The sequence below is a fragment of the Micrasema longulum genome, unplaced genomic scaffold, assembly GCF_059751315.1.
Source record: "Micrasema longulum isolate JH-2025_06_02 unplaced genomic scaffold, ASM5975131v1 h1tg001244l, whole genome shotgun sequence".
Classification (NCBI taxonomy): domain Eukaryota; kingdom Metazoa; phylum Arthropoda; class Insecta; order Trichoptera; family Brachycentridae; genus Micrasema; species Micrasema longulum.
In genome coordinates, this window is record NW_028278431.1 from 37,140 (window position 1) to 109,228 (window position 72,089).

A 72,089-nucleotide genomic window follows, 5' to 3' on the forward strand; every position below is an offset into this window, starting at 1 on the left:
TGTAAGTAGATTGTATTTTATACCGAAAAACTCCCGGAAAATGGTTTCTTGAAAACTGCACAGTTTTGAATTGGCATTTTAAATATTGATTCTAAGTTTAATGACGCGTCGTTTCTACTCACCGATAAAAAGTTCTAATTTATATCGAAACAGCATTTTAAAAAAAAATGGGCTTAAAAACCGCCAGGTAGATTTAAAAGTGTGTTTTATGTGTTAATTCTTCATTAATATTTAAAGCATTAACTTTGTTGTCAAACATTTTATTAATTATTTTTAAATATTTGCACATAACCACTCGACTTTTCTATGTCTATCGGTTTCGAGATGTACCCGATTTTTCGTCAGGACACCAATTAAACCAACGTGCAAAATCCACTATACCCATATAGTTGGTTTTATATTTTTGTGCAAAAACTATGGTGAAGGTGTATAGTGGGTTTTGCATGTTGGTTTAATTGGTGTCGTGGTGAAGAGACGGGTACGTCTCGAAGCCGGTAGACAAAGAAAAGTCAGTGAGCTCACAAATACACAAATATTAAATAACATTTCGTAAATTCTTGGATTATTCGTGTCTCTACAATTTATCGTTAAAACGTTTGTGTCTATACCGAAAAAATGACAGTAAAATTAGGTTTGAAAACAGTACGGTTGATCTGAAATGCCATTTTAAATATCGATTGTAAATTTTACGTCGCTACGACTTAAGGTTAAAAAGATAAATAGTTTATATTAAATACATAAATAATACCGGAGGATGCTAAGAAAACTTTTTCATGGCAACTAGAAATGATATTTAAAATGTTGATTCTAAATTTCATGTCTCTATCGTTAGAAAATTTCCTTGAAAACAGCTAGGATGATCTAAAAACGATGCATAAATGTTGATTATTTAATACACGTCGCTACGACTATCCGCAGAAGGCTGAGAAATTTTTTGCTCAGAAACAGCACCGTTGATCTGATGTGTCCAAATTTCACGTTCGTGTGACGAACAAACAAAAAAACTTATAAGCAAACACACGGATGTGTTTTTAATTATTTATAATATAATTTTTTGTCGCCATGGTATGGGATATTTTGATTTGTTTAAGCATTGCTGCTTTAAATTGAGTTATTTCAATAAATTAGTCGGCCATCGAGTAATGTCTTAATGATTTCACAACAGTAAAAATGAATTTAAAATACATGAAGAGTGTGCATTAAGTATTTCTACAAATTACTTGGATACTGACTGCAATTATTAATGGATCGTTATCAGAAGAGGGAATCAATATGCGAGATGAGAAATTACGTACTTTATTATGGTAATAAATTCCAACTGTATGTTTTATTGGCACCTTCATTGTTTTATTAAACTGCTAATGGAGAATACGCAGAAAAACGTGACTTTTACAAGAGTCAATTGGAGATTAAGTGGTTAGTTTGGTTTGCTTCTGACGAGACGACAAACGACAAGAAACGAGAGACAAGAGGCAATGTCTTTAACAATTTAAAGATGTGATCAGTGACCGCACGCTCCTTTCGTTTGATTGATTTATCAACCAATGTGTTCATAGATGCATGGTTATATTTTTTGTCTAAGAGTTCGTTTGCACATAGGGTTAGATGAAATTTATTGTTATATAGTATTCAATCAGTTAAATTATTTATAGAGAAATTTAAAATGCTATACGTGAATATGGATGTCGAATACCTATAGGCAGAATGGTAAATGAATAATAATAAAAAAATATTTAATGTGATAAATACAAATAATGTAGGTATACAATGTGATAAATACAAAAATAAATCAATACAAACAAACAAACCACCACGCCGTTTCTTCATAGGGGTAGGCGGAGAGGATAGATCGCCATATCACTATACAGCATACAGACCTCGCTTCCTCTACATTCATACATCTTTAAGCATTTGATGGACTTGATCGTGCCATGTCTTTCTCGGTCTACCTCGTTTTCTGCATCCATCAGCATTCGCATCGAAGATCCTTTAAGCCGTTCTTTCGCTGTCCATTCGCTCTACATGTCCAAACCAACGCAGCACCCCTTTCTTGATTCTGTCAAAAATGCACGTCTCAGCCTTACACAGTTCACGGATCTCGACATTTGTGTACCTATCATACATCGTTTTACCACACATTTGCCTGAGGGATCGCATCTTGACAGAATTTAACCTATTTTCAAAATTATTTTTCCTATTCCATTCTTCACTCCCATATATTAGAGTTGGCACTAGAACTCCATTGTGAACTGCTAGTTTTTCCTCCTGCAATAAACATTTGTTTGCCAAAGTAGACTTCAGTGCACTGTTCACCCTGTTCCCGGCACTCACCCTCTTTTCAATATCTTTCTCAGTCTCTCCATCCCTAGTAAACATTACTCTCAGTTACACAAATTCTTCTACCTGATCCAGAATATCTTCGTTCACACTGATCTCACATTTATATATATTTTCATCCCCTTCAAAACAATCACTTTCGATTTATCAACATTCATAAGCAAATCGATTTTCTTGCATACATCGTAGACTTTTGTTACCAAGAATTGCAGATCTTCTTTTTTGCTTGCAAGAAGCACGGCATCATCAGCATACAGAAGACAGTTAACAGTTAAACCATTCATGTTTGCTCCCATTCTTAAATCTTTTAGTTATTTCTACAGTTATCGATGTATATGTTGAACAACCATAGCAACATTACAGATCCCTGTTTGACTCTTTTAGGAATGTTAAACCACGATGTGAATGACCCATTCACCTTCACAAATCCTGTGTTGTCCTTGTACAGTGACGCAATAGCCCTTGTCAGGTCACCATTCACTCCATACTCCAATAAAACCTTTTACAGTTTCTCCCTAAATAAAATCTATTCTTAAATAAAATTATAGCAATGAAAAAAGTTAAAAAAATAAAAAGATAAATTATAGAGTAAATAAATAATAAGTTAAGAAAATACAAACAGTAAAAAAGATTATATTGGTTACGAAATCTATTGCTTTCATTATTTACATTTTAGACATTTCAATTCATTCAATTACATCTTCCAAAAATTCATTTATACTGTAGAAATATTTATTTACCAAAAACGATTTTAACACTCTTGAAAAGTTTTTAATACAATTTATTTCTTTAATGAGGAACTTCAGCCCTACGGGAAATTGGATACAAAAAATGTTTTCTTACGCGGGGTAAAAATTAGACCATTAAATTGTACTGCAAAGTTTCTTGAAAATGCACAGAAAAAATAATAAAAAATATTTTGATAAAAACGCACTACTTTAAATGACGTCACTGGTTCATGTGAATCAACCTATGATCTGAGAGCTATGGAAGATTTCCGGTCTGCTTATCGCTTCTGAGCCAATGGGAAGAACTGAATGAGAATAAGCGGAAATGAACCTCTGACGTTACACGCGGAGTTATTTCAGAAATACAAAACTTTGAAAAATCGTAGCGCCGATAATACGATATATAAGAATTAAAAAAAAAAAATTTAGACTTAGTTTAACAGTCTATTAACAAATAAAAAAATAAAAAACAACCACTGAACTTCCTCATTGTTTTAGGGAGCTTATTATAAATTTTGACTGCCATGCATATGGGCCCTCTTTGTATAAATTATTGTTTCGTCAAAGGAATTTTCAATTTACTTTTATTTCTGGTGTTATGAAAGTGGTTTTTTTCTTGCGTACTAAAATATTCAGGATTGATTTAACAATCCAAGTTGCATTATATAAATGCCCGTCACTGTTAATAAATTTAATCTAATAAAAATTGGTCTACATGTTACCAGGTAATCGGGATTTATCATTTTCCTAACACATCTTATTTTATTTTAAAACTTAACCCAACCGATGACAAATCATAAAGTCTGTAAATGTCTAGACTCTTATATTATGAACACCATATTTGTTGAAATAATTTATATATTTGGTATACATACATCACAGCAGAGAAGGATAACATCGTGGTTATACTAGCAAAAAACGCTAACTCAAAAATATCGGCCTCCGTGGTGTAGTGGTCAAGACGCTTGACTCATAGACGGAAGGTTCCGGGTTCGATTCCCGGTGAGAACACAAAAGTTAAAAATGTGATTTTTCTCAAGCCTGGGTGTTCTGTGATGTAATTCGCCGCTGTAATTGGGCCTCCTGGTCTGTTGTGGTGCAAAAATAAAATAAAAAAAATAAAAAAATATGCGGATTTGACTTAATGATGCAGTTTTGTAAAGTTTTTAACGCTCTACAAACTGTAAAATACATTAAGTCATATTAAATTTCATATATCTGTAGTTTTAAAAATAAATTTAAGGTTAAGTCGTATACCGGGTATTTTATTCAGGCTAAAAACTTTAAATAACTTAATAATTTACTGTATATTAAATTAAGAAACGGAAAAATTGAAAACATGTTCTTAAATGAGCACTTAACATCTTACTAGATTTAAACAAGACATAAAATAGTAAAATTGGAACAAAACTTAAATGCTTGATTTCTCAAAACAGGGATTTTAGAGTTTTATTTTTTTGCCAGTATACCCACGATATATTATTTTAAAGAATGGATATGGAAGTCTAGCTAGGTGACTCATGACTCCTGACCCGTCATCATCTAGTTTTAGCTGCCACTTTACATACTGTGCAACAAAAATCATTTATTATTTCTTTCATTCAGCTTAAAATATTTCAACAGACATTTATCATCATTTAAGGAAATGTAATATAGAAGTATAAGCATTTACGGTGTTTATGGTCAATCATTGGGTCATTCAAATGACCACTTCACGTACTGGGAAACATTCATAATTCGGGTTATTTTTTTATACATTTATATTTCTTCAATTCTTATTTATTTATTTAACACTTTATATACATATACAATATATATACATACGAGGGCGGGCATATTGCCTTAAGGCAATTTCTTCCTACCTACCCAAACCGTTCAGTTTGAGAAAATTACAAATAATTGGAGATATTGAATTTTACACCTACCCAAACCGTTCAGTTTGAGAAAATTACAAATACATGGACATATTGAATCTTACAATTTTATACAAAAATTTAAAACAAAGATCAACAAAATTAAAATATATAAAAAAAAATAACACTATACTATGCAGAGAGTAGAGGGGATGGGAAGGAAAGAAGAAGGATAAAGGGACAATTTAAATATTTAGATAGTGAAATTTCAATCTTGACTTAAATATAAATAAAGAAGGGGCCTCTCTTACATTAGTGGGTAGATTATTCCACGAGTGAAAGAGGAGGCAAGAAAATTAGAGCGATGACAGGGTATTAAAGGGGTTCTCTCGTTACTCGAACGAAGAGATAGTCCGTGTTGTGAAAGAGGTTGGAAGAGCTCTCTCAGATAAACAGGCGAAGTGGGATTATTTAAGATATTATGAAGAAGTGATAGAATGTGAATGTTTCTTCTATGCCTGATACTGAGACAGTGTAGTTGCGTGTGATACTCGGTTATGAAGTCAAATTTGCGAAGATCAAAGATATAACGTATACAAATATTCTGCAATCGTTCTAACTTATTAAGTAATTCAGTGTTAGCATCTGGATAACATACATCCGCATAGTCAACTTTCTTGCAACTGTTTTAATTTAAATGTCTTAAACCTTTATTGATGCGGGCGGGATTCGTCCGACTATTTTACTTATGAGTATGTACTCATAAGTAAAATAGTTGGTTTGTTCGACAATATTTTTAGTTTGTCTAATTTCTTGTAGGCAAGGACTGGAATTAACCCCTTAGGGAGTCCATTCAAATTAACACACATAATATTTATACGGTTGCAAGAATTGAAGAATTATTGATTTCCGAACAAAGGCAGAAAGTGGCCACATAAACCAGCTAATGAAAGGTCACAATTCGTGTAAATGATAACCTAGACTTCCATATATTTTTTATTTAGTCTTAAAATAGTACAAACATAATACACGAATGTCCTAATATTAACTTAGGTCAAATAATCATTAAAATATATACTAATTATTAACATTTCTAAACAATATATTTACACTTAAAAGCAATCACGAAAAATATTGCAGAGATCAAAACATTTTAAACAAATGAACCATATTACAAAAAAAAACTCCAAGAATAATCCCAAGAAAGTAAAAACAGAAACACAAAGGTAAAGTCGATGTTTAATTACCTTATTTAAGTACTTACTCATTGTAAACAAAGAAAACCATTCCCTATTTCTCTTTTAAAAATGATTCTCCTCTCTATTCCAATAAATTTCAATCGAAAAATCTGACTCATTATGTAAAGAGCCTTTGTTAATTTTATTATTAACAACCAGCTGATACTTTTCAATTTATAATCCATTGTGATTGCAATCTTTTATTAGTTTATTGACTTTTAATAATTGTTTCACTCATCGCATCGCAATTGGTAGATTCTTTATGGTATAGTTAGCAAATTTAATTGTAACGACCGTAAAGTCCTTGATAAAAGAAATTCGATTGTTTTGTTACTCAGATTCGACCGCTGCCATAAAAATGATATTATTTGATTTATTCGCAACAGAGGTATTTCTCTGTTCTGAGATTTTAAAAGCAGGATGATATATTATACCGGAAAAATAATTAATTATTCTTGTATGAGCGCTAATAAATAAATTAAAATATCTCTAATATGACGTACATTATCCTTATTTGAAAAAAAAACGGTAAAATATTCGAATTTTGGTAGATTAATTTTAAAATTAACTTAATTTTTATCGGCCAGCCTTTTGGTCAAATGGTTAGCGCATTTAAAAAAACAAACTACAAAAATTAAAAACTTGATTCAGAATAACCGAGAAAAGATATTTTATTTTCCGTTATTATTTTCGTTAATGAAACGCAATTTTACACTCTTTAACATCCTTCATTCATTCTCTACCACTTCTTATTACTTTCATTATTTTCCCTTCCCACTACCTCCTCATTTTGTAGGTAGTTCTTTTCTTTTCATTGGTTTTTTATTTATTTATATAATACATTTAATACACAATTTTGTTGCACAATCATATTTTTTCCATGTCCCGACTTGTCAGGAAATTCCGTGTTTGGTCGAGACTCTTCTATACTAAAATCAATACATTTATAATTATTTTGACACGTCAATGTTTAAAATACATAATAAATATACTATCAAGGAATTCGAAACAAATAAATATGCATGTTAAGAAATACAACTCAGATTAGTAATTTAAGAATTTATGGTGTAGCAAAGTTAATGTCAAATTTAAATTTGTTTATTTAGTAATTTTAAAATACAATTTATAAATTATTTCGACAGTAAAAACAAAAATAAAAGTATTTCATTGATGTGGAACAATGTATAATTTAATAAAGAGATTAATAAAAAACTTTATGTTTTGATCAGCAATGTGTAAAATACATATTTATAAATTATTTAGCATCACTATTAAGTTAATTCAAATATGATATGCACACAAACATATAAGGGTTATACTAATTACATCATCGGTACTATAAATTTATTCCCGGAGCAATCTTAAATGTTATCAAGAATAATATATTAATTCTTTATTTTTGACATTTTTATTTACTGTTTTGACCGTTCATTTATTATTTATTTATTTACTTTATTTTATTTGGGAAATCAACAGTTCTACATACATATTTTTAGTAGACAAACAGATATAGTGTATAAACTCAGAACTAATATAGATTTCCACATAGTATACAAAGTTAGTAAAGAAAATATATTACATATCAAATAAATACATATATTTCATGTACTCAATAATCAAAGATTTTTTAATATTTATTTTAAGAACGTTAAAATAAATATATAAAAAAAAAATAATAACATTATTTTATATTAATTATTATCCATACGGCCTAGGCCATTTACAACAGTTACAGGAAGAAATATATGTACAAGAAACTGAACAAAATAAACAAAACAAATGATATTTTTTCATTTATTGTTATTTTTTTATTTAAGAAACATACAGTACAATTTCGTAGTTTTATAGTATATAAAGTTAAATTTTACTCTAATGGACCAGTGAAGTTTCCATGTTGGGTATATTATCGTTATATCTAATCTTAATTATATTATCTAAGGTTATCAATTAACTATTAAAAATTAAAATCCAATTGAAAAAGTTATTTTCGAAAGTTTGTATAACTACAAGTAACATATTTACATAAATGGAAATAGTATAATTATGTAATTGGTTTACAATTTATTTGGTTTATTTTTTTTAATCTTAAGTAATATGTAGTTATAACATCTAATTGAATAGCCAGTCTTATTATGTATTATATTTTTTTCTGTGAATTGCAATCTGAACATCTGTTTTTATTTCTAATTTTTAAAAATACACTGACACATTTTATAATTCCTGGACTGCCACCTACTTCATAAGGCAGATCGCCTTACTTTACATGTAACAAAAATGAACAAGATACGCCGCAATTGAACTACTAATGCAGTGGCTTATACAAAACTGAGTGCGGATTGGGAAATGATTTTTCAATTATTTTTTTTTCATTAATAGCAAATAAAAATACAATATTACAACTAAATACAATTTTTTACATTAATCAAATACATATATTTGCATTAAAGTTTTCCATTTCGTAAAAGAAATAAACAATTCTTGTGTACATAATGGGGAGTGACGTCTTACAATAGTTTATTTTATTTTAATGAATAATATTTTTAGAAAAACAAAAATAAATTACAAAAAAGAAATAAACGATGTTTTCAATCAGTGTTACATAAAGAAGAATTATAGATGAAATTTTTCACTTCTTTCTTAAATATATTGTATTTCTGACTGTACTTTTTATTATCTTTGTTCATTTTATTAAAGAAAAATATTCCTCTGTAAGTATAATGATGTTGTGCAGTAGTTGTTTTTTATTTAGAAATTAAGATATTACCACCTGTTCTAGGTCACGTACTTACGTTTTGAGACCTAGAAATACTACTTTTTATTTTATCTATATGTATTTGAAGCAAACAATTCTTTTTATATAGCAATTTTATACCTAAAACCTTAAATTTTTTAACTAATTGAACTTTATCGATGTATTTAATCATTATTGCACAGATTAATCATTTAATGTCTGTTTATGAAATGGGAAGTTATTTTTTAAGTAAATGTGAGTTTTTTTCTTTTGTTTGGATACATTGAAGAGGTACTATTTTCAGACGTAAGCAAAATTATCCTAGAGTTTATAGCAATATATAAATCAAAATGAATACCAATCATAATATTAATAACCGTCATATAAGACTTGTAGACATTATAACCATATTACAAAACTGACTTTAACAGCTGTAAGAATTAAATAATTTTTTTAATTGAATTATTTTTTTATATTATTATTATGCACCTTTTTCAAAGTAATTAAATATTTTTAAACGATTTCAGAACATTAAATGATCTAAACATACTACTCTTTTGATTAGGCAGAAATGATAGAACGCCAAACGATACATAAACATAGTTTAGAAGACTCCAAACAATCTAAAATGAGCCAGTGCAAATAATTTTAATATTGACACAGGCAAAAAGGAGGCGTTGACTTTCAGAAGGCTGTGAATTGTTTAGGGCCGGTTTTATAAACGATATTTCAGACTTCCAACTGTCAACCGTTTGTAACGATAACTGACGGTTGTGTTTTGTACACCAATTTTGTTAATTGACGGTCACCGACAACTATTTTAGTCGAAGTTTAAATTTTACTAATGCTGTTTTTTGTAGATTGTCCAAAACATGTTTTTATATCTGTCCAGCGCAAACTATACGCATTGCTTTATTCAATATATTTCAATACATATTTTACATTAATTATAATACCTTTACGAAAATACATTAATTGTTACAATACTTGACAATTCTTAATGATACTCTCCCTTCCCGGGTATGTTTACCTAGTACATATTGCACCTAATAACTTTTACATCTCTGAAAATATAATAAAAACTGGGTTAAGATTTTCGGTATTTCTTCAATATGCATTTACGTATCGATAGAAATATTTTTTTATAAAATAATAAATGCATATTAGGTACATAAAAAGCATTTTATCAGAAATTGGAGATAAATCACCCATACGATCAAAAGCTGTCCTAGGTATTTGTTGCATTGTCGCAGCGATGAAGTAAAAGAGTACCAAATATACGATTGTCAACGCTCTTTACGTCTCACTCTCGATGCTATAGATATATTCAATAGCGAGAGAGCCAATTTCGTGTGTGACGCAAGCCAGCTTGTACCACTGCCACCGCACGCCAGTTGCTCACGACGCCGCTAAAGGTGATCCGTTTGCTTGCGCTGCGAGCATTAGCAATTTTTTTTTTTAAATGTTTTTCGCGATTATATTTAATTTTAACGGACCCGACAGATGTTGTCCTGCCCGAACCGTAGCAGAAAATTTTTCATTGATAAGTAAGTACCTAGGTACTTGTTTGTGATTAAATTCCAAAACTAAAAATAATTAATATTCAAATATTGAATTCAAATAGGTACCTAGGTACTTGTTTATGGTTGAATTCAAAAACATAAAATAAATATTTTTTCAAATATGGCATTCTTTTTGCAAACATCAAACTCCGGTCTTCTCACCAACAGAGGGGTGTACTTATGTAAGAATACGATTTTTTTAATGTAATCAATTTTATATTATTTTAGTATTACCAAAAATCCAGTAAAAATAAACAAATGGATAGAAATTATAAAGAATTTTAGGAAAAAGTCTGATTGAGATCCACAAAAAACCAACATCTTTCCATTTTTTTTGTAAATGCATTCTTATCAAAGGCAACCCTGGGGGATCGACGAATAAAACATTTATGCTTCCGACTTATTTTTTACATATTAGATTGAAGATTTTAATTTCTTCAAACACGCACAATGCAAAGATCTATAATTCTCTGAAAACCGCACGTAAATCGGTTAAGCCGTTTAGGAGGAGTTCGATGATATCACACATATAGAGGAAATATATATATAATATATATATATATAGCTGATTGAAGCAATTGCCGATGAATTTCCCATTTTTCAGATTTTCAATCCCTAATTTTTGTTTGTACATTGACCACACAGCACTAGAACGCGTGGATTTTTTTAGCAGAGAAAGGGAAAGGTTAAAAAAAATCAATTTACAGAAAGAGAATGTTGCAATATTTCAAATTACAATTATTTAAAATTCAAAAATGCATAAGATTGTTGGTCGGTCAATGACGTAAGGTATGTTGGTTTTGTTTGTTTACCTAATACTACGTGTATTATCTTTCACTAATACAAGAGCGCTGTAAAAAATATTAGAATGGTAATTATGTAATACGTATTAAATAATCACATATCATAAATTAATTAAGCGGAGAACGAAAGAAATTAACATATAATAATGTGTCAAAACATCTGTCAGTCTCAAATACAGCAGCAGCACTGAAGATAATGGATCGTTTTGCATTTATTCGGAGCTCCAAAATCCATTTGACCATCATTTTACCTACTGATTACTATACACACGTTTATAAAACGTTACAATCAGCCGGTACCAAATATTACTTAAATATTGCGGATAAAAATATAAAAGGTAATATAAGAAATGAAAAAAAATCACTGTAAGAAGAGGAGATAATGTAGAAAAAGGGAAAAGGAATTTCTACGATAGAATTTATCGATTCGAAATTATGTTTTAATTTTACGTTATATTTATACGACTGTATATTTTCTTTTTCAAAATTATTCATCGCACTTTACTCTTTAATTTTAAATTAGATATACACCTACCTACAACCTCCACATTTACATTTTAAAATCTGATACGTCTTGAGAATGGTTTTGTAATTCCAGGTAAAGTGACCTTCCTCAACACAGGCTCCAGACATGGACCCAAGTAAGCTGATACAAAACCGCTACTTTCTTATAGTGGTAAATCCATTCCAATGAAAATAATTATTGCTCTCATAACATCAATAAATCAATAATTTTGATACAAAGTATCAATCAAGCTCCTTAGTTGATCGACGATATTTCGAGTATGTTCTAATACTTGTAGACAAAAACTGGATTTGTACGATCTCGGGATTTTTACCTCTTAGTAGCCATTGAATTAAAAACACTCTTCCTGGTTGATTGATTGATTTGGTGTTTATTTTGTAGAACTCCATATTTAAACTTATAATTAGAAATCAAACACTGATTTGAGTCTACTGAATACTTTATTTTATTTTTACAAATATAAACATATAAAAATAAAACTTCGTGACAATTGTTTCGCCTTATTAGGGCATTTTCAAACGAATGTGAAGATTATTTGGATTGAATGTCCTTATATAGTTATATAATTCAAGGTACTTAAGTAGAAAATAAAAATAATCTTATGAACTATAGCATGTACATTAATCATAATTGAGGGAAAAACCGATGGTTAAGGGTGAGGCTAATTGTTTAATAGGTAATGGGGAATTTAGGTATTTATATTTGAATTTCGGGGAAAATATAACAAAGTAAGTATTTATTGACATACAAGTATGTATTGTGAGATAATTAAAGAAGTCTTATAGTTGTGTAAATTTAGATAATTGTTGTCGAAAAAAATATCAATAATATTATAACAGGTTGCTGTTCATTTTAATTTTAAAAACATGATTGAAATATTATGAGAAAATTTATATAAACTTAAATGTATTATCTTACAATATTTCTATTTTTTAAGAATTTCTTATCAAAATATATCAATGCAATCGTAACATGATTCAACTATTAATTAATTACGCGTCATATAAGCGTGTACAAAAAGGAACAAAGTGAAGAATAACAGTCTATTTAAATATGTTTAATAGTGGTGAAGATATTAGGTTGGTTTGTTCATTTACTATTTTAAAATTAGGATTATTTAGATATTTATTGATTTCTAATTGTTCAATTTAATAAAACCATCTACCAACAGGAGGACGGCCTCCCAATGGGAAGTCCACTCAGCCCCTTACTTGCCGAAATTTTTATGGACCATATAGAACGTAAAATGTTAGAATCACCTTTAGCGAAAGATATTATATATTATGTTAGATATGTCGATGATTTATTACTTTGCTGGAATAGTTCGATAAGAAAATTCGATAATTTTACAAAATGGGCCAATTCAATAAATTCAAAAATATTTTTCACAGTAGAGCACGAGGAAAACGGTAAAATAAATTTTTTAGATTTGACAATAGGAAAACACAACAATAAACATACTTTTGAAATATTTAGAAAACCAACTTTTACAGACACTACAATCCACGCCGCATCTATGCACCCATGGTCTCATAAACTCTCAGCATATCATTCTATGATACACAGACTAATAAACATACCTCTAGATAAAATTGCATACGAAAAAGAATTAAATACAATTAAAATCATAGCCAAAAATAATGGATTTAGTGAAAAGACCATTGATAAAATAATAAACGGAAAAACATATAAAAATAATATTAACTTAATATATCCTTATATCAAAAATCAACTAATGAACAAGTTCGCCTGCATAGAATTTTCAGGTCCAATTTCAATAAAGATTTCCAATATTTTAAAACAATATGGAATAAATGTAGCTTTCAAAACAAATAATAATAATGGAGCTATTTTAAAAAACTCAAAAGATAAGATAAATATTTTAAAAAACAACGGTATTTACAAACTTGAATGTAATGACTGTAATGCAGTTTACGTGGGACAAACTGGGCGCTCTTTCTTAACTAGATATTCAGAACACATAAGATCCTTTAAAAATAAAAAACAAGATTCTCAATTTGCCAATCACTTAATTGAAAATAATCATAAAATTCATATCTCAAATAAACCAATCCCATTACACGTTGAAAGCAAAGGGCGTAAACTTAATATACTTGAACAATTAGAAATCAATAAATATCTAAATAATCCTAATTTTAAAATAATAAATGAACAAACCAACCTAATATCTTCACCACTATTAAACATATTTAAATAGACTGTTATTCTTCACTTTGTTCCTTTTTGTACACGCTTATATGACGCGTAATTAATTAATAGTTGAATCATGTTACGATTGCATTGATATATTTTGATAAGAAATTCTTAAAAAATAGAAATATTGTAAGATAATACATTTAAGTTTATATAAATTTTCTCATAATATTTCAATCATGTTTTTAAAATTAAAATGAACAGCAACCTGTTATAATATTATTGATATTTTTTTCGACAACAATTATCTAAATTTACACAACTATAAGACTTCTTTAATTATCTCACAATACATACTTGTATGTCAATAAATACTTACTTTGTTATATTTTCCCCGAAATTCAAATATAAATACCTAAATTCCCCATTACCTATTAAACAATTAGCCTCACCCTTAACCATCGGTTTTTCCCTCAATTATGATTAATGTACATGCTATAGTTCATAAGATTATTTTTATTTTCTACTTAAGTACCTTGAATTATATAACTATATAAGGACATTCAATCCAAATAATCTTCACATTCGTTTGAAAATGCCCTAATAAGGCGAAACAATTGTCACGAAGTTTTATTTTTATATGTTTATATTTGTAAAAATAAAATAAAGTATTCAGTAGACTCAAATCAGTGTTTGATTTCTAATTATAAGTTTAAAACTCTTCCTGGTTCTATACGTTATGGTTCCAATTCACTAAATAGGTACTAAAATGTTCATTAAAACTGGTTAATAAATAAATATTAAAATACAGTATTTGTCCGAAACCTTGTCGTTTACTTCATAAAAGACAACAAGTAAAAGATTTAAAGAAACATGTATGTTTTATTATAGACAGATATGTGGCTATTACAGTGTCTTAAGCGATCGCCCAACCAGCTTATGATGGGTCATAAGCTGTGTAAATATCTGAACATTTTTTTTTTATTGTATTTATTTATGAAATAAGGGAAAAATAAATATGTGGAGTAGTGCAAAGTGAAAAATTAATAAAGTCAACATGCGTATTTGGGAGTTATCAAAATATTTTAATTTTGCTCGAGTATTTGCAACTACAAAATCATAAATTATTGCTAGAAAACGAGAATCCAATTGAAGCAGAGTTGAGTACAAACCTCAGTCATCTGATACGTGAGTCTGCGACCCTTGAGTTAAATGCAATCGATCGACAAAATGCCTGCAGTATTTTGTCAACAAATATAAATTGGCTGCTTATCTATCGTATCTAGTACTGCGTATGTTGTACATACAATATCGTCAGCCCGTCTATTCGATTTTTATCGTTATTATTAAGTAAAATTATTTATATTTGTAAAAGACTGTATACTAAACTTACATCACGTTTTTTATGTAACAAAAATGATCAAGATACGGAGAATTATGTGTGGAAAAGGAATGAAGATGATGTTTAAATGTAAGCGTGTCCGCATGTCCGCATCTCATGCATCGGACGGGTCGTATTAACCAGATTTGAGAATCCTTTATATAGTTGGTCATTCAAGTGCGGTCCATCAGATATGGTTGACTTCTTCTTCTAGCGGTGCCTTATCAGGTCCCCCCGACGTTGGCAATCACTACAGCGAAAGCATCTCGGTCCTGCGCTACTTTTGCATCCACAGCCAGGGCAACTGCATATTGGATGTACTCGCCATAGTGATTCCTGGGAAAAGATGACCAGAATGGTTTCCCGTGGCTTTCTCTGGTTGATTTTTCTAGTTGACCTATAATAAAAATATTTCTAAAATCTTGACTTGGTTTTTTGAAACCGGTAGACGTATATATAGCTATGAGGCCAATGAATAATTTATCAAATATACGGTTATCGTTTTTTTTAAAATTTATAAATCATATAACACAAAGTATTTTACAAGTATAATACGTTAAATTACATTCTTAGGAGTTATGAAATCTCAATTCGGGACATAAATAATATTAACAATAAAAAAATAACACATATTGAGAACAACAAAGAAACAAATCAAGTTTAGCACAACAATATATACGCCAAAAACCTTTTCCTACACAAGCAGAATATATATATACATATATAAATATATATATATATAAAACGCTTTTAAGAATGAAAAAAGCAGTGAATCTACTAAAAGAAATAAGGTCATTAACATCACATTTCAGAAATAATAATTTTCACTCAGATCTTCCACGAAAAGGTTTAGGTAGAAGGTCTTGAGAGCTCATGCTTTGCAATTTACGCATTTCATTTTCTTTCATTTTGGTCGGTAGTTTATTATACAGCGTTCGAGAGATATTCTCCAAGGACTTTTTACCAAACTTGGTAGAATGAAATTTTGGTATATGCTAGCTTTTTAGCTGTGTTTTTTGTTGTTGTTTTACACTTAATAAATTATTCCCAAATATGTAGGTATATAAAACGCATTGTATCTTTTATAAAAGAAACTGATGCATCCACGAAAAAATATTTTAATATTTATTTTACCGATTTGTTACATAACCGTGGTATTTTTGAAAACTTAGTTCATTTTATAAAAAAGTGGTCGATAACACCAAATAATAAGGAAAATTAATTTCGTAGAATGAAAATGTTAACATTTTTTAACGCTGATTTTAATCAACAAAATGTCGCAATAAATAATATCGATAATAAATTATTCTAAGACGGATTTACGGAAATTTAATGAATGAAAAAAAAATGCTAGTGTTATTCTTTTCACTTCTTTTGACGTCATGTTCTAAACTTGGGGCGCGAGAATTTTTGAAAATTTGTGTTGTAATGGAATTTTTTTAATTAATAAATCAGTAAGCGTATATATTTTGTAGTCAAAATATAAAATTAATAAAAAACTTTGATTTCGACCACTTGAGTTTATTTTGAAGCTTTGTGCTTCAAAATAAACTCGAGTGTTCTGAAAACATTTTTTTTGTTAATTATATTTTTACTTATGTCATTCCACAAAGTTAATGCCGATTCAATCGATATATTTTGTAGTCATTTGGGAACTTAATATTAAATCAATCACTGATTCGAGTCTATGTAGTTTATCTTCGTATATGTTTGAAAATGCCCATATAAAATCAGTGTTTAATTGAATATTAAAGTTCTGAACTAAGCGATGTCCTTTTAACGCTCGAATGTGGAATTACAAATGATTAAGAAGATCTGATGCTTTCAGTATACCCAATCAATCAATTAAACAAGGATAAATTATTTTGAACTCTTAAACTATTTTTTTAATTAGATCAATCAGATTGTAACAAAATCCAGGGCGTTAATCCCAATTAAGAACGTTAGCATTGTACCTACAATACGAGTAGTATAGTTTGACCATTAACATATTATTTTGATCACTTATTCTATAGTTATTGTGGCAGACAACTTTTGCCATCCGCCGAATTAAATGTCAAATGATTGGCGGTCACTTGTTTAATCAAGCAGAAATGCAAACATTTCAACAGGATATACCTACCTTATATTAGTATATTATCTTTTTTCATATCTTTGTTTTTGTTTCCTACTTTAAAACTCACCTGCAACTTTAAACGATACATTTCTCTGGGCGCTTTCTCCGCTCTGAAGATTCTTATATCAAATCATAGATAAGCGTTCAAAAGGTCTATCTCTCAAGTTACGAATACGCTATGGTTAGCGTGTTAAAGTTCGGTAAATGTAACCATATTGTGTAAAGAGTTGACACTACAAGTCATTTATAATTTTCACTTGTCACACGGACAATTTGAGTCGCAATAATCGGTGTGAGCACAAAACAAAAACGCTTGTACCCAAGTTTTTGTATTTAAAATAAACCAGTTTAATTAAAGTGAGTGAATTCTGACGTGTTGGTCAATCTGAATCAGTTTTCCAATTGAAAAAACAAGTCAACTATGGTTACCAAAGGCTAAAATTCATCATTGACGTATATAACTAGAGTAAACACGAGCATTTAAAAATGTTCCCTCAACCTGCGGCCAGTTGGCAAATGTTTGTTAGTACAAACTTTAGTCTGTTGCGAGCATTCCCCGGCTACTTTTCTCCTCGCAATTACTAAAATATGTACGCTAAGATTCTGCACAAATCGATTTCTAAAAGATCGAAAAGGCGATAGTATAACCTTTCACCGGCAAGCAATGTTTTTACCTTAATCAATACTTGTTTAAAATAGCCATTTTTATGCTAAAAAACGTTTTATTAATATGTTACCAGTCGTAAGCTATCTCCTGTCTCTGTCCTGCTCAGTTAGTCGGGCGTATAGTGAAACGATCAACAAAGGTGACGCGTATGCAGAAGGGAGCGACATACTGAATAGAACTTAGGTAGACTGATGTAAAAAATCCCTGCTTTTTACTGTACTACTAGTTTTGCTTGTCAAAGTCGACGTGATATGATATGACGATACTTGTTCCCTCCGCTGGTCATTACCTTTTCTTTGGGGGCAACTTTTAAACTTGGATTTGTATGGAGTGTTATCTCTATATACCAGTATTATATCTCAATGAAATTCATTAGGATTGTTCCACAACTAATACATTAATAATACATGCGTTATTTAAAAGACACTTCATAAAAATAAGAATTACTTCATTAATCTTTATAATTGAGACGGGTTGTGGTCCCGTTGACTCCGGATCAGGAGGTCCCAGGTTTAAATCCCGCTCTACCACAACGTGTTTCCCATTTTCTACCAAGGTTATTTATGACTGAAAGAAATTGCTCCCAAAATAAACTGAACGAAATTTTTTTTTTCTTAGACATTTTTCAAAATTAATTTTAGCACCCTACGTTAACAAATGATGCTTATGCCATTTTTATAAAAGAAAATAGGAACTTAAATATGGTCTCGCTGTTTTCCAAAAGAGGGGGTTCTCTTTGCCTTTTTACATCAGTTATAAAAGTTATCGTATGAAAGGTTTTACCATGTTACAGTAGTCTTTTGTCATCAGCCATTAGGCAATGTTTTTGTTTATGGTGGTAAAAGTGATATTAAGGTACAGAGCTTATAAATTATTCCTGTAAAAATGCATTCTTGTGTTAAAAATTCAAGAAGGATATTTTGAATATAATCGCTTCCATATCAAATACAAGCAGGACACATTTCAATAATAACGACAATTGTTTGCCATACGTACAGAATGTTACAGATATAATTTCAAAAATTCTTTGAAAACACGACATCAAAACCGTTTTCGGCACATCAACAAAAATTAGAGATTGTCTAAAATCGACGAAGGACAGAAACCCTCTCGAAACTGGCGTTATTTATAAGCTGAATTGTATAAACTGTCCCAAGGTGTAAACCGGGCAGACTGCCCGAAAAATTACAACCAGAGTAAAGAAGCACACGAGTGCACGCAGGCTCAGCTACCCCGAAAAATCGGCTTTGGCTGAACACCACATAGAAACGGGGCATAATTTTTTCTTTCGAGCCGATAATCTTAGGTTTACCAAAAAGACAGATTTCAAATTGACAAGCTGCAGACAGCAACGACTGCGGTACGGTACAAATGCTTAGTACCTAAAGTTACACATTTATTTACACAAATAACATAAACGGTAAATAGTACGAACGACACACGGCATAATAACTCAGAAAAACTTATTGTGCATCTGAACCGACGTAAAAATTTAACAAGTTTAACATCTTTAATTATTTTTCAAACTATTTTTTTCCCCAGTGATTTAACAAGCTACTAATGAATTGAGCGGATTTTCAAAAAATGTCGCCAATTATTGACTGAAAGAGAAAAAATATTTTTCAATCCTTAAATCAAACTATAGATTGCTTAAGTTTTGCCGGATGCACATGCATATGAAAGTGCTATAAATCTTGTCGAATTTCTTTCTCAAAATGTACCGAGTGCTCAAGATTTATGCGAGATCCTCGGTGAGATTAAATAAGACGAGAGGTCATAAGTAATATACTACCTTCCCTTTTATTACATTGTCTATGGTATTCCTTTATATTTTATTACCCGGTTTACTGCTGCAAAACGAGTCAGCAAAAAATTGTCTGGAGTTGGCAACTTGTGAAATATGTAAAATTTCTAGACACACACGGTAGTAGTACTTTGTTCTCGGGTATCTGTAAGAAAACGGTTTTATTTTATTGGATTTTTATACGGTCCTTAGAGCTTCTTAACGATGGTGAATTTGGTTTATTTTGTCTGTTTTATTATTTTTAGAACAATCAGTGTCATAGAAGATTTAGATGCATAAGGAGATGTTGGATGTCTATGTACATTGCATCTTTTCGTGACGTGGCGATGGTTTTTATAAAAAAATCACTATTTTATGTAATGACTATCTTGGTAAAATAACTTATTTTGTATTTGTATATATAAATATGTGCGTGCATTTTTAATTTTTTTATTTTCGGTTTTATTATTTAAGATATTAAATATCACTTTGTAAAAAGTAAATTGTGTACTTTTAAATACCTTCTATTGTATCTTATTAAACATGTTTTTATTACAAGACTGCTTTCTTCTTCAATCAGACATTAACTCTTTTAACCGATGGTGTAAAGTCAATAAATTAGAACTAAATATTAAAAAATGCAAAATAATGTCATTTCATAGAACAAAACAACCAATTTCCTTCGAGTACCTATTAGAAAACTCCAAAATTGATGTAGTCAAGTCCATCAGAGATTTAGAAGTTGTTTTGGACTATAAACTGACATACAACGAGCATATAGATAACACAGTAAATAAATCACTGAAATTACTTGGCTTCATTAACAGAATATCCTCTGATTTTACTAATGTCCGTACAATCAAAACTCTTTATTGCTCAACTGTTCGCCCTCTTCTTGAATATGCCTCAGTGGTCTGGTCTCCATTCTATGTCAATCGCATAAATCACATTGAATCAGTCCAACATCGCTTGCTTCGAAAAATAGCGTGGATGCTTGGACTAGAGAGAGATAATTATTCTTATGCTGAAATAGAGTCAATGTTAAATATTTCTAGTCTACAAAAACGTAGAACTAATATTGACTCCATATATATGTTCGGCATACTAAATGGTATAATCGATGTTCCATCATTACTGGGACAAGTAAAATTCAATATTCCGACTCGTAGATTGAGAAACAATGAAGTACAGTTCATCGATCAGCATAGAACAAACTATGGCCTAAATTCTCCATTGACCCGCCTTTGTCGTATTGTTAACTCAAGACAGGATCTGGACTTTTTTGGTTTAAGTTTACAACGATTTAAACGAGCACTAAATAAATAGTCCAGATTTTGTCTCGATGTCCCTTATGTTTGTCAATGCTTCTTTCTTTTTTCTTTAAATGTTTAAAACTATTCTTTTATTGTAATATTTAAACCTTATAAATTGTATACATGGACAATGTCCGTTAATAAATAAATAAATTACCTTACTTTTCAAATCTTTGTATAACTGCTACCAATTAATGTTTATAAACTTAAGTATGTATTATATAACCAAATTTGTAATTTAAAAGCCCTATGGGCGTTAAATTTGTAAACACCCCATACGTACGTACTATACGTTTTTCATATTTACCTTAATAATTTATAATATGTGCTTAAAAAACAATTATTATTCCATGTCCGCTCCCTAATTGAAGCTTAATAATACGGTGTCCACGCACGCAAAATGAGGAAATCATACGATTTTGCCATTTTTAAACGAATGTTTTTTTTTATTCGCGCTATAATAAAAAATAAAAAAAGAATTAGAAAGAAATAATACTTTTTAAAGGTATTTCTGTTGAAAAATCCACTTAAAAGTTTTATGTAACTAAAATATAATTACTTTTAGACCGGCAAATTACGCCATTACAAATTTAGACTAAACTTAGGTATCTGGGATCTCAATAAAGACTAAGTATTGAACTAAAATTTGTTGAAATAATTTAAAGATAATAAATTGAACATGAAAGTGGCAGGAGCCAAATTTTATTTTTTTGATTTCGAAAAGAAATACAAGCATTGCAAATTACATACGTTTTTGAGAAATTTTATTTTATTTCTACGTAAAATTATGCCTTCGGTAATACTTTAAAAAATTAAATTATGCACTGCATTAGTACCCCTATCGCAGCGTATCTTGATCATTTTTGTTACATGAAGGTGAGATGATCATTCTTACGCTTCTTCTTCGGAGGTCCGAGGTTCTAACCCCACTCCACGACTCTACTTCAACTCGATTTCCATTCTCTAATAGTGAATTATTGGCAACGTGTTGAAAATCACCCCGAAATGACGAACTTCAGATTTGACGGAATTGAATACAAAAACTGTTTTCTTGCGCGCGGTAAAAATTAAAGCATCAAATGGTAAAGTTTCTTGAAAATATACGAAAAAAAGAATTAAAAAATAAAAATAAAAACGCACTACTTTGATCGACGTCACTGGTTTTTATAAACCAACCAATGATATTAGAGCTGTGAAGAATATCCGGTTGGCTTACCGTTAACGAACCAATCGGAAAAACTAACAGAGAACAACCTCTGACGTCACACGCTTTTTCGGAAATACAAAACTTTAAAAAATCATAGCTCTGATAAGACCATAGCCAAAAAAATTTTTTTTTGACTAAAGTCTATTATCAAATAAAAAAAATAAAAAAGACACTGAACTCCTTTTTGGAATACTTGGGTAAACCATAAGAACACAAATATTTATTTTAAAATATAAAAAAACCTGCCAATGGTTATGACTGTTGAAACTTGTAACCGCAAGCCTTCAAACTTGAGATAATCTGCCCGAAAAGGCGTTTAAGCTGGGTAGAACATTATGTTCTTTGGTTTTTCAAGGATAATCGCCCGCCAAAGATATTTTACATTATGGAAAACAGGCTGCAAACATTCGTATTTTTCCATTCTGGCTTTACTTATATGGTAGGTATATGTGTATGAGGATGTATGTATTTTTTTACGATAAACTCTCCCTTTTATCTCCTTTTGGAAGTGCAATAAGAAGAAACCTCCGACAATGTTTTGAGTATGTCCAAATGTTTGCAGACAGGCTGGATTTCCTCTCGAGGGAGTCATTTAGATCTTAATATTTTGCAACAGAGAGGGACATATTTAAAACATTGTTGATTAAACTAACTGGTACGAAAAGAAGTATGAAAATTGATCAATTGTTTTCAGGCGTTACTTAGTAGGGTGAATTGGTTCTGCCGGATAAATCTCGCTCACACAGCTCTTTTACTTCACAAAAGTCAACAGGTGGAAGAGTTAAGAAATTTGGAAGTTTGACCTAATGAGGATATGTCTCCGTATGGAGTTTGATTTTTTGCAGTTATATTTATTGTTAACCGCTTCTACCCATACGCTTGAAGCATACGTAATCAAAGGCTCTATCGCTCCAATGTATCCTTAAGATAAAAATAATTTTATTTAATTTACTTACATGTAACTTTAAATTATGTATCCTTACTTCTGTTCTGTATAAATACATTTAACTTTTTAATAAAGATACCAGTCTCGAAGATGTCGCGAAAGCGATGAAACCGGTCACTGGATATTCCAAATGTGTGGATTAAAGTATCACTCGTGTTTTATTTATATAATAAAAAAGCTCCAATGTATATTTGTTGCTTCATCTCTGGTGATGCTCCCTACGTTGGTTTGGCTGCGCGAACAATTTTTTTCGTTACAGCTGCTGCTTTTTTAAAAACGTTATCAACATGCTTGCACCAGTTGAGGTGACGATCTATAGTAACTCCAATAACTTCGAATTGATCCACATATTTCAAGTAGACACCATTTTTTTTCAATTCAATTCAATTCATTTATTTTAATATAACATATACATTACAAACATACATTTAATACGTACATATTATAAAAAAGAAAAAAATGCATTAAAGAGATTCATGTCAAAGTAGTAGGAGAATCCTGCTCCGGAAAACCCCTTCGGATACAAGGAACAGATCAATATCCAGAACGATGTCGTTCAGTATAGCGGTAGCTCTTCCAATGAGGTATAACCATCGGCAGGTTGGTCCTGTATATCGGAATATGAAACAATCTATGCTGACGCTGTCTTAGGTAATTATCAGGAACATACAAACCAATGCTCATCATAATCTCAGAATTATCGACAATACCGCGCAACAATCGATAAAAATGTGTAGTCAAATACACATTCCTTCTAGTCTCTAAACTGTTGTAGCCAAGCATACCCTGGAGAAACTCGGCCGGATAGAGCCAAGGATAATACCCGCACTCTCTCATGTAGATATATCTCAGAAACTTCTTTTGGATTTTTTCTATCATAAGAGAGTACTTCAGTTCATGTGGCCCCCAAATCATCGAGCCACTCTCGAGTCTACTTCGCACCAAGAAGTTGTAAAGAGTTCTCAGTACGCGGGTATTTTCAAAAACCCTGGCAGTACGCAGAACGAATCCCAACATCTTCAATGCATTACCACTGATTGTCTCCTCACTGATATTCTCCGTATAGTTGGTTGGGGGTCTTTTCTTTTAGATATATACATAGCATTCTTTGTATCTTCCGCAAAGCGGAGTTTGGCTTTCGAGCCCCATTTTGTAATGAAATCAAGTGCATCTTCGGCTTTCTTCTCAAGATCTGCAGTTTTATCAGCTTCCACTATTTGTAAAAGATCATCTGCGAAAGCTCTTAATATCAACTCCATGACCTAGTACCTTCTGAAGTACATCATCCACGATGTATCTTCAGAAAGGTTGCATTAACACCTAGTAGGCGTGTTCAATGTAGTGAAACATAATTGTATTTTTTTGTTTAACTAAAACTAGTTATGTTTAAGAAAATGCGGAATTCGAATATACGTACCATTATGTAATTTTACAAAAAAAAAAAAATATATTTTGAATTTTTTTCCAACTATTTTGTATGCAATGGTTAATACTACAAATTATCATCAGCATGTCCTTTTCCGGCACTGCATTGTCAATCCAAATGCAGCATATATTGATCATCTGCCGAATGAAGGTAAAGTGATTAGTCCCACGCTTGAGGTGCCAGTCTAAGAACAAGAAAATATTGCTGTGTAAAACCACCTTTTAAAGTAATTTTCGATGTCACCCTTCCCAGGAATCGAACCCGGGCCTCAACTGTGCTAGGCAAATGCACCAACCGTAACACAATGAGGTGGACTTATCTCCATTTCATTGAGTCAAAAATTCTCGTTCAGAATTCTCATATAGAACACATGGAACTGTATTCTTTGTCCACCTGGACACAGACATTTGAGGGTATTAAAAGCAAACTTAGAAATCTCTACCAAAACAAAAACGGAAAATAAGTTATTGATGCCAAAATAAACTATACATAAAACCTTACCTACCTCAATAATAGCGTAATTCAAAACCGTCTCTAAATCTTGCAAAAACTGATTTTAATTACACTACTTGACTCTGAAAACTAAGCATTCTTCATTTAAGTGAAGCATAATTATAAATCTCAGAATTCTTTTTTCAAAGTTTTTCGCAAATATCTCAGTAACTCCTTCAATGCAAATTTCTAATTTTGCCCTCATTTATATTAAACATAATAATGTTTTTTTCTGAAGATGTTTTAAAAGGAAAAAATATAAATACGTTCGTATGTGTTGGTAATACGTATGATTCCAGCTTATTAAGCTGGAAACATCATTATACTAAGTGCGTATTTTCAGAGCATTTCCCCTTATAAGGTCCTTCAAGTAATCCTCGCAGTTTAATTCCTCTGATGCGATCAAATAATGAATGTTATCATAATTCGTTGTCTCCTTATATAGATTTTATTGGTTCTGGTTGTCCTTCAGAAGTGTCAGACTTGCGAATCGTACTTTGCAATCTACTCATTGTTAATAATTATTACTCGCGACTAAATTACTCGTATATCCGGTGACAACCAAAGTAATCACACTTTTTACTTCATAAATTACTTTGAAAATACCTAATATTAATATAATTAAGCGTTTTTTAATGTTATACTCAAACGACCGATGTGACTAGAGTGGAATATTTATAATAGAGTTATCTTCAATTGTCTTTAACCCTTGAGGTGGCACAAGCGAGATATCTCGCGCATGGTACAGAACATGAACATTTGCACGTCTATATCTCAAATATATTCTACTGACAATTTAACACACTGTTTAAAATAAATAGAGAGACTATTCTTCTTGTCTTTGAATATTAATAAATGTGTCTGTCTTACATTCACAAGAAAAATAAAAAAAAATAATTTTGATTACAAACTAAACAATAATGTTCTAATAAGAAAGCACGAAATTAAAGAACCTGGGATTTTTTAGACTCAAAACTACTTTTTGAATCGCATATCAATAAAATTACCTTTTAAGCACTGAGCATGTTAGGTTTTATAATTCGAATGAGTAAACACTTTGATAATCCAAAGGCCCTAATTTCATTGTATTATATGTTTGTCAGAAGCCATTTGGAATACGCATCTCAGATATGAAATCCCCAGTATGCCATAAATATAACAAGAATAGAAAATATTCAAAACAAATCTATAAAGTACCAAAAATACAAAACCGGTATTTCTTATGTATTAACTCTCTCTGCCTCCACCTACCATGGAATCACTTCTTTACAATACCACAGAGTGTGTGCGGACCAACTACTGCTTTACAAAATTATGGCAGGAATAGTTGACTGTACAGAACTACTTGAATAACAATACATGTGCCAGCCAGGATTTGTAGACGGTACCACCTGTTTCATGTACCAATAAGTAAAATATCGTATGTTAAAAATGCTTTTTTTCGTAGAACTTTTTCAGTGTACAATACAAAATTTAAAGATATAGATTACACCAAAATCACTCTGTCAGATTTAAAATTTACACTAAAAATACATTATGTGACTTAGTAGACATTATAATAATAAATATGTACATCTCCCTTCCCCTCCTTATCCCCTCTTCAAGCATTCTTGTCCTAATCCCGCCCAATTTACAATAACTTACTGTTCTTAAAAAAATATGAAAAAATCTTTGATTATTGAAAAATATTTACGAGTACATGAAAATAACATTTTTATTTGTGTAAGCCATGTATGTAGAACTGTTGATTTCCCAAATAAAAAAAATAAAACAAAATTCCACTTCTTTTGATTCCGCATTATATCCTCTAACATTAACTTATCCCTATTGGCAGTATTTTTCTTTCCCAAGAACATTGCGAAATTTGATGATTTTTTCTGACATTTAAACAGTTCAACTAAAATTGAATTTTCTTTACAAAACTTTGTATATTTTAAGTAACATTTTTGGTAACCTATAATACAGCATGTTAAAAATATATATTAGATAGGTTCATAAAAAGTTTTTCTTTTTTTAAGAAAATAAGTTTTCATTTTAATAACAATTGATTGAGCATATATGATTTTATTGATTATCTTAAATATTGCTGTTTCATCCTATTTTATTTCTCTGTGTATTAGTCTGTGTCCAGGTAGATAAACAATACAGTTCTGTGTGTGAAATACAACCAGAAATCTGACCTCATGTTTTTGACTCGATCGCTGCTCTCTAGAAAAATCCTGGAAAAAGAAATCGTGTCCACCTCCTAGTTTAGTGGTTGGTCCTTTATGCGCTTACCATGCTTAAAGTCCTGGGTTCAATTCTAAGAAGAGTCAATATAAAATTTTGTTTAAGGTGGTTGTATAATTAAAGATAACCATGTTAATTTTTCATTGTAATCGAGGCCCAGGAGTTTAAATAAAACTTATGATTAACAAAAAATATAATATTATGAGCAATCTATATTGCTTTGATGTAATAACTTATATTTACATATAAGTTATTAATTAAAAAATACTTGGTACACTTCCACTTATTTATTTTGACTAATTAGCGCTTTCACCCTCTAATGGGTATCTTCAGACTGGTGAATATAATACAGTGTAAGGATAATTTGTATAAAACTAAATATCATTTTAAGCGTAGGTACATTTAAAAATGATTCTTCTATAATTCTTCATGTCATCATATTTCACACAAAATGTACACATTTCATTCGTTAATTCATAAAGAATTAAATGCACCAATGTCAACAAAAAATTATCAAAAAGAAATTGATTTTATTATAATACTAGCACGTAACAAAGACTACAAAGAATCCCTAGTTAATAATTTAATACGGAAACAATTCTTCTATAAAAATTATTCTTCCATAATTCTTTACGTCATCATATTTTGCACAAAATGTACACATTTTATTCGTTAATTCATAGATTATTAAATGTACCAATGTCAACAAAAATTATAAAAAAGAACTTAATCTTATTAAAATATTAGCACGTAACAACGACTACAAAGAATCCCTAGTTAATAATTTAATACGGAAAAAACAAAATATAAATACAATGTCTCAATCATGTGCAGGACTTACATCTATCGCCAAAAATAAGAATAAAAAGTGGGTAAAGTTGAATTATATCAGAAATACTAGCAAAGAAATAAAACGAGTGTCACAAAAAAAAATCTTTTAGTTTCATTTTATAATAAAAAATCTTTGGGCCAAACATTAATTAATAGTATAGATCAGGTCGACAAATTTGGAAAAAGCGGAATATATGAATTAATGTGTACATGTCCTGGTTCATATTTAGGACAAAGCGGGAGAGCAATTAAATATAGACTGAAAGAACATTTAGCTTCACATAGATTAAATAACGATATATTAAACTATGCATAACATTTGAATGAATAAAAACATAATTTTGAAAAATAAAAAAAATAAAAATTTTTACATGTAGGACATAAAGGTCAAAAGTTAGATGGATTGGAAATTTTAGAAATAAATAGGATAAAAAATAATAGCGATACAATTTTAATAAATCAGCGGATAGAATTCAAAAACTCACCCTTACTAGCCCCCTTAGTTGGACCCTGTACATTGTAATAAAAAAATAAATGTTTTTCGTGTAATAGAATTTTCTCTTAAAGTACACCGCCAACACATGTTTCAATAATTTGTCTCACTCTGTTCCATTGAAATATTGCGTATTGTATCTTTTTCAACTTATTTTTAAATGTACCCACACTTTAGATAATATTTAGTAATATATAAATTATCCTTACTCTGTATAATATTCACCAGTCTGAAGTTGCCCATTAGGAGGTGAAAGCGCTAATTGAACAAAATAAATAAGTGGAAGTGTACCAAGTATTTTAAAAATAACAACTTATATGAAAAAATAAGTTATTACATCATTACAATGGAATTCCATCAAGAATTGTCAATAAATAATTTAAATCAAAATTAAAAAAAATTAAAAAAACTATATTGCTCGGTTTTTTTAAATTAAATGTTAGTTTATAATGTTTTGCTTTCTTTTAAAAAGCAGTCTAGCAAGGAATATTCAGTAATAAAAATTGTATTAAAGTTGTTTCGTGTCATCGCAATAGAAAAAAAAATCTATGTGTATAACAGAACCAATGAATGTTTTTTTTTGGATATTTATTTTTATTTCCTAATCAAACAAAATACTTTATTTTCTTACTACCTGCCTCACTTATAAACCCCTGTATCGATGCAGTATCCACCCTTTTTTTCAGTCACTATATTAAAAATGAAATCTTCCACTAACGGCTCCAATAGGCTCCCTGAGATTATGCAGTGGTTTTATTTTGCAATATTCCAAAAGCCTTTTATCAAACAACCGTCATCGTTTCACTATGCTTTTTCCTTATAATATTAGGCGGCCATTGTTTTTTATTATTGTTTGGGAATAATACAGTTTAATGTTCAGAGTTAAAATAATAACTATTGTTAACTCAAAACTATTATATGAACAAAAGAAATATAATAAATAATTAAAAAGTAATTTCGTATTTTAACCACATCCGTCAGGGTACTTATATCATATTACAAACATAATTTGCAGATGTCACAAGACAGGTGCATTTTACACAAAGCGAGTAAATGGTTAAAATAAATTGCTTTTGTTAGTTTGAATAGAATTTTTAAATTAATATGGAAACCTCAAGTAAATAAGAATGTCAGTGCATCAACTGAACCGCCATTGAAAATAAAGAGCTTTCTAATACAGGGTATTCATTAAACCCTGTCTCATCCGAAACCACGATGATCAGTTTGAGTAAGAAGACATATTGGAACATTAAAATAAATTTTTAAAACGATTTTTTTTTAAAAATTAAAATATCAATAAAAGCAAATAGTTCCTAACTTCTGCAGGGGAGAAACGAGGAGGGGAAGGGAGGAGACTGATACACTGCCGACCGCGCGGCCACGCCCCCCTCGCTTCTCCCTTGCAGAAGTAGGCAACCATTTGTTTTTTAAATATTTTATTTTTAAAAAAATCTTTGTTCTAAATATACAAAATGATAAATCAAACCGCTTATACACGCGTTTGTGTAATATTTATGTAAAAAAGTGAATTTGAACAGGAATGTTGCGTCTCATAAAACGAAATAATACGGACCAAAATGACACCAAGTCATTGGAACAAAAGGCATAATAGTACTACACACGTGCGTTTCCAGAAACTATCTACCAGCCAGCGAGCCACATGGCGACGATATCTACCTACTGTCTACAAAAGCTTCTCTTCGGACATCTATCTCCCTTTGTTAACCATGGAGTTGAAACAGTGTTTGATTTATTTAGTTTTTTATGGCTTACTTCTTGGCATGAACACTTGACCAATTTACTACTATACTCTATTTTTATAAATTTATTGATATTGTTTTAATTTTGCTGGAATTCCTCTCATCCATGCGCTTTGTAGCTGCACGATGATTGGTTATCTAGCTTTAATATATCAACTTTAAAATACCTAAATTTTGTAAACGGGGTCTAGAATTCCAATCGTCTATGCGCTTAGTAGCTGCAAGGCGTGTTGTAATCTTACTCTTTTTTATTATTCATATTATTTTATTTTTTTTATACACTAAATTTATTAGTCAATTTTTAAAATGTGTAAATGGGAGCTAAATTTCTAACTGTCTATGCGCTCTGTAGCTGCAAGACGTCCTGTAATCTAGCTCTTTTATTTTTTTATTATTATCCAACTATATATATATATATATATATATATATATATACTGATCATCGTGGCTTCGGATGTGACAGACTTTAAAGGACACTCTGTATATCCGTGTTTTGCGTGAATTAATTCCACAGAAAAGTCAACAGAAGCTATCTTCAATTACCTATAAGGTAAAATCATTTTTTAGGCAAAATTGTAAATATTTGTTTAAAACATTTAAGTATCTTCACCAGTAACATGGAAATGAGTTGTTAATTAAGTTTTATGTATGAAAATTTGAATATATATGTACATAAAATTATTTTTTTAAAAACATTTTTTATTTCAGGTTACCGTCAAAGATATTTTAAATTTTCATACAAACATACACATTTTCGTACATAAATATCGATTTTACTTTGTGCCATCTCGATATGTACCGATGAAGATAGCGTTTGTAATAGCGACCCAGCTCATACACAGCAACTCTTTAATGACAGATACACTCTGATTAAAATACATATCAAAAATAAAACCTGCCACGTAAAATATTGCAGTGTAAAACCATATTTTAAACCAATATTCCATGTCGACCTTGCCAGAAATCTAATCCGGAACCACTGATCATGCTCAGTGTTTTTTTTTCTTTTTTTTTTAACTTGTTATATTAGAAATCAAACACTGATTTGAGTCTACTGAACATTTTATTTTATTTTAACAAATATAAAAAATATAAAAACAAAAATTTCGTGACAATTGTTTCGCCTTGTTGGGACATTTTCAAACGAATGTGAAGATTAGGTGGATTAAATGTCCTTTTATAGTTAAATAATTCAAGGTACTTAAGTATAAAATAAAAATAATCTTATGAACTATAGCATGTACATTAATCATAATTGAGGGAAAAACCAATGGTTAAGGGCGAGGCTAAGTGTTTAATAGGTAATGGGGAATTTAGGTATTTATATTTGAATTTCGGGAAAATATAACAAAGTAAGTATTTATTGACGTACATGTATGTATTGTGAGATAAGTAATGAAGATTTATAGTTTAGAAAAAAACAGTTTAGAATAATTTAGAATTATATAACTATATAAGGACATTCAATCCATCTAATCTTCACATTCGTTTAAAAATGCCCTAACAAGGCGAAACAATTGTCACAAAATTTTTGTTTATAGATTTGTAAAAATAAAATAAAGTGTTCAGTAGACTCAAATCAGTGTTTGATTTCTAATAGTATAAGTTTGAATATGGAGTTCTACAAAATAAACACTAAATCAATCAAAACATACATTTATCATTAATTAAAAAATGTTATTTAAAAGAAAGTACTAATACAACGAAAAAAAAATGTATCTGTTTTGATCAACTTTTTATTATTTATCTCGTTATTGTACTTAATCCAATATGTCTGAAGGATAATTATAAATATGTAGAAAGGTTAGTTTCTTAATTTTAAAATAAATAAATACCAATTTATTATAAAAAAGTTCGGTGCTACGGGAAATTGGAAATAGAAAAGGTTTTTTTACACTTGGTACCATTAGAGCGTTTGATTGTAGAAGGAAGTTTTTTTAAAATGCATAATTTAAAAAAAAAAAATGAACTACTTTAAAAGGCGTCACAAATTCATCTAAATCAATCAATTATATAATCTCACCAATCAGGACAACTCACCAAAGAGAACTTGTGACGTCAAGCGTGGAGTAATTAAAAAAATGCAACATTTTAACAAATCGTAGCGATGATAATACGATACAGAAATTATTTTTTTCTTGATAGATGCCACAGAGTTGAAATAATCGTCCAGGATTCTGGTTTCATTTCGCACTCTGGACTGCATGCGTCAAGAAAAGGGCATTCACAAGTCCTCAACATTTGGTCTTGCATATTCCCCCTTCCTTTAGTCATCGTTCGTCTCTCTCGAAATACCTGTCTTTCTGATAGAAGTAGAATACTCTCACACCGTTACCCCGAGATAGCGTGGTCCGAACGTATCAATTTTCTGAACAAATGAAGTGCGAATGACGCTTTGCAAATTGATCGAATGAAGTCGGTATCATAAGTACAAAGCTTTCTAATAGTGCTAAAGTTATGTATAATACTGTGGAGCTGATCCGATACATTTCACAAAGATAATACGAGAATGCTTGTGAAAGGACTTCACACCTTTATACAACCAAATAAACTACTTATATTACGTTTACGTCTTCCCGTTGCTCTTGGTTGTAGGGTGACCACAAAAAAAACGAAAAGAGAACAAACTTTTTTATATTTTTTTATTAACTATTTTTCAAAACTCTTATATAATAAATAATATAAGATATTTTTACTTTGTATTTTACTTTTTTTAAATGTTTTTTGCTACACATATACTCGTTCTTTTTAATGTATTTTTTTTTGTCATTTACTATGTTGATACTGATACTGAAATGTTGATAAATCCACCTGGTCCATGAAGAAGTATAGAAATTGAAAAAATAATATTTTCAGGCGTTGCCTAGTATATAGGTGAAATAATTCAATTAGATGAATCTCACCCGCATAAAAAAAGGTTTCAGCTCTTTAACTTCACAAATATCAACAGTTAAAAGAATTGAAGGAATATAGATGTTCAAATATGGGCAGAATGGTGAATGTTACACAGTGTGTAAAGTGGCCACTTAAACCAGCCATTGACAAGTCATAAGCCCTGTAGATGCCTAGACTTCTATATTACCTTCTCTTAAATGTTCTTCATATCTGTTGTAATATGTTAATATAAACAGCTCCCCAGGGAGTTGAATCCAGTCATTGTCTACAAAAAATTTGACGAACTCAAAATATTGTTGAAGTGGGATTATTCAAAATATTGTGAAGCAGTGATAGAATGTGAATGTTTCTTCTTTGCCTAATACTGAGCCAGTGTAGCGTGCAATATTCGGTTATGTGGTCGAATTTGCGAAGATCAAAGATTCTGCAATCGTTTCAACTATCAAGTAATTCAGAGTTAGCATCTGGATAACATACACCCGCATAGTCAAGGAGTGAAAGAAGTAAGCTCTGGACTAATGTTTGCTTAACAATAATTGGCAAGAAATTTTGTAATCTTTTAAGTGAGCGCAAACTGCTATAAAGTTTACGACTAACTTCGTTAACCTGATCGTGCCTCCTGATCGTATAATTTGATGAACATAATATGATAATAAATAAATAAACAAATAAAGATAAAATTTAGTCATGTAATGTCTCGTTTTTTAAGTGCAGCTATAGTGTGCTTTTTCTGGTTGATTTTAAATTTGTATCCATTGTAATTGTAAGTGGTAAGGTATCATTGTTGTGTTTAAGTTCATTGTTTGGTATTTTTGACTATCCTACGTTTTTTTTTGCTTTTTGAATAGCGTAGTGTTGTTGATGTCTAGTATTATATTTGAGTTTGTCAGTATTTTTTGTTAATGTTATGTCAGCGTCTTGTATGTTTGTAAGTGTAATTTTGGGAACAATTTTTACCATCTCAATTCTTGTCAAGTTTTTATGACAAACTGGAGTCATTTTTGTCGTACTGTTGAGTTCAATTTTTTGCATACAAGCTTTGAAATGTATATATACGCAATCAAACGTATTATTAAGCAATAAAAATCAAACCACTCAGAGGCTCTATTATAAAATCATTGTTTAACTAGATTAGAACAGAGACATGCACTTTTTTTATTATCAATAAAAATCAATAAAATATATCCATATCAAACAGAAATGAATATTAACACACTTTTTTGCTTTATCATTCGTATTCGACTTTTGACTTTTGACTTTTAAGTTCATCGGGCAGTTAATTAAATTGGGAATGGCCAATATAATATGCTTGTTTATATATAATTCATATTTACGAAAAAAATCATATGCGCGGAAAAATTAGTACAAATAAATAGACTACAAATAAATACTTGTATTTTTTTATGAAATCAGAAATGCTTCGAGTATGTCCAATTATTTGTAAACAAGCTGGATCACTATTAAGTTATTAAGATCTGCATGTATTACTTCAGAAAAGAAAAACATTTATTAAAAGGTAATTTGGATGTCTACGCATTTACAGGACTTATGACTTGTCATTGGCTAGTTTAAATAACCACATTATACACTGTGTAACATTCACCATTCCGCCTATGGTAAAACATCCACATTTCTGCAACTTTTGTGAACTAATATAGCTGAAACCTTTTCAATTTTGCTTCTTCTTAGGACTTTTTTTTAGATTTCAATTTATTGCAACTGAGAAGGATATCATTTTTGAGGATAGGATACGAGTGTCTAGGCATAGGCATAACGGTGAATGTAACACAATGTGTAAAATAGCCACTTAAACGTGTCAATGATGGGTCATAAGCCCTGTAAATGCCTAGATTTCCATATTTCTCCTCAAAAATATTTTTTCTCTTTGTTGCAATAAATTAAGATTTTATTAAATATTAATGTCTTATGGTCACCTTATTATTTGTAGGGTGCAACTCCGTGATATCATTTCCTCGCGAAGAATTTATTAATTATTATGGCGTGTCTTATCCTGCAGTTCAATAGACGTGAAGGAAATGTTTAAAATCAATCAATTTCTGTTATTTACCTCCGCTGATCTGGAAATTGAATTTCACACCTTGCCTATTCATTTCACCTAAGGTTTCCGTTAGTGCCTACTGAGGTAATAAAGGTAGATTCTTACGTATAATTTGCTTATTCAGACTAAGCACAAAGCAGTTAGTTTTAGTTGCGTACTAGAGAAAAAAATATTAAACCTCTTTTTTTTCGTCATCCGATCACAGGTTTCAAAAAACCCTTTCTTATCGACATTATTTTTCCCCTCTCCTCCCGCATTCATAATAATTAGTGTGAAATCTGTAATTGGTCTTACTTTTTTTAATTGTTCTTTTGTTCTTTGTTTTATATAAAGACTGTATAATTTCATTAATAAATAAATAAATAAATAATTAAAAGATTTAAAAAACATACATGTTTGATTTATTTTTATTATTAATCATAGCGTCAACTTTGCCGCAAAATATAACTTCTTAGTATAATTTTTAATATTTCAAATAATAAAATAATAATTTAATTAATTTATTTAATGATATTTTTTTTTTTTTTTAATTTTTTTTTGTTGTATTTTTTATAAAATACTAGAGTAAAATTTTTTTTCGTTGTTATTAGTACCATTAAAAATGTTTTTAAATTCCTAAGAAAACGATTCGATTCATTTGCCACGCTCCTTATCCGTTCATTAAGAAATGTCTATGCTTCGATATTCCCTTCTCAAAAAGTTTTCCCCTCTCTGTTGCAACAAACTTAGATCTAAATAACTCTCCAGAGAGAAAATCTATCCGTCTGCATACATTTGGACATGCATTGTTAAAAGATAAATAAATTCTGTATGTTTTTCAATCGGATACTAATCTCGTAAAACAATTTTACATATTGTTGTATCATGTAATCTCTTCATAGCATTACTTTAATAATTTAACTTTAATAATCTAGAAGTTTATAAATCAATAAATTGTTTTCACAATATGTATGCTCGCCTTAAAAAAAATTCTTCAAAACATTTATAAATACCTAAATTTAATATAATTAAGCAACTACCTTGTTTTACACTTTGGTTTTTCCAAAAAAATGTTTTCAGGCGTTGCCTAGTAGGTGAATTGGTTCAGCCAGGTGAATCTCGCCCACAATCATCATGATCAGAAGGTTTCAGCTCTTTTTTTTCTTTTTTAAAAATATTTTATTCGTACGAAATATTCCCAATCAGCAAAAGTGCTGGTATGAGGGGATATTATATATAATAACAGAATAGTTTAAATGAAAAGTCGATAAAATAACATCACAGATCACCCGTCACACGGGCTGTAAGAACTGTTTTGTTTAGGTGATTTTTAAGTACGTTTATGTTTTGTATATTTTTTAGGTCATTAGAAAGTGAATTGTAAAAATGTATTTAAAATTTAAAAACTGTTTCTTTTTCTGTGGGTCCTAAGTTCTTCGCATGTTAAATTGCATGTTTATTTATTTTATGTAGGTTGTAGTTAAAATTAAATTTAATATTTGTCTTTATTTTATTCTTTTTCGTGTTAAATATCATTTTTATTTTTTCTGTGTACAATAATTCCTCTAGAGCATTTTTGTTATTCTTTATAAATCTGTGGTTCTGGAATGTTTATTCAAATTAAATGTTACTTTAAGTGCTTTATTCATTGTTCTTTGTATTGATTCTAGCATTTGTTTACTTCATTGCGACCATGTTATTAATCCATATACAAAGTGTGGAAGTATAAAAGCATTGTGTATCATTGAATTTGTACTTTATCAAAGACTTCTGTTCTTCTGATCATTCCAATAACTAGATAAATTTTAAGATATTTAATTGCAGAAAAATCCACTTTTTGAAATATAAACCTTGTATATTATAAGCAAGGTAAATAATAAAGCAACTCCTTTATAATTTTTTTTTTTTAAAATCCAACAACTAGACCCAGTTTTTTTATAACTATTTTAATATGTTTTGTCCACGTTAAATTTTCATCCACTTCCAAACCCAAGTACTTTACATTTTCTGTTTGTTTAATTTGCTCATCTTTAATTATTAGGTTAAGTTTTATGGGGCGTTTGTTTTTTTGTTTTATTATCATATATTGAGTCTTATTTGTATTTATTGCTAATGAGTTATTATCTAACCAGCACATTACTTTATTCAGATCCTCATTGATGTTATTTTGCAGTTGGGTTTCATTATCACCACTATATATCAATCGAGTATCATCTGCATATTCAAAATACCTCCCTGACACATTTTACTTCACAGAAGTCAACAGTTGGAAGAGTTGAGGAAATATGGATATTTAAACTCTCTCTCTTCTTTAATCTCTCCCCCTTTCCTCTTTTCTCTTTACTCTTTTTCCCATTGAGTAATCTAATTAAAGGTAAATTATATACAAAATCAATTATTTCTATTTTTGTATATGTTTGGTAATTTTATTTATATTTTCTATTTAATATGCTTTGCAGCTCGAATTATAAAAATAACACTTTTATTTTGTTAGTTGATTGGAAGAAATTGCCATTTGAAAATAAGCCTGCCAATGTACAATTAACATAATATACAAAAAGGAAAATAAAAAAAATAATAATATACATGGGCAGAAAGGTGAATGTTCAGTGTGAAAAGTGGCCACTTAAACCAGCCAATGACAGGTCATAAGCCTTGTAAATACCTAGACTTCCTTATTTCCTTTCAAAAATGTTTTCTCTCTCTGGTGCAACACATTTATATATGCTTTATTAAGTTCGTTCGTAACATCTTAAGAACTAATTATAATTTTCTCATTTTTATGGACAAAAAAATTGTTTACTAATATTAGCACTTATTTTTTTTTATATCTATCGTATTCTTCCAGTAGCTGTTATTTCAATTTAAAATAAAATGTGCATACTCACACACAGACCATGCCTTTGTGGAATTATTTTTTGTGTTGATGTAATAGTTTTTTTCGTATTTGTAACTTATACCTATTGTAAAATGCAAAGAAAAAAAAAAATGTTTTATCAAAGTTTCGCAAGTACATATTTTTTCAAATTAATTTGAAATATTTTAATGTATTCTATTTATTCAGGTAACTCATTGTACGGCTTTCATCCCTTATTTAATATATTTTATGACTGTTTTTCTACTCATTGGTAATCTTATATTCTAACAAATGACTCCCTGGGGAGGATATTCAGCCTATCTACTAGCATTTTGGCAAACTCAAAATATTGTAAATTATTGTTGCTTAAAAATAAATTATAGTACGATAATATCCCTTCCATTAAAATATCGATTAAAGCATATTGTACATCCCTACTGTGCATATTCATATTGGAATGTAGTTTAGTAACGCGGTAGCTTCCAATGATATAAATCTTTAGTAATATGGACCATTACTTCCCACATCACGATGCACTTTGACAAATAATCTCATAAATATTCCGCGGTGTAAACTATACGAGTAATTTACGACATTATTGTAAGTAGAGAGAAATATAATTTAAATGTTTAATTGCTTCTTCTTAGTTGAGACGTTAGGGATGATTTATGTACCTCAAGTACAGAAATTCTTGGTTTGATTCTCAATGAGATCACAATAATCAAAGAAAAGGTTTTATTTAAGAAAACGAATGTTATAGTATTTAGGTTATAACTTTAATTTTACATAAAATTTTAAAAATTAATTTTTATTTTTACATTTAGTTGTATGATAAACATAGTCTAATACAATATTTCAAGTAGCGAATGCCGAGTCAGAATCAACGATGTTGTCACAAATTGATTTAAGGTCACCACCGGAGTTCGTCAAGGTTGCGTCTTTGCACCGTTCCTTTTTATAATTCTCATGAACATCATCCTAAGGAAGTCAATTCCACTAAATCGAGGAATATCCATCTCCTCCTTCCATAAACTCTGCGACCTAGAGTATACCGAAGATGCGGTTATAATTGCCTGTTTTCAGATCCGTACATTGCGAAAACGACTTCTTTTAAAACTTTAATGATTGATAAATGAATATTTTTTTTTCTTAAAAATCTTTTTTCTTTAAAATATTTGCATTTTTTTTTAGAATTTACATTTACTGCTTTCATTGCCACGCCCCTATCACCGCCAGTGCAACCTCAGTATGAATAGTCCATTTGTTTGTCACCCTCCATCTAATTTTACCAATTCTGACGGTGGCGGCGGGAGAAACTAGTCTGATCGGGAGAACTAGAACCGTCACCACTTCTCCGCCGGCCAAATAATTCAAACTTATTAAACCTAATAGAATATCATTGTTCATAAATTCGGACTATTCCTAGCATTACCGTATTCAAGACGAAAACCTAGCATCAACCTATTTAAAACCTCGCATCATCATCAATCTATCAACCAACGTGTCTACCAACTTTATTGACCCCATGCAATATGAAAACCATATTCGGTACAAGGACAATTTTAGGACAACGTCTTTAATAACACACACGGCGGCGAAGAAGTTGCCCAGACCGACCCCCGACCAAAACACACCTCCCCGCCTAACTCGTTAATGTATTAGTGTATAAGTAGATTTTTTTTTTCTTTTTACGGAAATAGACAATACATAACTTGTGAAATACTTCGGTGGAAAACCATCTTTAAAATCAAATGTTTCATGTCAATCTACCAGGGAATCAAACCCGTGACCTCAAACATGGTAGGTAAACGCGTCAACCACTTACTACACTGCAGACGTTTCCCCGTTCGATTTCTTTTTTCAGGATTTTTACTTGAGAACAGCCATCGATTCGAAACATACGTCTAGGATTCTGGTTCTTTTTTACACATATAACTGTATTCTCTATGCGCCTGGACACAGACAATATCTCACATAGGTTATCTATCTATTGAATCCTAAAATTATACATTTATTACTGAATCTTTGTCACAGTTCGCAATATTGCGCAGTTTTTTAAAAATCCTTATGGTAAAACAATCAATTACACCTATTTAAGAACATGTTTCAATCATTCACACACTTCCCGGGAACAGTCGTGGCGGATACTTTAGCAGCTGTCCAATGGCCACATTATCTTCTATCTACAGTCGACACGTGATCGGTTTATGAATCCACCTTAACGCCACAGTCTGCCATAAAAGGTATCAATGTCAATTTAACAAGTTTAATACCGCTTTACTGATCATGTCATAATATGGAAAGAAAGTAAAAATGTACGACGCGGGTTTGTAAAAGATCACATACAGAGTGATCTCATTTAAGAACATACCTAGAGATGACTGCAGATCGGAGAACATACATATATAAATTGTAAATAGCAAAAATAGTAAAAAATTACGGTTATTTATAAATCGGTAAAGAAAAATGTATTATTGAATTCATATTTTTTGGGTAAATAGAGTTAGTTAAAGCTATAACCAAAAATATGTAAATTTTACTAACCGGATTACTTATAAAACGTATGTACCTACGTATTTTCATTTAATCTTCAAATGTTCTAAAAAATGACTAGATCCATAAATTCTTAATACTTATTCTAAATCGATAAATCTGGATATAACTATTCACGATCGCACCGCAAAGCGTAGTTTTACGAAAACATATTTATCTTTATATATATAGTTCTTCTGTGCGTGTTTATGTCATTGAACTCACCCTAAATGGCTGAACCTATTTTAATAAAAATTTTCGGGTGTGTTCGAGTTGGTTTATATGCACGATAGGGTCTTTTCATGTTTTTATTATTATCATTTTTGTTTTTAAATAAGCAAGATGAAAACGGTTTTAATATTTTTTTCGTAGCCGGATAAATTTTCTAGCACGGTTTAAAATACGCATATTTTGAAATACCCGAAAACGAGACGTTTGGCACGCTGTAGGACAAACGGCACGTATGACGTTTTGGCGTTAAACTTGTACGCAATTTTTATTAGAAGCGCAGTCGGCAATCATAACGCGTGACGTCATATTTCGGCCGTTTTGGATGTGCTCATTTTTAAACCCGAAAGTTACAAATAAAAACCTGTTTTGAATACATTGATAGTTATATCATTAGAATCGTAAAAATCAGCTCTAAATATGTTTTATATTTTTAACGTTATTACCGACTTTATAAAATACCCTATTGGACACGGTAAGTGGAATGGAAAAGATTGAAATGTAAAACTCAATGTCACACACCAGCTTATAGCAGACAAGCTAACGTTCGGGCTGGCCGTCTTTCGGGGCCGCTAGCATATTATATATTTTGTAAATTACCAACATTGTGGTAGAACATAATATAGCTATTTATTTAAAACAATATATTTTTTTTTTTTAATTCGAATACTACTTTAGTAAGTTTATATTACATACTTAATTGATTCATATTTTTGTCATTCATCTTATCATACATTTTGATTTCTTTATGCATTAAAAATTTTAGAAATTCTGTAGTAAACATTTTATGTATATAAAGTCATACCTTCAGAGTTTCAAGCATCTTTTTTTATATTTTTTTATGTCTGTTTCACAAACATTTGGGTCTTTAATTATGATCACGCTGTGTTATTCTCTGCAGTGTGTGATGTCCGAACGAGGCCTGCTACTTTCAAGGTATTCTCCCATTTATGGGACACAAAAATCTAAGGCCACGAAACGTTTGTTTGTTAAAAGCTACATGGATCGATTTATTACAGGTTATCCGCTCGTTTGAACACTGTCACTTTCCCATAGCTTTACAATATATCTTACATCTTCAGGATACATTACGATATGAAGATAATATATGAATCATGTTGCATAAGATATTTTTCGAGGTAAGTACCAGTGAATATATTTAGTATTGATCTGTCGTGTCCGCATGTGAATTTGATAAACCCAAAAATGATATTGATAAATGTTTTCAACAATTATTTATTAAAAAGCACCTCTTCAAGAAGAGAATATTGAATTTATAGTTTTCGTGAAACAATTGATACAGAAATCTAAAGTCAAAAACTCAAATGGCTGTACAAAAAATATTTTCACAATTTCTGCAACTTATGTTATTTATGTAGCTTAGCACATTTTTACATCATCATCGTTCCTTTTCCGCACCTAATGGTGCATAGGGCACTGTATTGGTACACCGATCGCAGCGTATCTTGATGATTTTTGATACACGAAGGTAAGATGATCAGTATTACGCTTCAGGCACCAGTCCAGGGACTATGAAATATTCTAGTGTGAAAACACCCTTTAAAATAAATATTTCATATCAAACATACTGGGAATCAAACCCGGGACCTTTTGTGTCGTAGGTAAACGCGCTGACCATTACATCACGAGGCCGACATTTTAACACTTTATTTTTAAAAAGTATTTTAAATATATTTTTTTTAAATCAATATTTTGCCAATACGAAAACACATCTCTCTTTAAGGTCCAGTGACCTTTCATAAGGTAAATCAAACATCTTTTGTTTGTGCGTCTTTCAGTGTTTTTGCTTTATTTTATTATAACTGTTATTAAATCTTTTCTTTGATAAAGTATTTTCATTATTTACAGTCACAAACAAGGCTCGTAACATGATTTTTTTACACACTCTCTAACATTATACATATATTATGCACATATCTAAAAACATTAAAAATCATCATCTATCTGTTAAAATTTTTAATCACCAAAACCTATGGAGGGTTACCCTAAATCACTTAGGTTTGCAAATGAGGTAACCCAGGTTGTCACAGTAGGTCGCACATGTTGGCATAACAGGTCACATAGATTGGCACGTTAGGTAACTTAGGGTTGCACATTAGGTCACCGGGTTAGCACATTAGCTAACTTAGATTGACACATGAGGTCACATAATCCCGAAATCGAAGCTAAGTAAGGTTAGCAAATCGTTTGGGGGGCACTGCGTACGCTTCTACAATAGAATACCCGACAATGTCCTAATTATTACGGACAATAAATTCAAAATTTTCATAAAAAGCGTACTTCAAAAAAAGGCCTATTATGGGCTTAATTAGTACATGGAAGATAGCAGTATTTGGAACTAATAGTATTATTTTACATGTGTTAGTTTATTTTATTATTTTTAGAATGTTTAGTTATTTATTGAAAACTGACTATCTATTTGTGTTGTTTTGTTTATTTATTTATATATTGACTTTTAAAAGGCGTATAAATAATACCCATATTGAAGAAAATAATAAAAACTATAGATTTCATCATAAGGTCATCTAGGTTAACACTTCAGGTCGCGTAAGTTACCTCCAATTTTTATTTTTAATAGCTTCCGGATTGTTGTTCGAAATGTTAAATTAAACAACCTTCTCTGTTAAACAAAATATCATAATTCTTTATTTACTTTTTTAATTTTATTGATGTTCATAATACTGAAAAAAAATCAAAGAATACGAGACTAAAAGAAAAGAAAAATATAAGTAATAAGTTTTTAAAATTTTTCTTTTGACATATCAGTACCTGTGGGATGTTTTTTGAAATGATTTCTTAAATGTCCAATATGACCTCAAATACGCAAGGGGCGTGTGTAAACAAATCATTTAAAGAAAATTCAAATATATTTTATTGAAATACAGCTTTTGATCTAGACCAAGGGCGACTATAGGTTTTATAAGGTTAAATGGTCGAAATTTACTAACGGTAATAACGTAATAACAATTATGTACTTGTTGCAAACAAACTCTCACCATTTTTAAACAAAAAGGAATATTTTGGTTTTTATTATTTACTAAAATAATTCATTTTCTGACCGGTTTTCTTAAAGTAGTAAATAATTTGTTTATTTTCTAAAAACGTACTTTTTTAACAATGTTTGATTATGTCCAAATGCTTGCAGACTGGCTGGATTTCCTCCCTAGGGAGTTAATATTTAAATTTATTTCAACAGAGAGGGAAAAAAATTTGAGAAGGGACTTCACAAAAGTCAACAGATGGAAGAGTTGAGGAAATGTGGATGTTCAAACATGGCCAGAATGGTGAATGTTACACAGTGTATAAAGTGGCCACTTAAACCAGCCAATGACAGGTTATAAGCCCTGTAAATGCCTAGACTTCCATATTCCCTTCTCAAAAATTTTTCCCTCTCTGTTGAAATAAATTTACAATTCTTTTTAGTGGAAATACAATACTACTTTATTATGTATTTTTTTAGTGTTACGTTTTTGAAATATGGACATTTAAGACAAAAAAGGCGTATTTTGTCTAATAATTATAATAGGAGTTGAACGTACTTGTAAGAAAAATATGAATTTAAAATTAAAAAATATGATAGTCATGCAATGATTATGTCACCGATAAATGTAGGTTTGTCTTGTGTTATTTTTACATCAGAACATATTGCAACAAGATGCAGGTGTTAATCAATGCATAGATTTAAAATAACACTAGAATAATAAATGGATTTTCCTTCAATATGGTTAAATGTAGTTTCAGATCAGAAATTTTATTTAAAATGTCATAAATGAGTTTAAATTTTTGTATTTATATGATCTATTATATAAATAAAACACAAGTGATACTTTAATCCACAAATTTGGAATATCCAGTGACCGGTTTTGTTTTTCAGAAATCATTATTTACAAAACCACACTCACGAAGGATGGGTATCACTCGTGTTTTATTTATATAATAAATTACAATGAACTTCCATCAAGAATTTTCACTTACAAACTTAAATGTTTTATTTATATGATCATTATAATATTTACAATCAATTATATTATGGGCGTGGCTGATGCTATGACCGTTTTCGCGGGAATTTAAAATCATAAATTAAAAAATATTTTTAACGTAGTAAAAACATATATTTTTTAATAAACAGTATTTCATAGGCTCTTATTACTTTACAATTTGAATAAAAAAGTGATAAATCCTTGTTAAGTAAATAACAGCATTTATTGATACTATTATTGGCCGATTACTTTTCTTTCCCATTCTTTCCTTGAACCATCCTTATGGTACCTACCTTACAACAAAATAGAAGAAACTGGAAATTAGAAGATTTGGGTTTGAAATAAAACAAAATAACATTTTGACACTTCACATACAATTGCAAACATCGTTACATTTCATAGTGCATTTCATCATCCAGTGTCTGAAATTGAAAAACACTCACATCGTATCAAAGGTAGGTGTCCATTCAATGTTCCTATCCTTTCTTCAAATATCACAAAACTGAATAAAATTAGTTTTTCCATTACAGTCCGCCTTTTCGTTAACAATTCCTATTACAGGTCATTAGCTCTATAAACGTCTTGACTTTCATAATTCCGTTTCAAAAATATTCTTCATTTTAGTTGTAATCGATTTCAATATAATTTATCCTTCTTCGTCATTGGAGGAAAAGGGAAACAGGAAGAATTCCTTACTTTCAGATTCACATGATCACAAGAGATATCGTTCCTTGTATTACATAAATCATTTTTACATACATATATCTACTACACGCACATATAATATTTTAGTAACAAAAAAGGTTTGTTTTAATCATATTACTATTTCTTTTAAATAAAAAATACATTTTATCTTTATCAAACAATAATTCGCACTTTTTATTAAAAGAAAAAATAATATTTACGTTCTAATGATTTACGCAAATATTTTGATTTGGGAGACATTTTCAACGAGCTGTTAATAAATCATTATCTGTATTCTTCAAGAAAGAACTGAAAGGCTTCAGAATGGGAGCAAAAATGGGTGATTTAAATGTCAATTGTCTTTTGTATGCTGTTGATGCCGTGCTGCTCGCTAACAACAAAGAGGAACTGCAATTTTTGGTAACAAAGGTCTACGATGTATGCAAGGGAAGCGATTTGCTGATGAATGTCGATAAATTCTTTTATGATGTAAAGCATCACACTCATATATAATATGTATAGGTGTTTCCTCATCTGCACTGTAGAACCTACATCTAGAAGTTTCGGAAAGGTTCATTCTAGCAAGGTATTTGTTCAATCTGCAGTGCCCTGGGCGGGCTCTAGTAATAACCCTCACTTGATTTCGGCTGACCTTTATCAGGTCAAAAGCAAAACTTTGCTAGAGCAAAACCTTCCTTACCAGAGACAACTTACCTGCTACTAATATTTAAATAAAATTAATGCACAATTCCATTTTTGCACAATTATTAGTTGTTATATCCTGACTTGCTAGAAAGTTCTGTGTTAAGTCGGGACTCTTTTATACTAAACCAATATTTAGACTACTGTACCGGTGTAGAGGCGTGGACTCTTAAAGTTAATATTATAAACCACCTTGAAGCATTTGAAATGTGGATCCACCGTAGAATATTAAGAATATATTGGACTGATATGATAATCGACAATAAAGTATTTCGTAGAGCCAATACGAATAGAGACGTATTCACCACCGTCAAGCTCCAAAAGATATCATAGTTTACCCATGTGTAGAAAGGTGATAAATATGTCATACTTCAGCTCGTTAAGAAACGGAAGCTGGAGAGACGTAGAAGGGTCAGCAAAAAACGGCTTTCCTGGCTTTGAAACATCCGTGTATGGACCAGGATTAGAACTGTGAAAGAGCTGTTTCGCACTGCTCAGGATAAGGAAGCTTTCTCCCGAGTGGGCATCAATGTCGGAGGGACCCAACATGACAAGTGATGAAGAAGAATACTTAGAAAGACATATTAATATTAGGACACACTAAATACATAATAAAAATTAATACATATCGAAAATATAATACATATAAGTTATTTAATAGTACACAGTGTAGCCAAATTCAGTTCCTGTATCTAAAATTTGTAATTTAATTATTTTATAACTGAATTTAATCATTAATTTTCCTTATACAAATTAAAATAAAATGATAATCAAAAACAAAAAAAACCGTCAAGCCGTTTCTCCGTAAGGATAGGCAGAGGAAATAACGCCATTTCACTCTGTATTTGCGTACATTCCTCGCTTCCTTTACATTCATACGTCTTCTCATGCAGCACGCCGATTATTGCGACTTTTGACATATCCGACTTCAAGTATTTGTTGGATTTGGTAAAGCCATGTCTTTCTCGGTCTTCCTCTCCTCTTTTGCACGTCATCAAAATGAATCTATGTATAACAATTCTACGCGAACTCGGCAATAAATAGATCCATTTTATTATGTTATATTATTACCTGTGTTCACTCGTGTGTTTTCAGTTGGGTTGTTCAAGTGCTGCTTATTGTGAATAAATAGACCGCCCTTGTTTACATTCTTCAATAAACTTGTATGTTTGCCCGTCTGTAGTACAAACTTATTTCTTTTTCACATACACACTGACTATCGAGTCCATCTTTTATGTTAAGCATTTCTCCGAAACGTCAGATAATTATTTAATCGTGGGCACAACGAAAATACAGATGTTATTTGAAGCAACAATCATTGTTTCCGTTCTGAATTGCGTTGGTTGTTGAGGATATGGATATATTTTTAAAATATTGATAAGGTATCCAAAATAAAATTACACTGGATTAAATTCCGCATTTTAAATAATTTTTTACTATTCACAGTACTTTATTTAACATTTTTGTGACTTATACCCGTATGCAGTGACAAACCTTAATTTCAAATGCAGAGAATAACCTAAAGGTGAAGACAATAGAATGTACTTTCCTCACCTTAAGTTCTGTCTCTGCATACGGGTATTAAGTCTCAACTTTATGAGACTCAAGTTCTGCGTTGAGTTGAAACGAATAATTAACTAAAATAACATACCTCAACAAATCGTCGCCGTTCAGGCGAAAGTCGTCATTTTGAGAAATTGCAATTTGAATGTTTGGAGACGAAGTAAAAATACTTTTTATGTGTTTTGGAAGTTTTATGTACACAACATAATTCATTCGTGTATTTTTAATGAATAGAAGTGGTATTTTTTTCTTTTTGATCCATTTTTAAATATCTGGAAGGTTTTTAATGAGGCAAGGTGGCTAAAATTTGTTTGTTTATCTGGACTGGTAAAAATATTTCATTATAATTCCGATCAATTTGAAGCATTAGGTGAAGTACCTCAGGACTCTCATTTGAGATTAATTTTATTTTCCTTGTTTATTAATGATATGACAAGCATATTTCACGATGTTGAACTTCTCGTGTTTGCTGATGACATCAAGATATTTAAAACTATTTTAATTATTGATGATTGTTATGTTCTTCAAGCAAACCTAAATGAATAATTAAAATGGTGTTGTAACAAAGGATTGTACCTAAATCCATAACTTTTTGCAAGAAAAAACAATCTTAGTTATTTGAGTATAGTATATATAAACATGCTTTACAAAGGTATCTGAAATCAAGAATCTAGGTATTGTATTTGATCAAAAATTGACATTTACATCTAATATAATTATATAGAGTAATGAAATCGTTAGGATATAATTTAAGAACGGTCAAAGATTTGAAATTAGTATTATCTTGCAAGACTTTGAATGTATCACTTGTCAGAAGCATACTTGAATTAAGAAATATTCAAGTCTCTGGAGCCTATTTTACGGAGTTCATTCGTTTAGATTTAAGAAGTGTATGCAAAATGAGTTTTTATATTGATATATTAATTTTGTACATTTAATTTTGATGGGTTACATTGCTGGTTTTGTTTTGATGCATATTTTGTTCATTGTTTTTATTTATATTTTATGTATTGTTTTTATTAGTTTTATATTAATTAATGATTTTTTTTTAAATATTCAAATTTTTATTGTTACTTTTATTTAAATAAGTATTTTATTCATGTTATTTTATTATTAACTCGTACAATTTTTGCAATTTTATTTCAATTTTTACAACAATATAAATTTAATTTAATCATTTATTTTGCTCGTTTTATGTAAATATGTATTTAGTTAGTGTTTACATGTAATTGATGAAAAATAAGTAGTGTCTATTTTTATTTATTGTTTCAATATTTATGTGTATTATGTATTATTTTTTCATCGTTTGCATACCAAATTAATAAATAAAACTTGAGAGAGTGCAGATATTTTGTTTAGACTTTATCAGTTACAAGCTATCTATTCCTATTAATTTTTAAAACTATTACTTTTTCATGAATACGCTTGATTTGGAAAGATTATCCAGAAGACGGAAACTGAGTGATTCAATATTTCTTTTTAAGATAATAAATGGTATGTTGGACTCTCCTGACTTGCTAAATATGATTCGATTCCGAATACCTGTTAGGACTACTAGACAAAGGGTTCTATTTTATATAAAAATTACTGCAACAAATTATGCTATAATTTACCTATTCCAAGATTGCACAGTCTAGGGAACCAGATCAGTTGTATTGACATTTTTCGCATTAGCAAAATCAAGTTAAAATTGCTATTAAAAAAATAGTTTAGGATTCTGAAATACTTATACCAAATTGTAAAAAATAAAAAGAAATGTAGAAATAAATACATGTTAAATATATATATACGTAAAACTAGATTTTTTAAAGTATTTTTATTATTTTATTTTTGTACTTAATTTTTTAAAGGGTTTATTATCCCAGCGTCAAGTTGTTCGAGGAATTCGATAGATTAGATGTAAGGCAAATATATATATCTAGAATAATTATGTTTGTGAAAGCAAATTATTCTACCAAATCCCAAAAGGAACACTACTAGAAGTCAAACTAAAGGATGGGTCATGGGGTTCACCACAAACTCTGAATTCGAGCAAAGAAATTTCAAGTCTCGGGTCCCCAAAATATTGAATATGTTACCCGAACATTACAAAACCACTACTTGAATTCCATTAAATAAATTTGTAATAAAATGGTTACTGGATTTAGGTAGAGAAAAATCGGAAAAATGTATAAATAAATAAATGCACATATGAACAGTATTGTGTAAATGTATGACAACAACCCGGTTTATTAATTAATAAACCTGATATTCTCTATACTCCTAACATCAAAACTAATCATCGGAAATATTCAACCATCCCTCGTTAAATGTTTCGAAAGAAACATCAGTGCTGTGCAAGCTCCTGACGTCACTGCAACCTGTAAAGACAAGACAAGAACTAACCAACTTGGTTAAGAATAACGGAGAATAGATAAAAAAAAAATAAAAAATTAAATCGAATTCAATTTTTCCCTCTAAATTTTCTTTATTCGTCCCCTACCACACGAAGTCACTTTTCTTTACTTCCTTTCCCGCGGTCCCTTTGTTTTGTTCGTATTTCTTTTCTCTTCATTTTTATCAAGAATATGGTTTTAATTAGTTATTATTTTATTTTTTATATTGTTTTAACCGTCACTTTATTTGATTAAACGTAAATGAATACATGGAGAGAGGGCAGGTCCTACCATATACGTAGGCGGCCTCCGTGGCGTAGTGGTCAAGACGCTTGACTCACGCACGGAAGGTTCCGGGTTCGATTCCCAGTGAGAACACAAAAATTAAAATGGGATTTTTCTCAAGCCTGGGTGATGTAATTCACCACTGTAATTGTGCCTTCTGGCCTGTTGTGGTGCAAAAATAAATAAAATAAATAAAATAAATAAAATAAATAAAATAAATAAAATAAATAAAATAAATAAAATAAATAAAATAAATAAAATAAATAAAATAAATAAAATAAATAAAATAAATAAATAAAATAAATAAAATAAATAAAATAAATAAAATAAATAAAATAAATAAAATAAATAAAATAAATAAAATAAATAAAATAAATAAAATAAATAAAATAAATAAAATAAATAAAATAAATAAAATAAATAAAATAAATAAAATAAATAAAATAAATAAAATAAATAAAATAAATTTAAAAAAAATGAAATAAATGAAATAAATGAAATAAATGAAATAAATGAAATAAATACAGTAAATAAATAACATAAAATAGATCAAATAGATATAAAAAAAATTAAAATTTTCTTTCAATGTTATCAAGTAAAAGCATTACAATCTGTACTTCTGTTTATATTCTAAAGGAAAACCATTTTCGGCAGACGTTCACAAGTTTGAATTTTGTCTATAGGATGAGACCATTGCAGGAGACTGCTACGAGATATTTCACAGATGTATATACTATTAAGCGTCTTGTCCTGATGTTTTTTGAAATATTTGTTCATGTAATAAATAATTTTTAATTTTAATTTTTGTTTTTTTTTGCATGCTTCCACTTTCCATTATATTGTACCTCATCTCAACACGGGGCTCTTGGCCTTATAGCGTAAGGGAAACGTTATTACTTTTTTGTAATATAAATGTATTTGTATGAATAAATAAATAAAAAGTAATAAATTCTTTAAAAAAAATAGTAATAAATTGTCGCCTTCGAATGTTTGTCATTAACTCATTTTAAAATGTATACATGTACGCACTGTCTTCAAAGCGTAAAACTTATCCACGATTTACGAGCAGATGTTTTGTCAATTTTTAATTTAACGCTTCGACGACTCGCGATAATGTGTGCCAAAAGCGATTCCGCTTATCGGAAGATCCGATTAAGTTTTACCGATAAATAATCCTTAAATTAACGGTTTCTCATAAAGTGGATTTGAACTTGAAAATTAAAAATGAAACCGGTTGCAGAAATATGAAGATATCACCAGAGAAGACCATATTAAAATAAATAAGTGGAACGCGCAGGCTAACTTAGTTATAAATTGATAATTATCAATTTATAGTATAACAGAGGTGGAAAACATTTTTAATAAGAAACGTGGAAGTTTTGCTATTTACAGGGCTTACGATCTGATATTGGCTGGCATAAATGTAACATTCCATGTCCACGTATCCTCAAATCTTTCACCTGTTGACTTACGTGAAATAAAAGAGTTGAAACCTTTATTGATTTTGGTGAGATTCAACCAATGACAAGTCATCAAGGTCTCATATTCCCTTCTCTAAAATGTTCTCCATCTTAGTTGTAATATGCTGTTTTATACTTTTGATAAACTACCGTGATAGTTAATCAAGTACTGTAACTTTGTTGGTTAAATTTCAAATATTTGATTCAGTTCATCCATTACATACAGTACAAGCACTAGGAAATTTTAGAAATCCAATATCGTTGGTTACACGGGTTGGCAAACACTGATTTTACAGATTGAGAGGCGGTGGAGTTATTGTTTCAGGACACGGGGTTGATTTATGGTTCTGGGTGACAAAAAACGTGGTTTTTCGAACAGCCGAACTATTTCTTTCTAGTAACTAATGTCTCGCACCGTATTCAGAAGTTGGCGAAAGGGCCAAACAGCCAGCATTCGTACTTTACTGAGTAGGCACCAAGGATTAATTAATCCGAGTAATTAGATTATACGTCTGGCTAAAGTACCCGGTTGAACCAAATAAGGTGATTGACTAGGTGGCAGAGACAGATCAGTATAACATCATCTTATGGGGCGAGAGCCGAAGCGTTTCCGACTGCCAGAAAGTTCCAAACAAGGAAAGCAGACTGATTAAGCTAGGGGAGCTCTGAGTAGGTGTCTTTACCAAAGAGATCCAAGAAGATCAGTAAGCAAAATAGTAGAAGACGACCCAGATTACATAAATATAAATTCTGGAGCTAAGAATCTGCCTTATAAAGGCCAAAATGAAGGATGGATGACAAATTTCGGGATCTCGCGGGGCATAGGGGAGGCGCGGGGGGCTGAAGAGATGTCAGAAAAGCATAGCGTTGGAATGAAATAGTATGCAAACCTACTGCACATATTAGACGAGTCTTTAATACGTAACTATGTTATAAGAGAAGGATGCCATAGTGCTAGATAATTTTACACACTTCGTAACATTTTTCCGTTTGGCCTATCATTTTCTTTAAACTAAATCCAACAACAACAAAAATATTTTTTCATTTGATCAAAACTATAAATGCGTGTGCATTCAAATCCTTATAAACAAATATCTTCGAATTTAACATTTAGGAAGTGTATGAAAATTTTCAGATATTTAAGAATATTTAAAGAACCTTTTTGAGAAGATCAAGTGAGTGACTTTAATAAAATACTCTTTTCTTGAAAAGGTTTTCCATCTCTTTTGAAATACCTATCGATTGTTGATAATTATTATTTATTGCTAGCCTAGTAACTAACTACAGTTGTCCTATGAATCCAATTAGATATAATCAAATTTGATAGCTGTAATTATAAATTCAAAAGATCCAATAAAAAAAACTGCAAATTGTTATCATTTCAGCGAATGGTTGTTACAGCCAATAACAAATAATTGACGTGCCTAGCCATTGACTGGATTTGGCGCCAATAAAAGAACAGTTATTGGAATATTCGAATGAGTGAATAAAACGCAAACAAAAACAGAACATAATTTTATGTAGAACTACAAATATGTATGGGTTAGGTTAGGTTAGGTTAGTTCCGATCCTGGCTGAACATGGTTGCTTCGATAAGAACCTTTCTAAGATAGAGAAAAAAAACAGCTTAAGCTATCACAATTGTGATGCTGCAAAAAATGTGCAGAACCCCTTCCAGTCTCACCTGGGTAAAATAATATTCAGATGAGACTGTTAAGAGGATTGTACCGAAAATAAAAATCCTTGAGGCGAAGCATTTGAGCGAAGGTGTTTATTTTAAATTTTGTCACGTCCTCCCGGTTAAACAACTTTATAACTACAATTTTTTTATCACTTTGTTGATCCGGAATATAAAAACAAATTTTTCCCCACTTAAAACACTAGATTAAAATCTAAGGGTTCCCGGTCGTTCCTCTATTTACTAATTACTTCAGGGAACGAACATTACATTGTGTTATTCAAAGGTTGTTCAATGATCTCCCGCAAAGCATTTTTAACATGAAGATTTTCAATTGAAAATAAAGAGCGGAAAAATACCTGCTTAAAACCTCATTCTTATTCTTGCGGTGTCTTATCAGGTCTCCCCGAAGTTGGCGATTACTACAGCGAAAGCATCTCGGTCCTGCGCAACTCCGAGGCCAGGACTACTGCTTGTTGGATGTACTCGCCATAGCTATAGAGTGGTTTCCCGTTGCCTTCTCTGGTGGATTTTTCTGTCGGGGTTACCTTCCCTTAGCTGGTTGGCTCTGGTTTGGAGGCGCCAGAAACTCGCCTTTTATCTTCTCGTTATCTACTGTGATCACATCGTTATGAGTATGATCCCATGACCCAAGGTTCATGATGTGGACGTTAACGATTTGGAATAGTCAGTAGTGTGGCCGGTGAAATGCAACTAGGCGTTTGCAGTATTTTATAGAATCACACCCTCCAGCGAGATGTGACTCACTGCGACCCTACTGACAGTTTGAGCCCCTAATATAATAATACTTCATAGTGACTGTTAAAAAGTCATTTAAAAAATGTTGTAAAATTAAGTCCTTACGTGTGTAAAATAAACCTTTCCTGCAAAATTGTGTCCCACTGAAAAGTCTTTAGATTTATTGGGTAATTAATTATTTCTGAAAATGGTAAATAAACTTTGTTCTGCAGCATTAAAACTGAACGTACATTGATTGCGTGCCGGAAATGAGAAGAGGAAAGGAAAAATCTGGCCATAGCGATCAGAAGCAATAATGCCATTATTTCAAAAAAAATATATATATGTATAAAATTACATATTCCCTCTTTTTGTAAGGATCTCGTGTTGTGTCCCCATATAATTGATAAACAATATCTAAACATAACCGATTGTGATTATTTTACTGATTTCGTATGTATTGTTTATTGTTTGTGAACCATAACAATTTTTTAAAAAGCGAACTATTTTTATTTAAAAAATAACACATTTTCCGATTATTTCTTTTAAATTTTAATAAAATATTATTCATAATGTTCGGGGGAACAGACAGTATGGGAGGTTAAAGACCTAATAAATTACAAAGTTGACATAACATTTTATAGTTCTTACACAATCCTTTTACGACTCAGGGTTTTTCGAAAAATAACTACAATGAAAACGAAAATGGTATTGCATTTGCATCGTTGTACATTACAATTCAAATCCAATAAACATTTGTATGGACAAGTACAGCAATAACTCGTAGCGTACAAAATATAGGTAGTATATTGTATGACAGCTCTGGAACTTCGAGATTTCAATGCTTTATTGGGCACTTTGAGTCCGCTGCCGTTTTGAAATATTTTCAAAGTATTTAAGATAGAAATATATTGCAACTGAGGGGAAAAATATTTTCAAAAATGGAACATAGAAGTCAAAGCATTCTCAGGGATTATGAACTATTATTGGCTGGTTTAAATGGTCACAAAATATTTTAACATTCATCGTTTTGCCTATGTTTGAACATCCACATTTTCTCGACTCTTCCACCTGCTGACTTTTGTGAAGCCTTTATTAATGTGGGTGAGAGATCTTCTTCATCTAATGATCTCTTTAAATTTTTTCGTATTCGTCTAGTGGTGTAATGGTCAGCGCGTTCGCTCACTATACAAGAGGCCTCGGGTTCAATTCCCAACATGGCTGACTTTAAATATGTATTTTAAAAGTTTGTTTGTACCTTAATTTGTTGCAACAGATATGAAGAGCACTTTTAAGAAGGGGATATGTAAATCAAGGCATTTGCACAGCTTATTACCTATCATTGGCTCGTGTAAGCAGCCACTTTACATACTGTGTAACATTCACCAATCTACCTATGTTTACATACATATTTATTCAACTTTTCCATTTGTTGACTTTTTAACACTAGAATATGTAGATAAGAATAAACGTATTACTTTATATAATTGGTACACATGTTATTTATATTCTTATATATTACATTACTTTATATGTGATTTTTCATTTTATATTTTTTTAAGGTAACATTATGTATTCTTAGCAAATATATATACTTTATGTTTATATAATATCGATTATTTAATTCATATATTTGATAAATTTTGCATTTATAATTAAGTAGTTTTAGTTTTTTTTTTGTTTTTTTTTTATAAATGTAGAACTATTTATACTTTATATAAAATCTCCGTCTTAGAACAGGCTGAACCATGTTAGATGGAGATTATTCTAAACAGAGGACGCTCCGTATTCATTTTCTAATCAATTAGTTTTAATTAGATTCTCTAGTATTAAATAAATATAATTATTTATGCAATAAATTTACAAAATGAAATAAATAAATAAAAGACTCCAGCTAATCCATGGCAATCATCTCACAATGTGTTAATAACGAAGAGATCTACAAAAAGTGGGAAGATCTGTCCCAAATTTGTTAACGAATTGACTAATCTACACATTCCGGATATTGGGGCATAAAAACTTTTTGGGGAAATTTGTTGGGAACGTAAAATTAATTGCAACAGAGATGGGACATCACTTGTAGCATTAAGTATTTTTAATATACTTGTACATACAAGTTCCATCTTCGTTCTACATTTCTCGGCAAAATTTCAATATAAATGGCTTTAAAAATCGTGGTAAATATTAAATGCGAATACTGAATGGACAGAATACGGATTTCATAAATGCACATGTTCTTTGTCGACATTAATCTTGACCTTTGAATATAAAACCTTAGATTGCGCATAATCCGAACGGTCTGTGTGATGAGTAAACAAAATGAAATTTGCACTGCAATGTAAATATGCACAGCGTATATTCGCAATATGAACAAACATTAAGACATAAAGTCAGAAGAATATTACTCTTTGAAAAGCTGAGAGCCGTCGGTCATATCCACAAAGATATTTTAAGTCTTATGTTAATTACGAAATTCAAAGCAAATTGCATTTACAGGAAAAGAAGACCCTTGCGTCAATAATCAAGTGCATTTTGGTACTTAATCTGAGTATTCATGAATAATGATTCATGTTAATTAAATTAAAGCATTCCTAAACCTATAGAATTTACCTGTGTATTGTCTGAATCAAATTTCTGTGAATGTTTTGAGTACATGTGTTATATTATAGTTGGATTTATCGCTGCAATATTTAATTATCTATGGGCTGGTACCTAAAGCATAAGATTGATCATCCTGTCCTCGTGTATATTTAAAATTATCACTGATATGCTGCAGTTGTTGTATCAATGCAGTGCCTTATGAAATATTAGATGCGGATTAGGAAAATATATTTTGAAAACATAATATACATAACTTTATATAATAGTCCCGGGGAGTATTTGAAAAAACTCATTAAGATTATTGTTATTGTAAACAAGTAAACAAATGCATAAGACTGAAATGTTTTTTTGCGCCATATATAATGGTATGCCTACGTAGCAAGCGTTTTCATCTGTAGTTTACTTGGAGGTTTACTAAACTCTTTAATATTTTTATTTCACAGCTATAAAAACATGACGCCATCATACAAAAAGACGCAATGTTTGCAAGAAAAAAAGCCAATTGTCAAAAAATGTACTTAATAAGACTTATGTGATGTTGCCGCTGATTGTCTGACGGCATTTTGCCAAAATGTATTATGAAAATTGTGCAAGCTTAAATGCGTCTTTCATGTGTGCATTATGCATAATTGCTTTAAAATCAATACTTTTTACCGTCGGATTATGAAAGTGACGAAAGCTTTATGTTTTTTCCATGCCGCCAAATGCACACTAAAAATCCCTTTATGCAACAATTTAAGTTTTGTCTTGTTTGCATTCTTTTGAAGGTACATTAGCATATTTTGCCTGAGCCACCTTTCATTCATTTTTGGATTCATGATCCTTTCAACCTCTCTCCAATCCATTTGATTTCCAGACCAATTTCTCCATTTTCACGCACAAAAATACAACTACTTTACATTACAAAAATCTTTACCTGTCATTAGCTACAAATATGTGACTAATTTTTGCCTTTCCTATCATGAACGCCATCGCAAAATTTTGTCAGCCTGTTAACTTCAATATCTGCATTATTTTGTAATGCATTTTTATCTTCATGTAATCTTTAAGACGATTTAAAAGAAAAAGTTTAATTTCGAGCTCCTTCTATACATTTAGACGTGTAAGGGGATAAAATAACTATAAAGATAAAATGCACTTATTTAGAAATATTATTTTGAAAGAAAATGGATTTATTTTCACAAACTGCACAGACACAAAAATAATAAGTAAAAAAGAATTGTTTTTTTTCTTTGTAAATAATTTAAATAAGCTTTATGTGGCTCTTTTATAAGCTTTTATGCTGGATAATTCATTAAAAAACCGAATAACTAGTACATGGATAAGAGTCTGATCTAAGGACACCGATGTGGTCCGCGGGGTTACCAACTAGAAATAGAGATGGGCTGGTCATATAGCGAGAATTACAGATTCTAGGTGGACTAAACATGTCCTGAAATGGAGGCTCAGAAAAAGTAGAAGTGCCGGCAGGCCACAGGCTAGGTGGTCGGTCTGATGACATAAACGGGTTGCGGAAAGTAGTGATATTTGGTTCGCTCAGGAACAGGAGATGTGGAGATCTAAAAGGGAAGCCTATGTTCACCATAAGACACAAGAAAGCGCTGAAGATAATAATAATAATGAGGATTTAGATTTTAAACAAAGACTTCTTCATATTTTCGGTCAAATATAAGCACACTATCGGTTATCGACTCATATTTGTTTAATAACTAACTTATCTCTGCTTTTGCTTTTCTCGTCTACAAATTTTGGGACCGATGACAGAATACCACTCATGATCGCAATTTCGCTTCACGATACTTTGAGCCATATTATTTCGGTGAAAGTCTTTGTAAACTACCGCACGATCTAGTTGAGTATTGCAAGTCATCATGCCAAAGTGTTCATTTCAAGCTTCGTCATTAAGCTAAGGACGGGAGGTCCAAAGGCAATACAAAAATATGCTCAAATATCCACTATATCAAGAAATTGTATTCTTTCGGTTTTAATCTAAAATATTTTAGATTCAATAATCTACATATGAACCTAGTACTTAAAAATAGTTTATCTCTTATTTCTAGGAGACGATAAACTGAAAACTCAACAAATTCGATAAAAAACTCTTTAAAATAAAATATTTTCAAAAAATAAATTATTTTTAAATAGTAAATATATGAAAATACCCGATTCTAGACATTTTTGTGAGTGTTCTTGAGTATTCAGAATATTTTCCGGATATTGCATAATTCTTGGGTACAAATCAAATCAAATCAAAGTCGTTGAGCTCAGTTTCATACAGTACTGGCAACTAAAAGCAACAAGGTCTAATCCTGGGTTTAGACGTTTTATTTTATTTTAAAGTTCATGTTTTAATTTAAGACAATAACACCTTGTTATTGTATAAAATTAGATTTCTGGTACCTAAATGTATTTGAAAAGACACTAACAATTTAGGTAAAAGGGTAATTTAAAAACAAGTAGCCGACTTTGGTTTTGTTATTTCAATAAAAATTTAAACAATTGTTGGAATTAAAATGCTTATAAATACAAAGAACAATATTTTGAATACTATTAACCGGGTTGTAATGAATCGGGTTGTGGTCCCGTGGCTAGTGTCTCGGGCTCACAACCCAAAGGTCCGTGGTTCGAATCCCACTCTACCCCAACTTGATTCCCATTTTCTAATAGTGAGTTATTTACAACTCGTTAAAATCTCCATTAAATTTGATATTTGGGTAAATCATGGGAACGCAAATATTTATTTTATTATAAAAAAAAAACTAGTTATTTTTAAGTTGAAAAGTACTACAAATTCGAAATATTATAACACACATAAAACTTTTGAAAGAAGGAGAATGAAAAAGTCTAGGAAGCTTATGACCTATCAGCTGGTTTACCATAAACAACGGAACTTCCAAACAACTAATGGAAGAGTTGAGGAAATGTGGATGTTTAAACATGAGCAGATTAGTGAGTGTTACACAGTGTGTAAAGTGGTACTTAAACCAGCTCATGATAGGTTATTACCTCTGTATATGCCTAGACTTCCATATTCACTGCTCAAAAATATTTTCCCTCTCTGTTGCAATAAATTTAGCACTGAAATTCACTCACAATTAAATCCGCTTAGAAAATAAACAAACTTCATTTGAAAATCACAGAACCAAACCGTTTTTTGGGGTTATGTATGTTAACGAAATGGCGGACTGTAAATGAAAATCGAATTTAATTCAGTTTTGTTATTGGGAAATATTTGAGAAAGGATAGGAATACGGAATGGATACCTACCTTTAGTATAATCTGAATGTTCTTCAATTTCTGGTACTGGATCACAAAATGAACTATAAAATAAAACAATGTTTACCACAACGCGCGACGATTCCAACCACTTTTTTTCCGATTTTATCTCAAGTCAAAAATGTTGTTTTGATTTTGTTCTAAATCTGAATCTTCTAATTTTCAATATCTTCTATCTTGATTTTAGGTAGGTACTATAAGGGTGGGTCAAAGGAAGGATGGGAACGAAAGGTAATCGGCCAGGAATAGTATCGATAAATGCTGTTATTTACTTAACAATGTAACATCATAGTACTTTTCATTCAAATTTCAAAACTAAATAAATTTAGGTCTAAATAACTCCCAAGGGAGGAAATCCAGTTTGTCTAAAAATTTTTGGACATACTAAAAAAATATTGTTAAATATATTTCATATTACCAACATAGAGACGGAGAACATTTTTGACTGAACTGTTGTATTTATTTATATTTTTAGAAGCTGAAAATATTACTGTAAATATCTTGAACAAAACAACAAATAAACATAATAAAATTCATTGTATCCGGAATAGTTTTTCTTAAACTGGTTGAACAGATCCAATCTCAAGGATCTTCACGGATTAAACAGCCAAGATATAGACTTCCTTTGTGATAACATAATGCGAGGAATACCTCCGGCGATGAAATAATGCAGTACCTGCGGAACCTACAATGTCGTAGTCCTGAGAATCTCTCGAAGTACACGTTATCACGGTGACTATACAATATCCCTTATTCCTGTAGCTCAATCACAAATAACTATCGCCGTGCTTAAAAACATGCTAAGCATTCGAGCGATCACAATAAATAATAATGAACATGCTTAAGCTATTGCAGTCATAAGTCAACGCGTGTGTAATCTCTAAGTCAACGCTTGTGTCGGTTTGTTGTTTGTTTTCCTCGTAAATAAATACAATTCACTGGCGAATAATCGGCGTTTACTATAAAAAATAATACGATTTATTAAAGGGCAAACAAAAAATATCATAGAAAAAAACGTTCATCTATTTATTTTGAATCCAGGATAGTGCGTGTTTTTTAAAAGAAGGAAAATTTGAAAGTTTGGGATCAATGAAATATTATCAGTAGAAACAGAATTTTAAAAAAATGGGCCTATAAAATATGCATGTCTCTGTGCGAGCCTCGTTTTACAATGTGGTATTTCTAGCACACGATTCCTTCTTTGACTTGATATATTTGATTTACTTGTATGCATAATATCAATACATTTTGGTTCTAAATTTATATTTTAAACATTGAAAACACTATATTTGTCTTATTTCGAAAAGTTTAGCTTCTTGGAACAATTGTTCTTTTTATTCGATTCTATCCAATTTTGATTATTTTCCTAAATTGACGACATACTAATGTACGCATAATTAGATAAGCCTCTAGTATCTAACATAATTAGATAAGCTTCTTGTGTCTAATATATTATAGAGCCAGCAGACTGTTGGCTAGTTCCTAGGTTCACGATTGCTAATCCACGATCAGATAAAGAAAATCTACCGCAGCGTGCTTTACCTCACGAGGTAATTACATGAAAAGGATCACTAAAAATCGCCACATTAATGAAGATATTACAGGACCAAAGATACCCTCCTTTACAAAGAATCTCTTGTTCTAGTCATGGTGGATCTACCTTGGTGGTCTAATACAGAACTTCTCAACATGTTTATTATTTCATTTTTTTTTTTTTTAGGTATTTATTTATTTTGTTCATTAACGCCCAAAAGGCATTTACAAACAAAATAAATTAAATACATGCTAACATACTAAATAATAAACACAGAATATACAGAAAAAATATGTGAAATTAATTAGAAAGGATATAGTAAAAAGTTTTACAAAGTTTAAAAAAAACAATAATAACAAAGGTATGCAAGAAAAAACAGTAAGCATATAAACAAAAAATGCAAAGATATACGCTTATGAAATAAATTCTTTAAAGCAAACACAGTAAATAAAGTGTTACGGTAAGCAAGAAAGACAAATTTAAGTTAAATTAATAAACATATATTATCGCGAAAAAGCAGAAATAAAATTATGTATATATGAAATGCGTATTTGCCAATACTACAATGCAATTTGATATAATTTATGGAATTGAATTGTCAATAATAGTTTGACATAGTATAATAGTTTAATAAACTTCATATTGTGGACTTATAAGATAATAAAGAATTGGACAGAATGTCTGCAGCCGTTCCATAAGTGTTTGTTGATTGGAAGAAGTACTGGAGCAATGAAACAATAAAGTACTCCTAGGGTTGGCAGCGGGTACTCTAAAATTAATCAATTCAAGTATTTTCGGTACGTCAAAAAGAGAGTTTACAATTTAATACAGTACAATGAGATAATTAATAGTTCTTCTTTCAGAAAGTGTTGTCAGGTTTAGCAGTGTTAATAAATAGTCATAATTCACATTTTGTATTGGAATGTTTAATTTGTAGTTTAGATATCGTAGAAATTTGTGTTGAACGTTTTCTATTTTATAAACATGAACGTTATAGCAGAGTTACCATATTAATGAATTAAAATCTAAATTACTTCTTACGAGAGAACAGTATAATATTTTTAATGATCGAATGGATTAGAATTTTTTTGTGTTTCTAAAAATAAAGCCCAATATTTTTAATGCCTTGCTTGAAATTTCATTGACATGATATACAAAAGACAATTTTTGATCTTGATATACATGCAATAAATGTCTTAATAATGATAGCAAATTTGTCGATTTCAAAGCGTATTTTTAATTACAAATTTCTCAGTCTACTGAGATATCAATTTATACATTTTGACTGTTAGTTGCTTGAGAGCTTCTGAAGTTTGATACGGAAGAGAATCAAGTCACGTGGGCTGGTAATTGTCATCTAACAGAATCTATCGAGATACAAAATCACAACAGCTGTAATCATTCATCTAAACACCGCAGGCTCTCAACGCTACCTCGTGGCACCTGGCAAAAGGGTCACGAGTACATAGGACCCTCCTTCCGGACTCTATTAAAGAACAGTCGCCACTTTCTCACGGGGGTGAGCTACGCGAAATTCTCGCTTTCAGAAGTTGTCAAGAAGAAAATGATCTATTATGAAATAATGTAATTTAAACGTTGAATTTTTTTTTTAAATAATTTTAATATTTCTTTATTGCCCAGATTTTTTAAAATAATAATCACTTCGTCTTTTCCTTGACCAAATACTCTAAATTAGTTGGTTGAATTTGTACCAAATAATCCTCTCACATCTTTTTTAATATTTTTTATTAACATGTACGGCAAAAATGCCTTTTACAAAAATATAATATAGGTAAACATATTTGGTTTAATTAACGAATACAATACTTTTAACCTAAGGTTTATAAACAAAAATTAAACCTAAAAATTATTTAACTCATTCAAAAGAAGTTTAAAACAATTAAAAAATAAATGTAAAAATCAATTAAGATTATATAATATTTTAAAGGATTAATATAATAAGAAAATTATAAAGCACTGATTCATAAAAAAATATATACAATACTTTTTAGCCAAGATTTAGAAACAAAAATTAAACCTAAAAAATATAAAACCCATCAATGGGAAATTTTGAAACAATTTTTTTTTAATGTGAAAATCAAATAAAATAATAAAATATTTTAACGGATTAATAAAACAAGAAAACCATAAAGCCCTGTTTCATTAATATAAAAATTATACTAGAGTTTTAATTACCATTCACCATCTTTGAAAAAGATCAATAGGTTTGTTCTATAAGAACAAAACCCTACACTAAATATTTCAGATACGTGGGAATACGTATTGCCGAGTTTCTGGAGTCTATTTAATACGGCATTGCAAGTATATACTGTCCATGAATTGTTACTTCAAAATGGTGGCCCTGTCCAGTAATTCTTCCTGGTACCCTGAAGTTGAAGATTGTACACTAAAATAATTTGCTGAGAACTTCATTAATTTACCTTTTTGATCATGGTCTACAATAGAAGTGCCCGCCCCTTTTCCGATACTGTTTGTAAATACATCTGTATTTCTTAAGTTTCATTCACTATCATTTTTTTTAAATCAAAAACAGAAAATTAAAAATAAAATTACAATTAAGCAGCGAAAATAACAAAAAAAGACATTTTGAAGCTTTCATTGTACCTCTAACTGCTATATTGTCAATTTGTGTTGGTCAGTACATTTACCTTGTATCGTCTAAAGAGAAAATACTTTGCATTCCTCTTCACACTACGTCTTCTCTCCGTTCAAGTTACCTCTTCTTGTGAAAAAACACTTTTTCAAGTCGCTTTAAAAAACCAAAACATCTATCTAGCCTTAAAAGCCTTGTTTTTCATTATATCCTTAGTGTTTTCTTGGATCTTCTTTTAAACTTTTTGAGTTATCCTTTATCTGCATTTCAAAGATATTATTTATAACTCGCCAATGAACATTAACAAAAGTTTAGTAATAAATAAACCAAAATATTAATTCGCCCCCCACTTTGTTCTATAGTTTTAAATAAATAATCGATCGTAAATTTACATAACTACATACTATATAAGTACTAGTAAAGACAAGTTCGGGCAGTATTTCTCGCTAATAGAATAGCTTCTGTTAATAGTCACCGCGAGTGGCGTATAAAAGTGGCCAGCAAACAGCAGAGATGGTTATCGGCGTTATCAGATTATTATCTTGAGAATTTAATACCAGCCTAAATAGATAAGGTCAAGATGTACAGGTTCTGAGTTCTGAGCTCCGTAGCTCAGTTCTAACAGAGCGTGTAATGGAAGGCCATGCAGGGCTCGTATTAAGAACTAAAAAACACTAACGTACATACATATCAATTTAATTATTTAAATCATTTTTGGTTTATTATTAATTGAAAAAATAGAATGCGACTAGTTTCGAGAGAGAGCTTTTTTATCAATATATACACCCAAATAATTGAAAACGTACAAAATAAATGTATGAAATAGGTACTTATTTAAATTACCGAAATAAAAATATATTTCTGAACTATCTACTTATATTTTAGACGTAATAAAACAACACTGTAAGATGGATGAATTTTTCAAGAGTAAGTATGTAATTATATATAATTTTTAATAAAATTGTTGATGAAAAATATGTGAATGGTATTTTAATTTATTTTATTTAATTGTTACATATTTACATGTTTAAACTGAATTATTTATAGAATAGGTTACACTATAAGTTGAGTAGTAAAATTATGCATACGTGTTTTTTTTGCTAGTGAGTCATCTAAACATGATAGCTTTCTCGTTCTAAGGCAAATATAATAACATATTTCTTAAAGTCATTTTTGTAATAAATATCATTAACTTAAATAAAACATTTGTATTCATTTCGATAGTTTTTTAAACATCAAGTTAAAACATAATACTCGTTGGATTGTAACAGACATAAAATAGACATGTAATAGGACATAGGATTGTAATAGATATAGGATTATAATAGTCATAGGATTGTAATAGACATAAAACACAGTGGATTAAAGAATCACTCGTCTTTCATTTCTATAATAAATTACAACGTCAACGATTCAAAAAACCTTTTACAATCATTTTTTTACATAAACAATCACAGCAGTGAACAATTCATTTTGTAATACATAATATGAAATATAGTAAAATAATTCAAATTTAACAACTTATTGAAAGTAAAACATTTTAAAAAAAAGTAAAAAAGAAACATAACATATCTAAGATGACAAATAAACGATAAAAATTAACGTGAGAAAATCTTATGTTCTAAATATAAATATAACAAAGAAAAGTTGAGAACAATTTAAAAGAAAATAATTCATTAGATACATGTATATACAGTATTATAACTAGAGCACACATAAGAATATGTTTATATATGCCCTAATTCCAGAATGTACACAAATAAATAATAAATACACCACAAATATCTAAATCCTATGTCATTACCATTACAACTAGAAATCAATTTATCTGTTTACATACATCCTTTTAAAATAAAATAAATATAAAATAAATAAATAAGGTATTTAACTGCCTGCGTCCCCGTTTTAAGAGAGTAATATATAAATCTGTTTTATTTTAATTTTATTTAAATGAATCTGTTTTTTTTTTGGGGAAACCAACAGTTCTAAATGCATATTTATAGAAAACAATAGATATTGGCATTGTATAAACTCAGAACCAATAACAGGTTTTCATAAATTGTACAAAGCCAGTAAAGAAATACATATAAAAATACAAATACACATAAATGTATGATTTATTCACATGAGAATAATAAATTTAAAAAATATAATAAATTAAATTCAAATAAATAAATCAAGTAAAAATTTAAAATTTATGAGACGGTTACAATCACATGAGTTAAAATGATTTAATCAACAATGTTCTGAGTATGTCCAAAAGTTTGTAGACAGGCTAAATTTTCTCCATAGGAAGCTATTTAGATCTAAATTTGTTGCAACAGAGACGTTCAGCCGGATGAATCTCACCCACATGAAATAAGTTTCGGCTCTTTTACTTCACAAAAGTCAACAGATGGAAGAGTTGAGGATATGTGGATGTTTAAACAAAAGCAGAATGATAATTATTACAGTGTGTAATGTGGCCACTTAAACCAGCCAATGACAGGCCATAAGCCCTGTAAATGCTTAGACTTCCATATTCCCTTCTCAAAATGTTTTCCCTCTCTGTTAACAAATTTAGAAAACAAAAAATACTTAACAGGACATTTTTTTTCAAATAATTGTGTGATTAAATACAATACAAACTTTATCTTATATAATGTTATTTCACCGACGTGTTCTGGAACACATTTTTTTTTAAAGAAATATTTGCGTTCTTATAATTTACTCAAATATTCAGTTAAAAGGGCCATTTTCAACGAGTTGTAAATAACTCACTATTAGAAAATGGTAATCGAGTTGGGGTAGCGTGGGATTCGAACCACAGACCTTTGGTCCGTGAGTCTGAGACACTAGCCACATGACCACAACCCGATTCTTGTAAGGCATTTTTGTTTTCAGCACTAAATCATGTGATAATCCGCTCTCACATTATTTTACCTTTACAATTTAGTCGTTTAAAAAGAAGCAATCAATGCTTTTTAATCTTACAGGTCAGTAAATATTTGATCAATCATTTAAATGCGATTGACACTTTAGATATCAAACAGAAAGTTTCAACTGAGAGGTTTAAGCATATAAAAATAACTTTTAAATTTCTCTCTCTGACATTATTAAATTATAAACTGCGAATCTTTATTTCTAAACTGCGGATTGTGGGAATGGCTGCCGATTGAATATTTGCTATGATTGAGTCGTGTTTTGCTGTCATTAAAATTAAAAGCAAACCAGATATTATGCTAATATTATCGTGACAATAGACAGGAACCATCGCGAAAATCGTTTTCAATTTCACTTTAGTGAAACTTTTACCTAATCCCCTAAAATTAGTGAAAATTGAGAATTACTGATGATAATTTGGTGTTTAGGGACTCATTTATCACAAGATTTCATGTTACGACAGTCTTGTATGCAGAATTACTTAAATAATAATTGAAATCATCTATGAATAAAGCTATTTATATACAAATTAATACGATTATAAAAAATATTTTTATACTAAAATTGTTAAATACTCGAATGTAAAAAAACATAATTATCACAATGCTTTATCCATGCAAAACAGTTGTACATTTTAATAGTAAAATAGTAATTCTTTAAAAACCTTCATTTTTGTTCAAAATATGTTTTTCGAGGAAAAAAAAGGTTATTATAATCAATAGACTTTACTTTTGTTTCTTTAATTTATTTCATTTCAATGACTGGTGGCCCCCGTGGTGTAGTGGTTAAGGCACTTGACTTACATACGGAAAGTTCAGGGTTCGATTCCCGGTGAGAACACAAAAAAAGTGTTATTTTACTCAGCCTGGGTGTTCTGTAATGAAATTCACTACTGTAATTAGGCCTCCTCGCCTGTTGTAATGTAAAAAAAAAGTAATAATAAAATATAGTTGTAAATAATAAACGAAATACAAAGTCGATGTTCGAAGTCCATTGTAAACAGTGGCCCAATTCTATAACTAATCGTTTCGTAAATTCATTTGTATCGTATGAGAGAAAATGAGAGCAAAATATGGTTTTGATTGCGTCACAGCGAGATAGATATAATATGACGAACGAACGAACTAACGAAACGAAATTGACAGAATGATTTTACTTTTTGTGAAAAAATTGCGTTGCTATTCAAAATACATGCATTGTTTGTGTAAACTTTCTTAGTAACACAATCAAAACGGATGTTCCCATCAACCCCTTGTATTGCAGTCTAGATTAATAATTGCATAGACAGTCCAATAACAAATAATGTGTAAGCAATCATTATTTCGAAAATTTGCATCTTATGTTCCAAATCAACATCGGTATGCCTCTAGCAATCTATTATTATTTATTATCGCTTAGAGTTATCAATTTTGATTTATATGGTGAGTGTCATTATTTACGACTGCAAGTTTGACGCAGAGGTGGTCTTTGCACCATATTAAAAACACGTGCTTCTAATTGATTAAGAATATGCAAAAGCAATTATTTTAAATTATGTTACACCCGAAACGTTTCTTAATTGGCAGAATGTGAAAACTTTTACTTTGGCTGATCCCTAGAACAATATACCATATTTTATTTTATGGGGTACACAAACGTGCATAAAAAGATACATAAATTTTGAAATATTTCATTCGGAATATTTTTTTTTTAAATTGCTTTTGCACACATCATCCATTATTTTAAAACGTACGTTTTATCGCCATAATATCGTCGTTGCGCTGGCAACATCTCTTGATAGTTTTTATTTTTTAAACGTATTTTTAATAATCTCACAATTTTGTTTAAACAAAATGAACTTCAATCTATTTTCAAAATAAAATTATGTACATCATTAAAAGGTACGCTGATTAAATAATCGTCTTATTTTGTTTTTTTCAACGACGATATGTAGGTTTTAAATATGAGGACACTTGAATTTAAATTAAAACTCTCCATAAGTGATTTAGAGGTAACCTGCTAAGCCTCTTGCGAAAAAATTTTTTTTTTTTTTTTAATGTCTTGGGTTTTAAAAAAAAAGCTAATTTAATACAGTATACAGTAAAGCATAGGTTCATCCATGTATTCAAAGTTGTGATTTATTAAAAAATGTTGCATTTTTATTCATAAGTTCTCTCTTTTATCATTTTTATATAATGTGTGACCTTAAAATTTCAAATAATTATACTTCACACAAACTCCAATATAACAAACTAAAGAAATGGTTGTTGATTTTAATAAGTTCAGACAACCTACCCTAACAAGCAGATTTGTAATAGTTGTTCATATTAAAATACTCTATTTGTTTTATTTTTTGTTTACGCTTAAATTAAACACTATGTTTTACTTTGTATTGTATTTACAATTAATTATATGAACCATACACGTATAAAACATGTGAGTCGAGGTCCTGTAAAAATACCAAGACAAAAAGTTAAACACTGCAAGGCGACTTGACCTTCCTTTAAGGAGGGTCCGATGTCTTGCAGGATACCCGCTGGCACAGCGCGGGTTTATACTGTGTAACTCGGTTATAAGCTTAGACTATACCCTGTCTGCGTAATCTATAAGTGTGAAAGCACTACAATTAATGATATGAATCATACACGTATATTAACTGAACTAATGGTTATTCGTTGTTCATATCCTAATACTATATTTTTTTTGTGTTTACACTTAAATTTAATTCTTTGTTTTACTTTGGAGTATAAAAAATAATAATTACGCAAGTGTTTCATTATAAAATTAAAATAATTTTTAAAAATTACATAATGAATTAAGGTTAATTTTAGTTTTGGTAAAGCGTCTTGATTTTTTTATATGCTGTATATCGCTAGGTGATCAGTGCTTCAGATGCTAGTAGTCCAGGGAAGCAGATTAAGACAAATATTGCAATATAAAAACACTATTTTTCAAAATGTTCATTTCAACCATATTGGGAATAGAATCTGAGACCTTTAGCGTGGTAGACAAATACGCTTACCGCGAGGCGGGTAGCGTATTTCCAAACTGTATACTGGCGCAGGAAAGAGTCGTTTTTGCAACAGATCTAACATTTTACTTTAATTAAAGAGAGGACTCTATTTAGAGAATCTCAGATTTGAAATACATTTTGATTCAAAATATTTTACCAAAAGATACATGACAACAGGCTGCCATAACTTTCTGCTCTTGATTTATTAGATTAGATTAAGGTTATGTTTTGGATAGGTTAGGTTAGGTTAAATTAGGTGGTTTAATACATGTGTTTTTTTTCTTTCTTTTGTCAGTTTTTGCAATTGAATTACAATTTGAAATTAACAATACTATAACCACGATATATTTCAATTGTATACCTGCAAGTGAACTAAATTCATTTACTGCTATAAAAATTATATTCTTCTTCTTCTTCTTCTTCATCATCTTTTAAGAGATCCTAAGATCTGTGTTAAAGAAAACTAGTTATTTTCCTGAGATGATGAGGTCCAACTGGTCTTCCATTTCTTGGATGGTCTTCCAGACGGACGTTTTCCAGATAAGATTAAAATTACTTTTATTAAATTACCACATTTTTAACGATATTATTTTATCATCAGTCCACGATTTGCTTTGCATACATGCATGCAAACAATATCATCATCATTATCACACTTTTTTCGCACCTAATGCTGCATAGGGCACTTCATCGGTATACCAATCGCAGCGTATCTTGATGATTTTTGTCACATAAAGGTAAGATGACCAGTCTTACGCCTCAGGTACCAGTCTATGAAATATTACAGTAAGAAAATTCCCTTTTAAAATTCAACCATGTCAGGAATCGAACCCGAGAACTCTTGTATGGTAGGCAAACGCGCTGACCATGACGCCACGAGGCCGATAATACACCGATACTGATCGTTCTGCACTTGTATGTAGTCTGCTTCAGCGTATGGTGCATTTTAGATTGCACAAAGTGGTCCAGCACAAACGAGGGGTGTCTATGTTAATATATATTTTTTCAAAATAAATATTTGATTTACCCAAATATTTGAACTTTTTGTACATTTTTAATGAGTCGTAAATAACTCAGAGTGAGGTTCGATCCTCGAACTTTTGATTCGTGAGTCCGCAATACTAGCCACAGGACCACAACCCCATTAAAATACATACATACAATGACATAATACAGTCTGGTAATACGCAGGCAGGTATTTACAATTTATAACGTGGATTTACAAATATTAAACAAATTAACGCAATTAACGTCATATTAAAATACATGAAGTGCTTTCGTTGCGTTTGATAAATTATTATTTATAATTAGAGTGTAACACCTCTCCATGTGAAACGAATCATTCAAAACCTATTAGCCGTTTTTTGCATGTAATTATTGTCGCCTGGCGCCAAAGTCCCTTGCAAATATGTTATTTACATACTATATGCCACATAAATACTTGACGGAGACCGGATCAAGTATTTATCTCCCTGTAATGATGATAATTAGATGGATAATCGCCGATTTCATAACGTGATCTGGACTTAAACTTGATT